Here is a 51,227-nt window from a genome sequence, read left to right as displayed (position 1 = left end):
TAACATCAGCAAACAGACTATTGAGCACACGCCTCATCCTCACACACCCCTCAAGACGAATGTTAACAAAGGCAGGCATTCTTTCACTCTCCTCAATGACACAATCACTGCACAAGCGGAACAATAATAAAGACACACGTCTGGGCAGTTAGACTAATATATGGCAGGATAAGAAATCATAAATCAGCCCACGCTGCAGCCATACCAAAACTAGCCACTTGAAGCCTTGGCAATTTGCAAAGTGAATCAGCATCCTACACTCCACATATTTTAGTTCTCTCATTGTCCAGAAAATGTCTCCTGACTCTGCTTGGCTATTGTCGGCTACCCTGGACTTTCAGTAGAGTCCTCCTCCCAACCCATCCTCAGGTGGCATGTAATAAGTGGCATGGACCACTTGCCTATGATATAAATAGCATAGGGCATGTCTGGAAAACAGGGGTGGCTCCAGGCCTCAGCACACCAAGCGCATGCTTGGGGCGGCACGCCGCGGGGGGCGCTCTGCCGGTCGCCGGGAGGGCGGCAGGCGGCTCCGGTGGACCTCCTGCAGGCGGTCCTGCTGGTCCCGCGGCTTCGGTGGAGCATCTGTAGGCACACCTGCGGGAGGTCTACCGGAGCCACGGGACCGGCGACCGGCAGAGCACCCCCCGCGGCGTGCCGCCGTGCTTGGGGCAGCAAAATGGCTAGAGCAGCCCCTGCTGGAAAAGGTACACAATATTTTTTATTTTGGTTTTGCCAACTATCCATCAGCAAGTTTTGGGGAGGGGACTATATCTCCAGAGTAGACACAGAAGAAAAATTCTTCTTCACCATAGGTGAAGCCAGAGTTGCTACTCAGCCTCATTTTCACAGAGTCCGAGCTACTAAGAGAGTTTATTTCTGAACCATTGTCCAGAACATGGATTGTTGGGAACGGGATTTCACAAATACATGTGGGACTCATCCGTTTTAAATTCTTCAGTTATTGCGGGTTCTTAGTCATTCAGCGGGGAAAGTGGAAGCGGACAAGGACATGAAGTGGACTCTTAATGTTGATCAACACTGCTTCTTTTTCTTCTTAGGCTGTGGGGGGGAGTTGACCTAAGATACACAACTTCAGTTACACTAATAGTGTAGCTGAAGTCGGCACATCTTAGGTCGATTTACCTGGCCTTGAGGATGGCAGCGAGTTGACCACTGCTGCTCCCCTGTCGACTCCACTTCCACTTCTCGCTGCGGTAGAGTTCTGGAGTCGGCGGCAGAGCAATTGGGGATCAATTTTATCGTGTCTAGTGTAGACACAATAAATCGATCCCCAATAGATCGATCACTACCCGCCGATCCGGCTGGTAGTGTAGACATACCCTTAGAACGGCAAGTCTTTGGCAAGGAAATATTGATTATACAGAGGACCTAAGTCAGAGGTGTGAACAGTAGTTCCACACATATCAGTGCACACTTATGTATTGCCTAGATAACAATCTGTCTTGGTTAAATCTGTCCAGATAAGTTGGAAAAAAGGTTTTAGTTTCAAATAGAGACTTTTTCTGGAAGGAGGAGAGAGGAAACAGAAGTGTTGTCACTGGCAGGCATAATAAGATGAAAGGCTAGAAATACTGACAATCTAATCATATTGATAAATACTTACAGTGATATAGAAACAGCAAGATTGTGTTTCCATTTCACTGATCTCTAGAACAAAAATGGAGATAGTGCAGGATGGAGCACATTAGATATGATCCAATCTATGCCATGTAAATTTTCATCATTTGCCAGTTACTGACAAGCAAATGGATAGAACCTCTGGCAACAAGGTGGTGGGAATCTTCCCATTGTGGTTTTAACCATGTTGATTTCACATTGGAAGACAGAGATTTAAAACCATCAAATGGCCTCATTTCGAGTGACCAGCAGTAGATGACAATCAGTACTTGAAGACTGTCCAGTTCAGAAGCAGTGAACTGTCTCAAACACCACACAGTACCACCAGAGTGATGTGGTTTAGATTAGAATACTAGAGCAGGAGCACTTATTAGCTGAGCAACTCACAGATTTCAAACATCCCACTTTCTTACAACAGGAACTAGACCTTCATGTCTGATTTCCCCCTTTTCACTTAGTTGTTGGTAAGTATTTAAGGAGATTAACGTCTAAAAATCTTCAATGATTTTTAGCAGGGCACGGGCTTGACGTCTTGGTGGAGTTCACACATGAAATGGAAAGCTGTCTGTTATGGGATTTAGATATGCCAATAACTTGCTTTCTTTTGGAGCTTCAGCACAATGAGCTGATAGCAAAGGCTAAGTGTGACACTGCCAGGATCAGCAGGATCGCCCATACAATTAGGTAGGTGGAGAAAATGTCTTCTGGTCTTAAGAAATATACAGTACTCATAGTGTACTCTTGGAAATACCTATAGATCTCTTCCTACCTACATTTTGATGGAAAAGTAAGGAAAAAGGTGACATCTCTCTCTTTGGACCCAGCATTTACATACAGGTTCCAAAAAACTGCTTGGAGCTACAACCTGAATTATCCCTATCAATGCTTGGTGTTTTAATGTGGGAAAGGAAGATCTGCCATAGTAAGAAGTGCTGTTGTTGTGGCCATTTGGACATGGTGCTATGTAGCGAGGCATTTTAATCAGTCTTTTACTGATGAATAGCTACAGCATACAAATTTTGATAAATATATAGACCTATTAAAAATGGCTTGTAATATTTTAAAGCTCTCTAATAGGAATCCTAGATGACCTTGTAAATTGCAGCTAGAATATCAATGTATGACCATTTTTCAGTTTAAATAAGACCAGGACAGTTTCTGACTGCTTCTTGTCCTTAGACATTCCCATGTACTTTTCATGGGGATGAAAGAGCTGTTGGGCATGATCTTCAACTGGATTAGATCAGTAGGAAGTCAATGGAACGGTGCCAATTTACACCAGCTGAGGATCTAGCCTGTGTTACTCAATATCCTGGCCAAAACCCAGCATGAGTAATTGCATTCTGCCAAGTTCCCCTGCTAGTTTCAACTGGAGAAAGTACTCTTCACTTCCCCTTTGCAGAGCTGTGTTGCTAAATCAGAGTGGCTGCCATATTCCACAGAAAGTAAAGTCTGCATAGGTGAAATCCCTGTTGTACACACATCCTACACAATGTTGTAGAAATATCACAGGAAAAGCCAGTGGACTGGACCCTTGGCAGGATTCATGTATGGCAGAAATGGGCCACACCTTAAACCAACACTGCCCTACTAATTGGAATGTCTCTTCCAGTTATCCCAAGGATAAATTTGTATGCCTTTTGTGGGTTCAAAAATCTAAATGAAATCAGATTCAAGCCATCTGGGTGTGATTGGGGAGCTTTGTTCTTAAGATAAGCAGAATACTTTCTGCTCCTTCTCAAGACAATTGCATCATCTTCAAGTCAATGAAATTCAGACCTCACACGGAGAGAAGTCTAACCCTTCACCTGTGTAAGGCTCAGCGAGATGGGCTTGTGTAGCTTTCCCCGGGGCTTTTCACGGAGGTCATACACAGTAGCTGCAAGTATTTCCCAGTCTACCAAACCCAATAGAAGATTACTGAGAGTTGGACAAAAACACACACACACACACACAAACAGTAATTCTACAGAAGCTTGCTAGGGGTGCAAGGTTACAAGCAGAATTGTATTTGAATCATGCAACCATGTCACTTTGTATTGAAAGAAATCAGACCCAGAGCATGGGCACAGATTATCACTTCTGCTCCTCTCTTTTTCTACTATTCCAGCGGTGCAAAGGGAGTAGAGACTCATCTTCTGGAGTGGGGGAGTACCCAGGGGACATGGAACCAGCTTCTATGCCCCACCTCCCTGAAACTCTTATGCAAGAGGCATACCAGGGGCAGGTAGGGGCATGTTGTGGTGGGGGACAGACAGGAAGGGACAGTGGCCTGAACATAATGCCTTTCTTAGCTGGCAGTTGGTCATTTAGGGATCACTTCCAGCTGGCACAGATTGGATCAGCCCTGAGAGTGCTCTAATCTGTGGCTAGGGCCAATTAGAGACCTAAGGAGCCTTAATTGGCTCTTTGGTAGTGTAAATTGAATCCAGCAGGAAATTTAGACCATAATTTATATAAGCAAATTAACATTTGAAAAATCATGATTTATGACAAAAATACAAAATCTATGGACTAGTTGCTTTCTGATACAGTGGAGCAGCTGATTCAACAACCTGTGTGGCAGTGTTCACTGATACATATGAGTGCAAGATCCAATGCTGAATACACACTTCAAAACATAGTACAGCATAATAACAAGAAGGCAGTAGAGCTGTGCAAAACTATCCTGCATTGTCCTGCACAAATAAAACATTATATTATTACTAGCATTTTTTTTTAAATCTTGTGCACTTGATCAGTGGTAACATTTTGTCATTTCTTCACATGGATTAAACTTCCTTCTATGAAGAATTTGAAATGTAACCAAATGTCAAAAATGTTGATAATAGTGCCTAGGCTGAGCTTCCATGCTGGAACAGCAATATTTTGGGGGAAAACGGTGATTAAGAAAGTAAATTTAAGGCAGTTCGAGTCAGTGTAACATACAAGTTCAGGGAGCCTAGAGACATGTCCTTCTAGTCTCACCTAGACCAACCTCTGTTTTTCTCTATCTTCTGTAACACCACCTACTTTCCTGTAAAATAAATCCAACCTGGGACACAAGAGGGCATAAAGTGTTTGTATGTATTTATATTATAGGATGCAGGTGATCTTTTATTGTGTGATTTAAATGTTTGCTTAACTAGATTATGTACGTATGTCAAGTTTTCTGGAATTCATTTAAATTTCTAATCAGCAAACATAGCAGGGTAGCAAAACATAGGGCTCTCTTTTTTTGCTATAGACCAGGGGTCGGCAACCTTTCAGAAGTGCTGTGCTGAGGCTTCATTTATTCACTCTAATTTAAGGTTTTGCGTGCCAGTAATACATTTTAACCTTTTTAGAAAGTCTCCTTCTATAAGTCTATAATATATAGCTAAACTATTGTTGTCTGTAAAGTAAATAAGGTTTTTAAAATGTTTAAGAAGCTTCACTTAAAATTAAATTAAAATGCAGAGCCCCCTGGACCAGTGGCCAGAGCCCGGGCAGTGTGAGTGCCACTGAAAATCAGCTCGCATGCCGCCTTCGGCACGCGTGCCATAGCTTGCCTACCCCTGTTATAGACCTTACTCCTTGCTCTAGCAAAACTCCCATTGCAATAGGACTTCCGCCAGTGAATGAGTAAGGATTGCAGTGTAGTGTCCTTAGATATTGGAAATTTAAAATATTTCAGTGTTCCAAATAAATATGCCTTAACACTCTTTCTAAAATGGGGATATTAATACTGCTTATAACACTTCATTTCTCCTGCCCTTTCTTTGGCCTGTCTATTTAGGTTGTATGCTCTTGTGCACAGGGATTTTCTCTTACTCTGTGCTGGTAAAGTGCCCAGCATAACACAAACAATAAATAACAATAATAAGTTAAACCAGTACTTCCCTTTGGGTGAACTGATTCCCACTCCCCATAAAAGTGGCTAATTTTTAAAAAATGTGTTTTATTATTATGAGAGTTCTACACACTTTACTGACATTTTTAGCTTTCAGTTATGTTGACTGTGTTTCATTAGAATGCAATTATTTTATTGCAATGAATTAGTCACTGTTAAAAGAAAAGGGCATAAGCAGACAACACTTCCGGGGTGATTTTCAGGTCTGATGACTGTGCCACCCTGAAGGGGAATGTCTTCTCAACAAATCTATAATATTTGTGTTGCTATATTAGGAAATCAGGTTTCCAGAGAAACTGATGGGCACTACCGATTCATTCTGTAAACCTTGTTGCAGAGAACAAGAGGTCATGTGACTGGTTTGGCTTTCACCCAACCCCAGCATTCCAGTCCAAATGCATTGGAAACACATGCATTAAACATGTCCTGGAGCAGGGCTGCCCAGAGGATTCAGGGGGCCTGGGGCAAAGCAATTTTGGGGGCCCCTTCCATAAAAAAAAAAGTTGCAATGTTATAGAATACTATAGTCTCATGGGGGACCCTGTGGGGCCCGGGCCCCTGGGCAAATTGCCTCACTTACCCCCCCCGCCCCGGGCAGCCCTGTCCTGGAGACACTGAAGAGAAAGATTTCAGAGTGGTAGCCGTGTTAGTCTGAATCAGAAAAAACAAGGAGGAGTGCTCATGGCACCTTAGAGACTAACAAATTTATTTGGGCATAAACTTTCATGGGCTAGAACCCACTTCATCAGATGCATGGAGTGAAAAATACAGTAAGCAGAATATATATTATAGTGCATGAAAAGATGGGAGTTGCCTTACCAAGTGGGGGGGGGTCAGTGCTAACGAGCCAGTTCAATTAAGGTGAAAGTGGCCTATTCTCAACAGCTGACAAGAAGGGGTCAGGGCAGTCAGAGGGCGGGGAACAGGGGGGTTGAATGGAACAAACAGTTGACAAGAAGGAGTCCCCAGGGGGCAGTCAGGAATGAGAGGGGGTTGGATGGGGTGGCAGGGGGCAGTCAGGGTACAGGGAGAAGGGGTGGTTGGATGGGGCAGGAGTCCCGGGGAGGGGGATGAGAGGAGATGTTGGATGGGGCGGCCGGGGGCAGTCAGGGGCAAGGGTTCCAGGGGTGATCAGGGGACGGGGAGTTGGATGGGGCAGGAGTCCTGGGGATGGATAGGGAGTGGGGGGCAGGCCACGACAATTTATACAATTTCCAAAACCCAATGCAGCCCTCAGGCCAAAAAGTTTGCCCGCCTCTGGGTTAGGTCCTATGATGGTGTCCTGCATCTGATGAAGTGGGTTTTAGCCCATGAAAGCTGATGCTCAAATACATTTGTTAGTCTCTAAGGTGCCACAAGGACTCCTCATTTTTATTTATTTTATTTTATTTTATTTTTTAAGAGAAAGAGCGTCTGATATTCCACTGCCTTGCCCTCTTACTCCATGTACTCCTGTGCCAAATGGGTGTCAAATGTTACCAATGAAAAAAAGTATCATTTTACACTCAGTACAGGTGTACATCACCACGTAAGGTGCAAAGGGGAAAGTCGGTAGGGAAACAGCCTAAGAATAAGTATTTTCAAGGTTTTGTCTACACACAAATTCACGCTGAAATAACTAATTTAGTTTTAATTCACGTCTTTTGTAATTTCAGTACAAATCTGCATAGACACTTTTATTCCAAACTAAAGTTGTCCTATTTCAGTTTTATGTCTGTAATCAATTTAAGCTAAATCAAAATGGGACACTTTCATTCTGGAATAAGAGTTCCTGTTCTATTTTATACAAGTTCTTATACTGTCTTGATAACTGAGGTACATTAAGTAAGATGAGTGGCTATTATCATGTTGTCTCTCTCATCCACATGCAGTCTTCCACTGAAATAACCCAAGCATGAATTAAAACCAATTTAGTTATTTTTGTGTAAGTTTGTGTGTGGATCACCCCCAAACTCTGGATCACCCCCAAACTCTATATACTTTGTTATAGTCCTACACAAACAGTAAGTGGCCTTATAGATTTGCATTTTCAGCAAAGATATTGCAGGGTTTTTCCAAAAAAATTGCAGAATAAGAGTTTATTTATGTGTATTGAGCTTCCATGCCAAAACATTTCAGGAAAACACAACATTTCAGGAAAAAAACAGTGATTAAAAAAATTAATTTAAGGTAGTCTAAGTTGGTGTAAAATACAAGTTTAGGGGGGCCAGAGATGGTGTCCTGCTAGTCTCACCTAGACCAACCTCTGTTTCTGTCTGTCGTCTGCAACACCATCTACTTTCCTGTAGGATAATTCCAACCTGGGCTCTACATGCCTGTACATTTAGAATATTCATCCATAGGTGTGACAGGATGAGGGGACTGGTAACACATCTAGAATATGTCTCTTCTAGGTTATTAGGTCAAATCCAAACTGGACTGGCACAGAATCAGATTGGTAACCATCTAGTAGCTCTTTGGGGGCCTATATGAAATGGGCTGGTGGCCTCAAGCCAGTACAGAAATTCACAGTTTATTTCCTACATACAATATGGTTATTGTATCTATTGATATTGTATCCAGCGTCATCCCAAGAGGTCAAGCTTTGTAGCCTAGTGCTCTGCTCTAAGAAGCAGGAGACCAGAACTCAAATTTGGGATTGGTTTCTTAGTTCAGGATCCCACAGGAGTTAGAAATGCACAGGAGGCACTCTGGGGCGGGTACGTATCATGTGGCACAACTGTAATACCCATTTATGGATTAGTTGTGTATGCATAAACAGAAGTGAGAAGGAAGCCCTATTCATTGCTCCAAACCAGAAGATAATTGTGGTGATGAAAGGGATGGGACAAGCTGATAAAAAAATCCAAAGCCTTCAGAAATGTGCACATTCTCGCTGCCAATATGCCATCGGTAATGCTGCAAGTTTGTCATGGAGGTTGCAGAAGTCACAGATTCCGTGACTTTCTGCAACCGCTGTGAAACTCTGCAGCTGCAGCGGCCAGTGTGTGGCTGACCTCAGGGCCACCCAAACAACTGACTCTGGGGCCCCCCAGAGAAGCAGGGCCCTGAGGCAGCTAAGATTTAGTCAGGGGTGTTTATAGTAAAAATCATAGACAGATTGGGTTGTCAACTCTCCAGGATTATCCTGGAGTTTTCAGGAATAAAAGGTTAATTTTTAATTGAAGATTATGTCATCTGATGAAACCTCCAGGAATATGTCCAACCAAAGTTGGGAACCCTATAGACAGGCCTTGGGCTGTGAAATTTTGTTTATTGCCTGTGACTTGTCCACGACTTTTACTAAAAATACCCATGTCTAAATCTTAACCTTAGCCATCAGTTACCATTTAGTCGCGGGTATTTTTCAATAAAAGTCATGGACAGGTCATGGGCAATAAACAAAAATTCACAGCTGTGTCCATGACTTTAGCTGGGAGGGCGCTGCTCTGTGGGATCCTGGGGGAGCTGCTGCTGGGAGGGAGTGGGGGGGGCACAGCCAGTGGCACCAGCTGCTGGGGGCCACCGAGCAGCGGCTGCTCCAGCTACACGCCCCCCACCACTGCTCTGGCCGCCCCTGGGACCATTGACAGGGGACACTGAGCTGCAGCTGCTCTCTCCTGCCACCCCCAGGACAGCTTCTCAGTCCGTCCCTGGGGGTGGCTGCCTGGGGCCACCTGAGCAGCAGGACTGTTCCACCAGTGGCTGGTGTGGCTGGCTGCGGGGCCACCCAAGTGGCTAGCTGCGGAGCTGCTGCAGCAGCGGCCGGGATGGCTGGCCCCGGGCCACCTGAGCAGATGGCCATGGGGTAAGCCACACTGGCCGCTGCAGAAGTCATGGAGGCTGTGGAAAGTCATGGAATCCATGACTTCCGCGACCTCCTTGACAGACACGGAGCCCTAGTTATAACAACAGTAATCTACATACAGTATAGACAGTAGCTTCCATTTGAGTGATACCAAAGTGTATTCTACCTGAGATGGAGCTATTTCTTACCGTGTTGTTCTGTAAGCAGATTTTGATTTCAAGGCATATGAGAATTTATTGCAGCAATAGAGTATTTTTTTCAACCCAGCTAAAACATAAATTACCAATTATTGTGGATATTGGACAAACATGAAAGATACAGACAACAATTTTTGTGAAATTTTCAGTGAACGGTGTACACTAATCCTGAAACCAGAGTGCAATAGTAATGCCCATTCATACACAGAATATGACCTTTGAAATCAATTTTTCTTTATTATCAGTAATAAATGTGATGCACATTTCCTTTGAGAAATCTGCCTACATTGTCTAATTAATTGTATCACCTGGACATCTTCTTTATAAATGGAATGCAGGGAATATGATTTATATGCTACATTTTATTATGGCAAAATGAAATGACTTGTATTTTATGTTTTGGTCACACATCAGTTTAATCTGGAATAGGAATGATCAGTTTGAAAATGAGATTTAGGCTTAAATTTGCCTTGGAATGTCGCTTCTGTAGTAAACAAAAAAGATGACACATTGCTCTCTGGCTCTCTTTCTCACACACACACACACACACACACACACACATTCAGCTGGTGTAAATTGAAATGTACTAATTTATACCAGCTGAGGATCTGACCCCCCAGAGTCTTAGAAGGTAGAAGGTACTGAGTATTATCAATGTGTTGATTTATCAACTAGGAGAAAATTTGTTTTTATAGAAGGCCTTGCCAGCATGAATGTCTCTGCCCTTCCTATCTGTCAATTGAATTGAGCTGTAATGATACATTCTGCACTCCCAAGAATTGAGGCAGTTTTTACCTTCCAGTTTGTTTTCCCTGTTCGTTTGTTTGGGTTGTTTTACCTTTTATCTATTGAAGATTCATTTCTGGTTCAGTGATCCCAAAAAGGCAAGAGGAATTAGTACCGCTGAAAGAAATTTGCTACCAAATTGTCCTTGTGTTGTTTGTACCTTGTTATTGCTTCAGTTCATTAAACTAAGAGATGGACAGCTGGAAGAGAGATAGATTAGCTGGCATAGGCCGTTCAGGGCTGGGCAGTGGTCAGTTTTCTTTGAGGGATAGAACTGTCTTCTTTTTAAAATAACATGATGAAAAATGTCAGAGATTAAAATAAGAGGCTGGGTAGTCAACTATCTATTCCAAATTCTCCAGAGAAAGAGCTGTAGTTGCATCATGTTCTAATCATATTAAGTGTCTCATCTCACATTCCTACAAGTACATGGAGATGATGTGCATAAAACCTCTTGATTACTTTTCCAGTTCTTTAACTTAGGTTGATTTATTCTTTCACGTGCTCCACCAAATACTTAGTATTTCCTTTAAGGAGCAGCAAGGTCCCATCGACTCTGATGCTCCACTGGAACGAGAAGCATATGGTAAGTCGATGGGAGAGTTTCTCCCATTGACCCAGTGCAGTGTAGACAATGCAATAAGTCGACCTAAGGTACGTCAACTCCAGCTAGGTTATTCAAGTAGCTGGAGTTGTGTAATTTAGGTCGACTTAGCCCCGTAGTATAGACCTTCCCTCAGACTTTAAGGCCAGAAGGGACCATCATGATCACCTAGTCAGATCTCCTGCACATTGCAGGCCACAGAATCTACCCACCCACTCCTGCAATATGCCCAGAATCTCTGACTGAATTACCGAAGTCCTGAAATCTTCATTTAAAGACTTCCAGTTATAGAGAATCCACCATTTACTCCAGTTCAAACCAGCAAGTGATCTGTGCTCCATGCTGCAGAGGAAGGTGAAAACCCCCTTGGCGTCTGACTCTGCCAATCTGACCTGGGGGGAAATTCCTTAATATGGTGATCAGTTAGACCTTGAGCATGCAGGCGAGACCCACCAGCCAGACATGTGGGAAATAATTCTCTTCAGTAGCTCAGAGCCTTCCCCATCTAGTGTTCCATTTCTGGCCTTTTGCTAGAGATGAGACATCTCACAGTGCACTATGCACTGACAGAGAGTCAAAAATGTGGATACCAGATGAAAGGGTCTACTTCACTGGCTCCCTAATGAATTCAGATGAGAAGAAAGCAGACCCCTGAAGGAGAGTCGTAGCTAGTATCAAACATTCTTTCTCTAAAAGATGGAAGCAGTTAACAAGGGGAAACCACAGCTTACTGAGAAAAACGGGGGATTTGGGGAGGAAGAGGGAGGATCTTAGGCTGGGACAAGTCCTGATTTTAGGTCCTCACAATTCTCAAAGACTCATTATTGGGTGAAACTCAAAAGTGTTGTAGACCTGTATTAAACTGAACTTCCTCTATCTCTCTGATCTACTTTTAATCAAGATTTCTCAAGAAGACCCAAAATAGGAATAGAACAGAATATTGAGTATCTCCAGCTGTCATGTACTGAGTGGCAGTTTCTGCTCTAGCACTTTTCTTAAGCTGTTCTACCACTGCACTTAGAGTGACCAGGCAGCAGGTGTGAAAAATCAGGATGGGGATGGGGGTAATAGGAGCCTATATAAGAAAAAGACCCCAAAATTGGGACTGTCCCTATAAAATTGGGACATCTGGTCACCCTAACTGCACTGTCAAATTGCCCTTTTTCTCTGATATATGTTGATATTTCTATAGCCATTGGCTCAAGGTCCAGAACATGAATTTCTAGTTTGACAAACAGCGGATTGGAAATGCCCGTCAAACTTCACATTATTGCAAAGGGTGTCTTGCAGCAGCTCTGCATGCTAACTGCACCAAATAACCTGGCTAATTGCCTCAAAGGTACTTCTGTCCTATCTACTATTTGAACGGTATATTTGCCAGTTATGCTAATTTGAACAAAATTATTTTATGAGCAGTGCAAATCCATTGAGAAAAAGAATGGCATATAGGCTTTTATTTTTAAAAAAAGCAGATAAAAGATAATATAACATTTAAAAATAGCTACTTCTGAGGAAGAACAGAAGATGCATTTAGTTACCACAGAATTGCAAAATCTTCGGGACCTTGAATATCAAGTTCTTTAGTTGTAACTCATTTGTGCTGGAAACTTAGTTAACAAGTCAGAGAATGCATTCAGAATAATCTTGAACTATAAAAGAAGCTGATGCTGACACAAAAAATAAAATACATCTATTTTTATGTCCATTCCTGATAAGGGAAGATTTTTTTGCAAGCCATGTGGAAACTGAAGGGTATTTTAAAATATAAAATGAAAAAAATTCAGATCTCTCTGGACTTGGCCAGGACACCTCATTTACAATGGAAAATATGTTTAAACCTTAGTCAGCATTTTTCAGGAATTAAGGCTTCATGACCATAATCTTCCCCCCACATCAGTTTCTTTTTTCCTAGCAGTTCTATTCTGGCCATCATAACTACTTGTATTTGAGGAGATTTGAGAATTTTATGAAAGCCTCCTGAAGTTTCACTTCATCAAGATTTGCACAAACACGGTATTCATCGCTATGAGTTTTCCCTTTCGGAACCCAAAATGCAGAGTGAAACTCAGTTCCTGTTGGTTTCATGAAATATCCACACAAAACCACAGATTTTATATGAATTCAATGAGACACACATCACCCACTTTTCATTCAAGCTATTTTGAGTTAGGGTTTATAATGAAATACGCAGCCAGGATAGTGGTTATGTGTAGTTACAGTTTTCACGGAGAACATTTCACTTGCCTGTGTATGGAAACTCACTCTTCCCAAATTGCTCAGCAAGCTAATTTTGTAGATTTCTTAGATTCAGAGCTGAATGGAAGCATTAGGAACATATTAAAACGGTTAAATTCAGGAGACATAAACGTGTCCCTTTGATAAGCAAGTCAGGTGAACGCAGAAATATTAAAATTGCAGAAATGATGGCTTTGGTCAACTAAATAATAGCCTGGCCTATATATAGGCCAGTAATTACAAAGAGTGAAACAACTTATTGGCGTTGTGCAGTTCTCTGAGATCTTAAAATAGAAGAGTTTTGTACCTCCAGCTCTCTCTCTGGCATTATAGAGCCCCCAATTAAGCATGCTCAAGTCCATTCCTATTCACCAAAGCACTTAAGCACGTTTACATTTAAGGACATGCATAAATGCCATTAAAGTCAATGGGACAATTTATAATACATAAAGTTAAGCAGGTGTGTAAATCACTGCAGGATTCTGTACTTCCTGGTTTCAGCTAGGTGCTCAGAAGTGAAAGTAGTGAGATATCTTAAGGATGGTTATTCATCTAGTATTTTCAGTCAGGTTAGAACCAAGATACAGTCAGAATCTTGTAAGACATTCTGTTCCCATGAGATTTCCAGCCCAAGGAAGTTCATGTTTGGTAGGTTTCAGATAAGGCTCTGAGCTTTTGGGTGCTTATCAGAGTGATCAGTCAAGGGTACCTGTCATCAGCTATGTAGTTTGTAGTTTAAACTAAAAAAACGAACTACCTCCACCCTCACTGCTGTTCTTTGCTTCAACATCTTTGTGGTTAACACTCCAAAAGAAAGGCAAACCTAATCCAAAGAGCACTACTAGAAGTAGAACAAGGTAATACTAGGCTGTAGGATCATATCAGCTGCGCTCCCATCGCACAAGATAAGCAAGATTGGACCTAGATAGCAATTGGGTGATTGGCCTTGTTGACAATTCAGCAGGTGGCATTCTTTCCTCTGAGGGTTTATCTAAACACAAAAGTTGTACCCCTTTAATTATACCAGTATCATTAAATTATACTGGTATAAGTCACTTGTATACTAATATAACTGCATCCACTGTAGGGGTTGTATTGTATTGTATACCGGAGTGGTATAACAATTTTAGTTAGGGGGTGTAATTTTTTTAACCAAATAGTTATACCACTCTGTAGTGCTGGCTTTAATCTCAGGGTAAATCAATGGGATGTAGGCTCCTAAGTCACTAAGGTGTTTTTGAAAATTTTACCCCTGCGCTTAAGAGGTCCTGGGACACTTTTCACAAGAACAGAACTGTTAGCAATTGTGTCCTGCTTCAGTTCCAGTTTGGATAATTTCTTTCTCTCTCCCTACAAGAATTTCAATTGGATAGTATTCTTGTCTTCCAATTGGAAATGACTATACCACTATATACACTGTGACTTGTTAAAGAAAAACTGCATTGTGATAAGAAATTGTTTCCAGTGACTTAAATCAATGTAAAACCTGATGAAACTCCTAGTAATTATTTCTTTAAAATGTTCTGCATATAAAAAAAATGCTAAATATAAAACAATGAAGCAAAGACACATCCGTATCTTTCCCAGATGACATGAATACAGTCAGGCAATTCACAGGAACAGGTAGATGCTTAAAGGAACAGCAGGAAATATCCATAGCTCTTTTTAATTACGTTCTGTTTAATTTTTTTGGAAGGCTGGTGGTGGTGAATATTTGTCTGGTGTGCACATCTATATAATATTTATATTTTAAGTCCCATCCAGAGCTTCAGGCATAGCAGCAAACCATAAATTGCGTCCAAAATCTATGCTCTTGCCCTACGTTTTTAAGCTAGGAGCAAGGAAATATGCTTGGGCTACAACACAGGCAGTTGTCTCTGACTCTCACCCTCCTACATCAGCTCCTGCCTTTCCAGACATCTTCTTAGTCCTAAAACATACCACACTCTGCTCCATGGTGCACTTCAGCCACACATGATAAACTATAGCATACCGCTAGCTTCTTCAAATCCATGTAGCCTCCCTCATATCCTAAGTGGATAGCACTCCCCAGCATCTCTATGTACCATCACATGCTTTCTCTTTTCCTTCCCTTGCAGACTCTGAACTTTTCTGGCTCTTCACAGATCTCTAACTTCTCTACCTCCCCACTTTTATCCTCCCCCCCTTACAGAATTACCATGGTTTCTAGCCCCATTTGTGTAGATTTAAGAAGCTTGGTCAGTTAAGATAAGTAGCCCAGCTCTAGGGTATTTATCCACACCCTTCTCCTGACCCTTTTGATGTTCTTCCATCACTTATTCCTGAGGTTCAGGAGGCCAGGTGACAATCACTATGGTGCTTGCTTGAAAAACTGCTTTGCTGCTTCTTGAACAGCCACATACATAACCATCTTTCATTGATGTCTGTTGCCACCCAGGGCCGGTGCAAGGATGTTTCGCGCCCTAGGCGAAACTTCCACCTTGCACCCTCCCCCATCCCCGAGCCCCCGCCCTGATGCGACCCCCCCGCGGCAGCTCCCCCCCTCCGCCCTGAGGCGCCCCCCCTGCGGCAGCTCTCCATCCCCCACCCTCCGCCCTGAGGCACCCCCCCACCCCAGCTCACCCCTGTTCTGCACACGAGCACCCGGAGCACGCTGCCGCTGCTTCACTTCTCCCGCTTCCCAGGCTTGCAGCGCCAATCAGCTTAGGTGCCGCAAGCCTGGAAGGCAGGAGAAGTGAAGCAGCCACTGCGTGCTCAGGGAGGAGGCCAGGCAGGGGTGAGCTGGGGTGGGGAGTTCCCCTGCATGCCTCCCACTTACTTGCTGCAGGCAGCCCTCCCCGTGCTCCCCTGCCCCAGCTCACTCCGCCTAAATGCCGGCGGTGACCGGGGCAGCCCGAAGATCCGGCTGGAAAATGGCGCTCCCCAAATCCTAGTGCCCTAGGCGACTGCCTAGGTCGCCTAAGTGGATGCACCAGCCCTGTTGCCACCCTCTTGCCTCCTAAGCAGCCACCAGAGATAGAGCAGCCCAAACAGATTGACAGAATCCCTCATTCCACAACTGGACTTCCTGTGTTCTGGAAAGTACCACAATGCTGAAACCCAAACTTGGACCCTTGTGGGCCTTAGGGCAGTATCTCTATCAAATAAGCCACTCACTAAGCGAGCAGGAAGTACACTAAGCTTATCTCAGCTGGGAGTTACTCTTTGTATATTTTACACAGAGGTGTGTAAATAGTTCTTGGGGTTAAGAGAAAAATCAACAAACGCTGCTAGCCTCTGTTTGCATGCATTTGTATGCAAGGGCCACAATAAAAATCCCGATTGTCATTTTCCTTGTTCTCATATACAGCAAAGGGTCAACAGAAGTTTACTAGCAGTCGCTTTCTCTCTCTCAAATTTCTCACGCTGTTGAAGAAAATAATGGCATTTAAACAGATCAGAAATAATGGTAAACAAGCATTTCAGATATGATTGTTTCTGAACATTAAAATGCTGGGAGAAAATACTTTTCTCTACAAGAAGCATTTTGTTGTGGCAATAAGGTAGTACCACATTCTGTCAAGCATTCATGAAAAAAAAATCAATTGAAATAAAAATGGCTCCATCTCAGACCCTTTTCACATGTTCCCTCAAATCTCTAACTTCAGCATGTATCCCAAGGATATGTCTAGTCTGTTTCTCATGAGAGCTCACCCAACTCAAAAATGTCCTAGCAAATCACCTATTATGGAGTATTTCCAGCCACACACCATGACTAATTCAATTTAAAGATGTGAGATCACTCTGAAGAGGCCGATAGCACTGATCTCTGTCAACTCCAGCTTCCTCATCAGTTACTCATAGTGACATTAGTGTGATCTTGACTAAGGTTGAAACTAAAAGACAAAGATAGCTGAAAGTGCTTCTTTCAAGGATCTCCAGTACTAAGTGGCACAACTTTCTGAATGAAATGACATGTGGCGTGAATTCATCATCATCCTGGAAAATGTGAGTAGGTCCTGGGAGAGATGATTTGGAATGAGATCTTGACAAACATTCAGATATTATTAAAACAATAGGTTAATTCTTTAGGTGATATTTCTGTATTCTCCCTATTTACATTAGCGGCAATATTAAGTTTTCTTTATTTTCTCAACCACCTTATTTTTTGGAATTCTTTCTTTTCATGATTTCTTTGTATAAGTTTTAACAGAGTCAGCTAATTAAAGCCATGTTTCATCAAGGTTCTTAAGCACAAGCTTAACTTTAAGCACACAAATAGTCCCATTGATTTAAGGCCCTAATTCAGCAAAATACTTGTCACCTAACTATACAAACCTTTTGCATGTGAGGTAATCAGTCCCATTGAAACCAATGGGATTATCCATGTAAGTAAGGACTACAACAGCCGTCACAGCTTGCAGAAATGAGCCCTGCATAGGGGTTTAGCTTTACTTGTTTAAATCCCATTAGAATTCCTGGGAGTCACATTGTCTAAACAATCTGCAGCTTTGTGATCATGCTAACGCTGTTGTCCAGAGTTTACTACAGTAAGATCTAGTGAAAGGTTGGCAAATTATCTATCCATATATTTTTCAGCACTCTTGTTAATAAATCTGGCTACTTCTTGGTTTGCAGATCTTGGGAGCAGTAAGGATCTTTGGGGAAATTTACCTACCTACTATGTGTTTCTGAATTGTATGTATCCAAAAAAAAAAAAAGTAAGCATTTACAAAGCATCCAACTTGTAGGTATTGGAAGAAAATAAATCCTATGGAGTCTACAGCAGAGAATAAAGCTGATCATTCCCAGCTGGAATCCTGAGGGAGGGCAGACAATGGTACTTCTACCTGCCTTCCTTTGGGCATTATAGGCTAGGCTGGTACCTGCGAGAGTGTATCTGTTCCACTGAATAGTCACTGGCTATAGCTAGCTTCCCTACATTGACAAAACCACCAAACATCACTATGTATAGCAGCATCCACTCTCCTCTTGTTTTTAAGAGGTACTGAAAAATTTTAAAAACCAGAAGCGCTAATAATTAATTGCTTAGCTAAACTGTACAGATTGAGAGAATGTTATTATGAGACTGCTTTAAGTCTGCATGTATATAAATAGTTAATTCAGAAGGTGCCAGTAGATGACACTGCAGAATATGTAGCATATTTCCTGTGATTTGTAAGACCAATAAATCTTCTTATTGTGGGCTGCAGTTGGCTTCCTTTGTGCAGCTCTTTACTTCAAGTCTTAATGCAATTATTGAAAGTTGTAACTAAATAAATATTAAAGGCCAGACTCTTGGCCTCAGTACTGCCACTTTGCACTGCTCCAGTGGTGCAAAAGGCTAATAAAGCTGCTTTACCCGGATATTGGGCAATTTCACTTTGATTATTAAATTATTCTAGTTACCACTTCTTAGCTCCAAATATGTGCTTAGAGTCATAAAAGTTGCAAAATGCAGACAGACCCTGCCCAAGAGAGCTTACAGCCAAAAGGCAGAAACAGAGGAGGGAATAACTAGGATATTGTTTAATGTATTCATTTATTTTATAAAGCTTGCATTACTACATTATTGTCTCAATTCCTGCAGGCAACATGGAAGTGACTTACTATGCTTTTGCTTCTAACCAGATTCCCTTTTTTATTCTCATAAATTAGCACAATGTTGTTGTGTCTGAGTTCACAATACTACAAGGGGCTGTTTAATTTTTTTAAAGGCTGTTATTTGTTGTAAAATTAAAGAATCTTGAAAACATTTCTATTTGTATTAGATTCAGGGCCTAGACTAAACCGTCCCTTTAATTCTTTGTATCCTCTGTGGCTTCCAGCTGTTACTTTCATGTTGCTCAGGGCGGCTTTTGCACTTTGAAATGGGTGCTACTGGAATTCTATGAGCTTTTCCTCTTCAGTTTGTTAATTAAATGCTCTGATCCTGCAAGTTGTGCCACGTTGATAGACCCCTGGTGCACTGTCTCTCTCTCTCCCTGGCCCATGGAGGAGAGCTGCTATCCCATGTGGTGTCCCTGGAAAGGGGAATGGGCTGCTGGGGCCCTGTGCTGGGTCTGGGGAACCTGGCCTGTGTAGGCCCCTATTGATGTCAATGGGGCTCTGTGTGGATGAAGCGGTTCACCTGTGCAGCACATTGCAGGATCAGGACCTTAGGCGCTAATCCTGCAAACAGCTGTGTATGTGCTTAGCTTTCCCCTGGCGAGTGGAAGTGAAGTCAAAGGGACTACTCACATGAATAAAAACTAAGCAGATGTATAATTAGTTTAATTCTCCAACACCGTTTCTTTTCTATGCACCTTAGTTGCCTGTCTCCTTGGATATCATCAACTGTGATCACTGGCTGTGGCAGAGGAGTCAGATGGGGGATTTCTTTTGAAGCCTCTGAAGTCACAGTAAGTCTGTCTGTCTGAAATTGCATGAGTTGGCAGGTCTGTCCTCATGTTAAAGATTTGGTAAAGATGAAAAGTCATCTTTACGGGGGGTGAGGGTGGGGGCTAAAAAATGTTTGAAGTAGTTCCAAGTACATTTTTTCTATTCTTTTTCTGATGTTGTTTACTCATGACTTTTTCCCCCTTTACTATAGTTCTGCCCATTTAATGACAGCACAGCCACTGTTGTACATGTACTAGCTGCCTCTTTACATCTTTACATGGAACAGACCTGTGAAAAGAATACATTTTGCACATATTAGAACCAAAATGCAATGGAACACTTGCAGACAAATACCTGATCAAGGAAGGACCCTGATAAGAGAAATGCAGTAGAAATGGAGCATATGAAGAAATGCCCTTAAGACTTTATCCAAAAACCATTGAAATTTATGAGGTTTTTTGACTGACTTCAGTGGATTTTGGGTTATGCTCTATATCTGATTAATTAACTGATTTTCTAGAAATTGTGGTCTGACGGTGTAGTGACAGGAGTGGTGTAAGTAGATAGTTTTTAGACACCAATAGATAAATAGACATGGAATTTAAATATATACCAGAATGAAACTCCTTTAAATGACTGTCCAATGGAAGAAAAACACCCATTATAGAAGTGCACTTTTTTTTGTAATACTTTTCTGCATTTAATAGATGTAGCTTTCAGCTGTTCATAATGAGCCTCAAGATTCTCTCAGTATGATAATGTGTCCAGAAGTATTAAGGGGCTAGGGAAAAATCCTCATTTTCTTTTTTATGACATTTTCAAAACTGCATGTTATTTTTTTAATCTTTTTGCTGCCATCTGTAGTTTGTTAGAACGTGAAGCTTTTATTTAGGGCCTTTCCATAATTCAGCAACCATGTTTAATAACCGTTGTCGTGCATCAGAACAATGCCAAACAACTCTCTGTCAACACTGTGGTGAGTAACACAATTCTATCATTGTTTCCCCTGTCCAATACAATCAAAGATTTTGAACCACAATAACCAAAACTATGCTATGGATTACTATTTGCATTATAAATGACTAGTGATAAACTTATTTATCTTAACAAAGAGAAGGTTAATGGGTGACTTGATATCTGTATATTTGACAACTGGCTCTTCAGTCTAGCAGAGAACGGTATAACATGATCCAATGGCTGGAAGTTGAAGCTAGGTCAATTCAGACAATTTACCCAGGGTTGTGGTGGATTCTCCTATGCTGACAATTTTTAAATCAAGATTGGAAGCTTTTCTAAGAGATCTGCTCTAGGAATTATTGTGGAGAAGTTCTGTGCCCTGTGTTCTACAGGAAGTCAGACTAGATCAGGGGTCCTCAACGCGTTGTGGCCTCTTATGAACATTTTGAGCATAGTATAATTTCTCTGCAATCCCTCGTCATCAGTTAATAAAGCTCACATGTTATGGGATATTAATGTGGTCCTAATTAAACTTGAGCTCCTTTTGAGCTATTCAGTACTATGAGTTGAAGTGCCTTTCATGGAATGTTCTTTTCTTGGTGGCAGTGACTTGAACTTCTTGAGTGAGCGAGCCGCACACTCTAGTGCCTAATCCACCAAACGTTAAATTCTTCAAAGATATGCCATAAATGCCTTCTGAATGCCTTCCTAAGGTAGTGATGGTTGCACCTCAATCAGTCAATTATTAGATCGTTAGCTTTTTGGGGCAAGGAGTTTTTTGTTCTGTTTGTACAGCACTTAGCACAATGGGATCCTGATCTATGACGAGGACCCCTAGGTACTGTGGTAATGATAAATAATAATAATAATAGTTAATAATGTAGCAAACATTTTTCTGCATATTCACATTGGTGAAACCCTTTTCCATAAACTCATTTTCAAGAGGTCCCTCAGCTTAAATCTGGAGCAGATTAGAGGCCTCATCCAAAGTCCAATTTTCTGAACTTGAAGGTCACATCTAGATTCATTCTGTGACAGGTAAATCTTTTACATCTGGTTCTGTCCAAGAGACTTTCAAAGCATCCGGATGATCTTTTCCGAATGCATTTACCAAGGACTATTACTTACTACAGCCTCTAAAGAGGAGCAGAGATTTTGTCTGCTGCGGTTACCGTTCTTAAGAACACCCAATGTCTTCTACTCCTCTGGAGTTTTATTAATTTATAGATGTCCCTTTGATTCTATTGCTCATCTTTTGCCTTTTTATTCTTATAAATGCAATTTTTAAATGCCTTGTTCAGTTGTTTTCATTGTGCTCTCAGATTGTTTCCCAACTCTCACTTCTCATTACTTCTAGAAATATCCCTGGAGCTTTCTGGTTTCCAAACATGTCAAGATGGTGTGTCTTTGGCCATCAGAAAATTACTAAACTGGAACAGTTCTCTTAAGATAAGACTTTTGACAGACTGACACTCACCCACCCTTGTCCCAGAGTTGAAGTTCTATAACTTTCTGTTTTTATCTTCATTTTTAATTAGAGTTCATTTTCAAAGTGCTCCCACTTTGTGCTTTGAAAGGAACTAACTGGCACCTCAGTAAAAAGATGTGGTGTGACCTATCTGTTTACTGGTTCCAATAGCTCAGAAACCCTGACCCAGGAGTGCTAATCTCAAGAAACATATCTACAGGAAAGCAATTATCTCTTAGTTACTGTGATGACGTGCAGGTCACTCAAGCACAACCTGTTGTGGCCAGGTTTGAGGGCAGGGGTGAGCTCTGTCTCGGTCTCCCTTCACACAGGTTACAGACAAGTCCAGACAGAACTTTTAAATAAAAAAGCAGCCCCTTCTGAGTGTCTCAGCCATCATAACCATGATAGGGCATTCGTCGTCTCAGGTTCAGTCCAGCTAGCAGTCTCTGGCTCCTTCCTTCATGATACTCTTCTTTCAGATGTCTGGAAATGGTGTCTTTCCTAGAACCCTTTCTGGCCCCTTCTGTGGGATACTCCTTTTTAGTCCTTCCTTAAGCAGGAGTCCCCAGCGCTCCCCCTTAGAAGTGGGATATGTTAATTAGTCCCTCACTCTCTCCTCAGACAGAGTCAGGGCCAGCTCCAGGGTTTTTGCCGCCCCAAGTGGCCAAAAAAAATTAAAAAAAAATAGAAGTCGCGATCGTGATTGGCGGCTGCTCCACCGTGCCACTTTCTTCTTCAGCAGCAGGTCCTTCCCTCCAAAAGGGACCGAGGGACCCGCCGCCGAATTGCTGCTGAAGAGCCCGACGTGCCGTCCCTTCCCCTTGGCTGCCCCAAGCACCTGCTTGCTGACCTGGTGCCTGGAACCGGCCCTGGACAGAGTCCCCCCAACTCTTCTCTCTGGAGCTGGGTTCTGTTAATAAGACCCTTTGGTCCTTCTGAAGCAGGCGCCTTTATCTCTCCTCTCTGGAGCTGAGTTGTGGGTTGACCAGCTGTACAGCCTTTGCAGGCTTCTCCCCTTTCCTTAAGTAACCCTCAGGCTGCAGGGATTCAGCCCTGATTATGTGTCCTGGTGTCTGCCCTGCTATGAGAAAGGAGGCAGCCTATATGCTGGTCCCCAGCTCATCCCCAATTGGTTGGGGGAGAGGGGAGCCTTGCTCTGCCCTCTCTGCAAGCTCCAGTCCCCAGGCTCATAAGGATAAAATGATGGGATTTCCTCCCAAGCACAACTCATTCCTGGGACCACTTCCTCCCTATCCATATCCCCATTAGGTCCTTTTATATAATTACTGGGTTTTCCAAACCCTTAAGGCAAACCATGTGGTTGGAGTGGACTGACCACTAAGCATGACAACCCTTAAGGGACAGACTATCCCGTTGCAGTCACCCTTTTCTTTTGTTTCAGGAAAGGACTTTCTCATGCCCCAAAATATTCTCCCATAAGTGTCCGATAATTCATCGTACTAAAGAAGCGTTTTGCCAGGAGACTGACAAGCGGGGGACGTTTGAGACACAGCCAACATATCCACGTTTGCTTCATGCTTAATGCCCAGCCTCTTTCTGGCAGATACTTTTTCTAGAATTTAATTTTACCAAATATATGTAATTAATCTCTCCGATTCACCAGTATTCAACACTTCACAGATACTAGGATAGTAGAGCATCGTGTCGGATGTTTTCCTTAATGCTGTATTTAGTCCTGTGTCTTTGGTTTATAACATAGCTTTCCTATTATTGATATTGTTATCCTCTCATTATCTCAACCAGAGCTTTTTTCCTAGAAAAACTGAACACTGATATTTTTTACCCAAAACTGATGAAGCTAGGTTGGGCCAAGTACATTTCCATCCACTAGTACAGCATATCATCTGGTCACACCCTTCAAATACCATTGCACTCAACCCCTCCTTCTCTCACATTGCCCTTAGCATAAGCTTCCTGGCCTCTCCCCACCTACCTGGCTTCCCCAGACACCTCATATCATATCTTAAGAGAAATCTCTTCTCCCTGGAAATGACTCCTAATTGTGTCTCTAATAAAACAATCAAAGTCTCTTCTCCAGACCTCCTAGTATCTCCACAGTTAATCATTCCTCCTGAAACTAGATCATTGTATTCCTCTTCAACGCCTGCCCTACCACTTGGACAGATTCTAACTAGTGTGATGATGAATCACCATGTAAACACTCTAATCAGCTGTGAAGCCCAGTTGTACTTTCGTATCAATGACAGACTCAATAACAGACCTCAAAGTGGCAATTCTTCAACAAAAAAAACTTCAAAAACAGGATCCAACATGAAGCTGAAGAACTGGAATTAATTTGCAAACTAGATACCATCAGATTAGGCCTGAATAACGACTGGAAGTGGTTGTGTCATTACAAAACCTAATTTCCCCAATACTAATTTCTCCCTACTGTTACTCACACCTTCTTGCCAACTGTGTGAAATGGGCCACTCTCTTACTACTTCAAAAGTTATTTTTCCTCCCTTGGTATCCTGCTGTTAACTGATTTATCTTGTTAGACTGACCTCACACTTGGTAAAGCACCCCCCATCCTTCCATGTATTTATACCTGCTCCTGTATTTTTTACTTCATACATCTGATGAAGTGGGTTCTAGCCCACGAAAGCTTATGCCCAAATAAATTTGTTAGTCTCCAAAGTGCCACAAGGACTCCTCGTTTTTTTTAGTTTCAAAGAACCAAACTTGGGACATTACACTTATACCATGTTCAGTAATCTCCCTGTAGTTTATTTGATTTAGTTCTATTTTCATTTTAGTAGGCGTTTGATCATTCTGATTTTTATCAGAATCTTATGATCACAAAATTAAAATTGCAATCAAAATCTTGCACAAATTCTCTGAATTCTAATTTGTCCCACTGCTTCATTCCTACCTATGTCTTGTTGCATCTTCAAAGATATTAGATCATTGGACCATCCATGAAATTATATCAGTTTAAGGCAGTTCTGTCCTAGAGATCCAAGTTCAGATACCAAAGGTTGTAACCAATTCTCATTCTCCAGTCAAACTTACATTAAATTTACACCTGCTGGCTCTTAGTCCTAAATTTCCTGCACTGGCAGCTGGCAATAAAAAACTACTTTCAATCATTTTTAGAGATTCGGAAGACATTATTAGTTACAATTATATTCTCCACTGGAATTCTGCACACTAGCTGTTATCTCATCTAATACACGACTCCTTTCTACATTCATTTCTTATTTTATATTTTTGTTCCCAGCCCTAAGAATGCCCTATGTAGCATTGACCATTAGCTCTTCTCCCAGATTAATGATTAGGAGAAGCTCAAAAGAGAGTGAAGAGAATATTGTTAGACCCTGAGAGTTTTGCCTGATTAAGAGCAGCAGGAGCTGGAACTCTGTGTGTGAGCATGTGTGTAAGAAACACTGTATTAGCAGTGTACGGTTTCTTTGTGAAACATGCACAGTAATACATGCAAACCCCAAATCTAGACAGTTGTTGGTAATGAATTTAAACATCATCATATAAAATATGTGTGTGCAGATCAGATTCCTGGAGAGTTTATCCATTGAACATGCTGGCGTTAGTGTGCTTAAAAAGTATTTTGTATATCTCATTTATTTATCTAATGAATGCATTATGTCATGGGGACAGTGATTTAATCAAAGTGACTGCCAGCCTTAGTCTGTAAAAGTCTGTATTAATACATAACACTTAAAGAGAATTTCGCTGGTCTGGGCAAGTCTGTATATTAGATTTCTCAGCACCACAGTAACAGCATCAGACTTAATTACAAATCCCCGTGTGTGCATGAGCTTTTAGGGAATGATGGAAAGTGAAGTATCAATCGGCACCTCCTATTGTTCCATACTCATGAATGCACTCTCTCTGTGTTGCTGCATTTTTCATGTGTGCTCTCTCAGCAGAGTAATCAGGGACAGGAAAAGCGATTGTACTCAAAGCTACGATTGCGTGCAAATACAAGCCACAATAAAGTCCCCAGATATAAGCAAGGGCTGCTGGGAGTTAATATTAGCCTCTCCTCAGACAGTATCCAGGACAGAGATTTCAAGAACATTTGAATGCTACTAACACAACATGAAACCCTGCAGACTTTAGTCACATGAGAGAGTCATACTCAGCCGAGTAGTCCCGTGAGTGGGACTGCTCACTGGAGTATGGCAGAGGAAAGGGAGAAAAGGTTTGCAGGATCATGCCCAGAGCTTTTTATTCCACCAGATGTGTCCTTGCACTATTTTGCTATGTTACCCTTTGCACTCCTGGCTTCTAACTGCTCAAAGGCAAAGTGTCTCAGCTGGGCTGGGCTTTTACGTTCTGGGTGGTAGCAAAGCTCTGTGCCAGCTTATGTAAGTGGGTTTCACTGGAAAGACAGGAACTCATCCATGGGCATCTTAGCCAGAGGCTGAAAGGTGAACATCCCTCATCCTTTTTCTCCTGTTTCAAGAATTCAGGAATGTAAGTGAGGTGTTTTCTGCTAAATTCAAGTATTTTTTCCTCCCCTTAGAAACAACACATTGAATTTCCCTCTTTTGTGTCAGCCAGTGAATCCATTTTCAACAGCTCCTTCCTCTGCTGGGCCAGCTGTGAAGCTTGCTGCATATGGAGGTGCCCCATTGAGCTGATACAACACTTGTCACGCTGGGTCAGACCTCAGCTGCTCTAGGTCAGGGCAGCTGCATGGAAGTCAGTGGAGTTCTGCACCAGGCGAGGCCCTGGCCCTTTCTGTTTATGATGTCACATTTCAATGACAGAGTTTAGGTATCTTTTCAGCCAAAGTGAAAAAAATAAAATACACTACAGATGCTCCCTGGGTTATGCAAGAGCCGACTTATGCAAATTCGTACTTACGGAAAAAGTTCCATAAGCCAGAAATAGGATTTTCAAGTTGCGGAAATTTTTGCATATCGTACGGGTATACATTTCCAACTTACGCAAAATTTGAGTTACGCAAGGCTTTCTGGAATGGAACAATTGTGTAAGTCGGGGGGTAAAAAGCTTGTGCCACTCTCAGGTAGAAAAAATAAACCCCCAGTAGCTGGGGAAATTCCATAATGGGTCATGCTATTGTAGAGTTAGCAACCCCTGCCATTAATGCTTTATCCAGGCCACTTCTTAAGTATTCCCAATGTGATGGTCTTTTTGGTGGGGCCCTTACCCATCTTTTTGCCCTGGCCCTGTTAGGCAGGATGAGTTGTGTTTAGAAAGCTACAAGCCCTCCTCTCTTTCCTCTGCGAAGAGTGAACACAGCTGTCTAAGTGCTGCAGTAGTGGCTTGTGGCACTACCTTGCAGCATAGGGAGAGGATGCCTTCCCCAACCCACTCCCTTTCAGAGTCCCTGTGGAACTGTACCACACAACCCACCGTGTAATATTTAGGATGTGCTCTTGAAGAAAAAGTTGAGGATGAAAGTCTCTAAATTGCGCCGTTACATTGACTTGAATGGAATTCCATCCATTTGTACCAGCAGATGACTGTGGCTCTTAATGTTTTCAAATCACTTCTTTGGGATATGGAGCTGGCCTGCGCTCCAACAAAGCATTATTGTTATTATGCCCGGTCAGTAGATAGGTAAACTGTACTTTGGCACAAAGAGGGTTTCACTTGTCTAAAGCCACACATGCTAGTCAGTTGCAGAGTTATCAACAGAACCCAGCATCTCTGATGCCCAGTACTCTCTTCTAACCACCACATCCCCACCTCCACCCCCTAAACGTTTATATGATTCAGGGTCTGGTCTTGGCGAGCAAAGAAAAACCCATAAAACAACAAAGATTCTTACTTTGTATAAGTCTGGGGTGTGCCTTCTTTTCACATTTCTCTCTGCTATCAAGCCTGACGTATTGGAGGTGGATCAGGATTTGCAGTCGCTTTGAACCATCCTCGGAATAAATGGTGAAAAGCTAAAGGAGCCCTGGTGTGCAGATATTATTGATTTTATGACTATTTCAACAGCTCCATCAACAGTGGCGTGTAAGCGAACTCACCATTTATAAATTGTGTCTTCCAAAGATCAAAGGCCTGTCACGGCAACAATTAGTTCTGGCAATTTATCAGATCTTTGGTCCTGTCAGGTGGGGAGAGAAGGGCAGTTCTGCATGAGCTCCCCTCCAAAGTTGTTACTGTAGCTAAGGCCAGGTAGGATGTACAGGGCAGTCATTTGCTGCATATTTCATTTCTTAAGCTGTTTTGTCAGTCCTTCCGATACCCGATCCATTTGTTAGTCCATCCAGTGAAAAGGAGGCTTTTCTTAGAATACTAATGTCACCCAAACCATAGGTTCTCTCGCTCTTCAACAATGCCCCTGTCAGATCCCCATAGAGAGGCTAAATAAACTGGAATGCAGTGAGGAGGCAAAAAAAAGGGCCTGTTTTGTCTTTTTAACAGATTAGTCTATAAAACACTCAGACTTTTGAGGCTGTGCTGTTGAGAGAGTAAAAACTGAGTGCACAGACACTCTCTCACCCACATCCATACCCTCACATTAAGAAACCTGAAAGCTCACTATAAACACATGAACTCAGAGAAATCTTTCACTGGAACACTTTAGGCTCATGACGTGTACGGAATGGAATGGGTGTGAGTTCTGTGCTAACACAACAGTTCTAAATTGTGCTTGTGGGATTGTGTAACTGGTGTGATGTTTTGGACAGCCAGCCAGCCCAAGACATTCTTTAAGAAAAGTACTCACATGGTTTAGTTATATTAAGCTAGCCACTGGCTTAAATTGAGTTTAAATAGGGTATAAATTGGGGACAAATACCCTTTGAGTTTGAACTTTTCTGGTAATGGAAAGGAAACAAGATTCCACGTACATTTCATAGTCAATAGACTCACTCAAGATCAGAAACACTCTCATCACATGTTATACATACACACAGACACACTCAACAGTTAGGAAATATCACAATTAAGGTCTCATGTGCATTCTGTTACAGTCTTTCATTAGATGATCACATTATATTTTATTCACCAGACCCCTGCCTCGTTCAGTAAATGGGCAACATTAATTCTGGCATTTCTCAAAAAAAGAACAGGAGTACTTGTGGCACCTTAGAGACTAACAAATTTATTTGAGCATAAGCTTTCGTACATCCGAAGAAGTGGGCTGTAGCCCACGAAAGCTTATGCTCAAATAAATGTATTAGTCTCTAAGGTGCCACAAGTACTCCTGTTCTTTTTGTGGACACAGACTAACACGGCTGCTACTCTGAAATCTGGCATTTCTAATTTTTGAGTGGTTGACTTTACAGCCTTACCACACAATAAACACTATTCAAGAAAGTTATCGATGGCTCCATACAGGTGCAGGGGTGTGTGTAAGCTGTATTTGACTGGCAGGATCTGGGCCTAAATGCCCACGAAAAAAATAATGGGCTTTGCTGCTTGCTTGGAAGGTTAACACATCCATATATAGTTGCTTCAAGAAATCCACATAATGAGTGATTATTACTCAACAGAATAGTTTATTTATGTATTTATTTATTTTTAGAGAGTAAACTATGGCAATATATCACTGAATTGTTCTTAAAGGGCCGGATCCAGAGCCCATTCAGTTCAATGGCAGTCTTTTCAGTAACTTCTGTGAGCTATGGATCAGGGCAAAGTGCTTGAGTATTCAGGTAGGAAACAGTCTAATGGGTGAGGTAACTTTAAATGAATCACTTAAAAATCATATTGTGTGGAACCTGCTGAGCTGCACATAGCAGGAATATGTCCCTGTAGCCAAGGGAATAAAGAGATCTGAATATAATATATACCAGGCCTCAGTGGGGAAAATCAACAGTCCAGATGTTTATGTGGTGTACAGCCAAAGCCAAAAGATTTTTAAAAGAACCTAGAAGAGCATTTTTGAAAATTATCAAATGACTAGAAGCTTCTTCTACTACACATTAAAGACTTGTGCACAATTTAGTTTTATGAGGCTATTTGTATGTTGATTTCACAACTTCGCCAACCACGTACAAGAGCTAACTGTAATGTATGAAAACCTCTGAACCTGTTCTTCAGCTGGTGCAAATCAGTGTAACTCCACTGAAATCAACGGAGTTTCATCGATTTATACTAGCTGACGCTCTGTGCTGGGAAACATTGATAGTACAAGGACACTACAGTGGAGGAATGGCTTCAGAAAAACATGCTTTGCGCACTAATAAAACCGTTACAGGGGATTTTAAGAATTGCTTTGCAATCAGAATTTCAGAATCTGACTCAGGCTCCCAGTTACATCTGGCTGAACTTTGCATTTATTTATTGTTTCAATTTACTAAAAAGTACCAAGCCAGGACTGTGGGTGAATGTACAGAAATGAAAGAATAAAGAAGGAACATCGTAAATAGAGAACCTTCTAATACTCTCACATTAGAAAGAAGGTTTACTTCCAAAGGAAGCTGAATGGACCTACCTACTAATTCAGGCTGGACATTAGTAGAGGATGACACCCTATATGGAGTACAAAATAAAACACATACCTTCAATGCAATCGTTTGTAAACAGTGTTATTGATCAGATGGACAAAATGAGGAGCTTTATAAACAGTTGTTGTCTAACCAGGACCTAACTCAGTCACAAGGTGTCAGGTTCTGTGACATTGTATAGCGATGCAGGGCTGTGCTTCTGACTCACTCAGGCAACCACGCCAGGTAGGTCCAGAAGTCAATAAATGGTCTGAGGGTCTCTTCTCTGAGTTAAAAAGAACAAGGAGCAGTGACAGAGGCATCTTATAAGAAGCAACCTTAGAAAGAGGGCAGCCCCAGAGTAAGCTCCGGCAGCTCCTCTGTTTGTTAAGTTGACAATAAAGGAAACAACAAGGGAGGGATAAGTTGGGCCCCTATCTGGGACATGTGTGCATGCAATGTTAGAAGCAGTGTGCGAATACCATAGTAGCAAAACAAAATATGCAGTTATGTAAGGGGTTAAAAATGAATTAAAGTGGGACCTATCACCTGATTATGGACATTTAAATTATAAATTCTTTTAAAAATCTCCTTTCTTTCTTATATTAGGGGTTGTATGTCATGGATGTATGTTATATTATACTATTAAATACAATATATACGTGCAAGGCATTCACACTATTATTTAGAGTAATGGTTCTCAAACTATGGGGTGGGCCTCCCAAGGGAGACAGGGAAATGTGTCGAGGGAGGTGCGAGCTATATGCTCTTTTTTTGTTTTTGTTTTTGTTTTTTAAAGAGCTCTGGCTGTCAACCCCAGTGGCTGGGGCTCATTCAGAAGGGCTGTGCACGCCTGGGAGGTGGGGATAAAGTAGACAGCTGGAGCCCTGCCACCTGGGCTCTGGTTCTCCTTCCCCTCCCTCAATCACTCACTGGGGGCATGGATCATCGTTCATGTTGCGCTTCCTGTCAGTACCCGTTCTGGGTTGGGGAAGCTAATGATCCAACCAGCGGACCAAATTTGGTGATGAATCCTGGTCACATGCTACCTGAGGCCTGTTGCACATATGCTAAGAAGAAGGCAATCCGGGCTCAGGTGCTCCCTCCACAATTCCTTACCTGAAGGCACTGGGGCTCCAGCTATCAGCCCTGGGATGGCAGCAACAGTGCAGAAGTAAGGATGGCAATGGGGCACTAAGTCTGCTGTGAAAAATGATATTGACAAATAGCACTTTTCACATGGCCACCCTTACTTCTGTGCTGCTGCTGGCGTGGCGCTGCCTTCAGACCTGGCTACCCAGCCAGGACCTGCTGCTCTCCGCTTTGCCTTCAGAGCTGGGTGGTGGTAATATGTACTTGGGGGGAGGGGGACGTAAATGACTACAAACACAAAGAAGGCCCCCCCGCAATCAAATAAGTTTGAGAACCACTGATTTAGACTGTTTGTATTTGACTTAAAATGTTCTCAAAATTAATTTTAAAAACAGCTTCAGGCAATTTAAGAGATATGTTTTCACAGGCCTCCTGCTTCTATTCTTCTTCACTGACTTGCACACCATGATGAGTGCATGGTAAGCAGAAAGTAAAACACAGCAGACCCTACGCAGCAAGTCAGGTCGATTTTCTTCCCAGTGTCAGTTGTTCATCCTGCAGTACAAGACTCTTTGATCTCAACGTGCCTGCTCACATCATGAAGTCAGGTCTCTCTGATGGATGGGTTAGGTAGTTTGCGTATGAGAAAAAATGCCTGGTTTGATGTCAGTTGAGAGGGACAGCCATCAGGAGAGCTCCCAGAGGGCATCCTCGAGGTCTCTGTGGATAATGTCACTGTTCTTGTTTTACACTCTGTACCATAGTACCCCAGCCACACCCACGGAAGTAGATAAACAAGTTCAGGGCAAACTAAAGTAATAAGAAATCCTTTCATCCTCAATGAGAGGCTCAATCCGCCAAGGTGTTGGGTGTTCCGAAACAGATTCAGCAAAACGCTTAAACATGTGCTTATCTTTAAACATATGCAGAGTCTTATGCATCACAGGATCAAGCCCGAAGGTTGTTGGCATTATTGGGACCAGACCTTTACAGCCTGAAATGAAACACACAGTCAACTGCAGTGACTGTAAATTTCTGCTAGTAATGAGTCAACATATTTTGCCTAATTTTTTAACCCACTAGAGTACTGTGGATTTGAACTTTTTTCTTGAATTTGAATGTCAAAATCTAGTTAGGAGTGAGAGAAAGTGAAAAATAGCGGGGTGGAGAAAAAATCCCATGAAAAAATAGAAATAAAGAGAAAGAACAGAAGAGAAGACAAATACAGAGGGCCTGTTTCAGCAAAGTACTTACACACATGCCTAACTTTAAGCAGATGAGTAGTCCTATGGACTTCAGTTACACTATTCTTAATCTCAATGGCCCCAATTCAATGAGGTACTTAGACATGTGCGTAACTTTAAACTCATGAAAAGGGGTGAAGGAGGCAAGGGAAAATGTAAATACAATGTAGCATAAATAAGGCACCTTTGATGTCAGCCTACCTTTTGGGGGGCTGTTTTTTTAATCCCTTGTACATAACGTACTTTCCCTTAGCTAGAAAAACATGTTTGTTTTTTAAACTGAATCTCCCTTGAGGGGAGGAGGAGGAGGACAGAGGGCTTAAATTACAGGAGAAATAGCTAGTTATCTCAAACCAGTTTTGCAGATCCAAAAGAATACTTGGACAGGTTCATAAAACATCAAATTCCATGGGGTTTGTCCATCTCTGATTTAAACTTTTAGTGAATTAAATCCTGGTCAGGAAAGTTGTTCCATTGCTTTCAAAAGTGGCTTTTATTAAATTTGTTTTTAACAAGTGCATTCTGGTTTAAAAAAAAAAAGACTTTAGATCTTCTTTGATTTGCCACATCAAAGTCTTACAATAAAGGCCAGATACTTTCTGGCCCCAATTCTGCTCTCATTTGCACTGGTGTAAACCTGTAATGATTCTACTGAAGCCAAAGAATTACTTTGAACCAGGCTAATTTAGTACAGAGTTCAGGTCTCATTGCAGTAATCCAACTACAGGAACTTGTCCTATGCACATAACTATTATAAAACTGATTATTCAATGGCATTGAAAAATAGAAAACTTGGCTTCACTATCATTTTTCACCTAACATTGTTTTATATCTCATTTCAATCAAATCAAAGAGAAAATTGGGACTCAATCTGGCTGTTTTTGAATTGTCACACATACAATGTTTATCTCAGGAAAAATGTTACCATCTTTGTATTTTACCCACAGCATTCTATCTATCCTGTGGCTATCACCATAATTTATGAGCATACGAACCTAATTGCTCAAAAGTTCTAATTTCTGCCTGGTTCTTAAAATACGAAGTGAGGATTCTAAATTAAATAAAGACATCAGCTGACATGAGCAACCTATTAATAGTGCCATGATGCTGATGAAGTCAGACTGGGAAGTGATACGGTTTTATATACACAATGGAAAACAATCTGCCATCGAGAAAGCAAACAGCAAGATATCTTTCCAACCCTGGTTATCCAGCTCACTGTGTTTGTAAATACAGCAATGTATTGTGAAGACTATATTTATCCTAACATGAGGAAACATGAACAAAGAGGCTGATGTCTGGCTGAGTAAACTCTAAACATATGTAACATTAGGACATTATGGATGTTTTAATGTGGGACAGCTTGTGATAATGTGGCACAGATTACAGTAGCCATTTGTGAAAAAATTAGGTCAGAAGCATGTAGATAAGGTGCAAAGAATTCCAGTATCATATTATTTTCCTGAAATAAATACAACTTGAGTCATGTTTTAAAGCCTTGTTTCTTTTGTATGCCTCATTTTGCCATTTCAATCAAATCAATCCTTGCCCGGAAAAAAGAAACAAAATTGGCTGATCAAGAATGGATTGCAAATTATATTTAATTAAATAATTGCTGTAGGTTTAGTTTGATTAAAATAATGAAGGGCCTGCTCTTGCAGTCCGTAATCTGGGCAAATGTCCATTGGTTTCAATAGAAATTTTGCCTGTCATGGGTTTATTCCAAGTAACATATATTTCATAATGGGCTGGGCCCTATTCCAGCAATCTCAGCAGAGAATATCTCAACATACTAAGCCATTCTTTTGCACAGAAGTGATATTGATATATGTTGGCTATTTAATTTGAGAACGAAAAGAACTTGGGGACACCTCAATACATTTGTATTTGAGGGAACCTGGACTTAAAAATAGCTGGTCTTCCCTTTCTCATGACCACATCAATAAACTGACTTTTAAATTCCACCTGTGTCTGTGTTTCAGTTTTCTGTCACCTATCTATTCTAGCCACTGATGTATGCCCATCACCAGGACAGTGAGTCTTTCTGTTTCTCACTGATAGAGTGTTTTTTGCCCTTTGTAGGCTTTTACAATAATGAAGATAGTCTCAAAGGTTGTTGTATGGGGGCCTTGTTTGGGCAATTCCAAGACAGACTCTGTCATATACAGCATGGTATCACCCTACCAGCGCATGAGTGCAGTTTATAGCATCAAGGTGAACACAGGCATGAGGTGCCCTATGAGGACTTTTTCTGCTTTATTTGGTTTTAAATCCATTTTCAGCACATCTTTTCGGATGCCAGATAATCTAGAGCCATTAGTACCTGCACAAAAAGTTTGTTAATGCGCAATTAAGGTTGCTTGGTCATGCCTCCTGCCCTTCTGAAAACTAGGAAAGAGACTCTTGCTGCAAATATGTATTTTACTCTCTGGTGCATGTCAATTAAGCTTTGACCCAATGTGGAATTCTGAACTTAAGCCTAAATAGCTTTAGAGATATTGCTTCCCCACAGGGGCAATGGGTGCTATGCATTAGCGAGTTAAATCCTGAGGGACTGAGATCGGTTTGGGAAGGATTAGAGCCAGTTTGAGCTCTGGATAGGTACAAAAAATATTAGAAGAACCAAGTGACTTTGTAAACAGGATTTTTAGGGGGAAGGTGTGATACCTCAGGAACTCCTTGCTCAAATAACCCCACATTTGGACCACTACCCCTACACTGCACCTTCATAAGGCACAGCAAATGTTGAGACAATCTGAGTCAACATGTGGATTTAAGAGCATTAGGAACAGTTGTGTTTTAAATAATTAGCCACTCTGAACCAGAGTTAAGGTGGAACTACCATTCTGCTATCCACCAAAATAGGTGGTGATATAAGAAAAATGTCAAAAGCAAAACAAAACACAGCCCAGGTTATTTGACTCTAAAACTGTATTTTTCCTTCCTTCCCTGACAGTGACCCTGGCTGCAGGCTGGAGTGAGGAGGCTGCTTTTCTCTGATCCTAGTCTGCTTACATGCCTCAGTTCACACCTTTGCCTTGCTGATTCCTGCATTGTCACCCGGCATGATGCCGGTCTTGTGGAAGACCATGTTGAACATGCTGTATGTTTGTGTTTACTTAAGCCAGAAAGCAGGGGAAGAAGCATAGCCCAGAGTATTTATTTATTTAACAACGAAGGTCAATCAGTGCAAAAGGAATGAACTTTAATGAGGTCTTTTCACACCTGACAAAGGTCACCACATCCTTTGCTAAAGCAGTCAGAGGGCCTATTCCCTTTAAAACACAGAGATCAAGGGTGCAACCCCCCACTGGAGTCTTGTTCTCGCTGAAAAGTCTGGTTTGTAATTAGTTTACACGTCCCCCTTCACTGTGAAGGCTTCACACAGGGGCAGCCCATCTTGGTCTCAATGGCATTGCCCCAGAGTGCCTCAGAGGAGAAAGTGGCCCTGTGTCTAACTGAAATATCACAAAAAATGGCACTTTTTTTTCGCTCCTGGGTGAGTAAAATTAAAAAAGGCACCATTTGTGCTCAGTGGGGGAGCAGCCGCTCCCCTGCTGCGCTACTGCTGTCAGTTGGTCCCCACTGCACCTGCCCCTTCCCCCCCGAGACTCTCTCTCCAGAGAGCAGAGGGGAATCTGAGGACAGATTGGAATCTCTCTGCAGAGAGGAATGGGGATGAGGAGGGGCACACCTCGGAAGAAGTAATTAAGCAGCAAAAGCAGCAGCAGCTGCAGCAGGATGCATACTTTTTTTTTTGTTTTTTTTTCAGTACCCCCCTACCCTGTAAGGATTCTTTATTCGCCTTGGTGGGTGGGGGTCAGGTGAGTCAGTCCAGGGCAGTGCTGATTTTGCATTTGCAGAAGAAAGGAAAAGAAGTAAAAAAGAAAGAGAAAAAAGAAAAAGAAGTTGATGGTTGCTGCTTTTTTGCGATGGGTATGAGGCAAGACGTGCGTGGCGCAGATTTCCAGAGGTGGGGCTCGAGGGTCCGTCAACCCCCAGCCATCAGGAATTTGGTTTTTGTTTTTCAAGTTCACTTTAAACGTGAATGCCCCCCTGGGACCCCCCAGGGTGAGGTCGCGGTCGCATCACAGATACTTACACCACCCACCCACACACCAGCCCAGCCTCAGGCTCAGGTCTGATCAACTACGGGCAACAGCAGCAGCTGCAGCAGCCTAGCATTCCATGGCACGGTACGGCAAATGGATGGTCTTATTTCCATTTCTCTTATTATGTTTCCTTTGTCTTTCCTCTCTCCTTTTCCTCAGCCCCTCCCAGCCTTTCCCCCTCATTTCAGTCCAGGACTCCCTGTCTGTTTCTCATTGTCCTTCTCAGCTTTCTCTCTTACCCCTCTCTCTTCCTCTCTGAGGTTCTCCCTGGGTTAAACTAAAACACAACTGGGTGGCTGGATCCACAGTCTCTGGGACTCTCTTATGCTCTGTGTTTTATTTTGATATGTTTTCTTTTTTTTTCTTTTTTTTTTTTCATTTGATCTGTTTTTTCCTTTGGGGCTTATTTTTTACTCTGCCTTGAGGCTACTTTTACCTGCTGCACCTGGAAGGGGTAGGATTGACAGTGACAGTGTAGGGAGATTAAGCCCTAACTCAGGTCACTGACCCTCCCCTCTCTCCTGACCTCACTGACTTTGACTGGCCTTCCCCCCTCTGGGAATTTCACTGACTGATGTTGGCTTGCTCCTCCAGCAGAAGCAGAAGTAGTAGTAGTCCCCCCCCCCCCTCCCCTCCCCCCCCCCCCCCCAGTCCTGTTGCTGAAGGAGGGATCCGCCCTGCACCCATTGTCGGAGGATTCATTGCACAAAATCCCCTCCCGCCCATGCTCCCTCCTGTAATACCTATACCTATGTCCTCCTAAAAGCTAAAAAAAAAGGACGGAGAGGTTAATCATTGTTAGGGCAGGGTACAGATACTTGAGTTATTAGTCAGGTATCCCATCCCAGTGTCAATCCTGAGCCCATCATCCATCAGCTATCAGCTGCCCATGGCCTGGGTTCACTTTTATTTGTCTTAAATTTCTTTTGCAGCAGCCTCTTTTCACCAGACCCTCAATATTCCTTTTGGGTTCACCTGGGACAAAGTTATGTCTGGCAACGACTTCCTCAAGGCTACAGCAGCAGCCCCATTTTTCCCACAGGCTTCCTCCACGACTTCAGGAGGCTTCACCAGTCCGGAATCACGTCCATCCCTCATCGTAGTGACATCCCTTCCGGTGACATAAAACCAGAGAACACCAAACCCTCCGCATCGATGGGCACTTTATTATACCTACACCACCTACACAAGGGTCAGTGGTAGACCTGACAAGACAAGATTCAGTGGGTCTCTGATATGGGGGGACTGTTGGACCCAGAGGGACAACACAAACCCAGAGTCAAGACAAGACAAAAACAAAACTGCCCTCTGCCAAACACCAAAAACCTCTTGAGATTTCTTAGGATTATTTGGCATTGGGCCCCTGACTTGGCGTCCTGTGGGTGGGGAGTGCTAACCTTGCTCTGACCCTTCTTCAGTGGTCCCCAGACACAATCCAGCCTCTCAGAAGACACACAATCAAAGCTCTAGCAGCAAGCAGCAGCTAAAAAAGAACTAACTAACAGGCCTTTAAAATCTGTGGGCCTTGCTTCCCCCCCTTCTCCAGCCCTGTTCCTTCTCCAGGACCAGCACAACCTCCAGCAGTAGTGTGTGTTATATTACAGATAATCAACTACCTGTATGACGTGCCATGCACTGTTTGACCCTTGCCTCTTCTTCTATGTTGATGGGCCCTCTCTTCATATGCATGCAGCCGGATATGATGGCACCCATTTCAGGCTGCCTCACTGCCAGGCAACTGGGGGACCAGGCAGCTGCCGCCCCAACGCTGGGCTCAGGCAGCTGGCCGCCCAGCCGCCCCTGGCGCTGGTAACCCCGTTTATGGCTTTACTGTGATAGCAAGTATGCTTTTACCCACTACCAGCACTCTGGTTAAAGGACAGTACCCACTCCTGAACTAGCCACCGTGGCCCCTCGCCCTGAGCCACTGTGGGACACCTGACCTGGCGGCCCTCCACCACACGCCTCCTCGCCTGCTCACAGCCACATCAGCAGTTCACTGGCACCATGATGAGGGGGTCACTCTGTCACACGCTTTTGCTGCTCCCATGCATGCAACGTTTATGCATGTCAAGGCATTCCACAGCCAGCACCCTAAGAAAAAATGGATAAAAAATGCACCTGCAAAAAATGGACCTGCTCCCTCCTCCTGCCTGCAACAAAATTCTGGGTCATGAAACTAATTCAACTTTTCTTTGCCAGCTTTTGAAAAACTGCCTTGGCTTTTGGTTTTTGGGATTGTACTCTCCTTGTTTTTTCTGCTCTCTGACTTGCTGCCTGAGCTTTTCTACTGCCCCTCATATTGTGCCACAGTTACTGTTGGCCCTCTTGCCTGACATTTGGTGCTCCTTTTGCATCCCTCTCATTCATTCACCATGCATACCCCCCTTCTCTTTACTGTCCTTTCACTTGGCTGTCATTTACCCTAAATTTTGACTTTTGCAGGCCCTTGAGCAGGACAGTCTAGCGGGAGAGTTGAAATATGAGCCCCTGGCTATGTACTGGAGCTAAAGCTTATTCTGGCGTGGCCTCACATTTGAACCTTTAAAAATTCTCCTTGGTTTCCCCCCCTCCTGTTTCACCTTCACCCTCGCCCTTGGATTATCCCCTGGCTTGTCCCTTGGGATGTTGACCTTCTCTAAGCCTACTTATCCCAACAGGCTCGATGACCAGAGGATTTCCTCCTGGCTTTGGCGCTTTTGACCCACTCAGCAGACTACGTTCCTCCCACCCAAAGCCCTTTGAAAACAGTGGTTCCCACCCACAGACCAGGGACCTCCCTGCACTAAGGTTCTTTCATCCCCCAGGCCTTCCAGGTTCTTGTCTGGTTCCCCCACCAGAGATCTTTTAACAACCCAGACTGCAGTGTTCCTGGAACCACGCAAATCTGAGATCAGGGACTCCCACAAGCCACTCGTGACTACTGAGGACACTGAGTCTGTCCAGCCCCACAGACCACAGACTTACTGACCACAAGACGGAACCAGCTCTCCTTTAAAAGACTTAAATTGACTTTTTCTGACAACTGTATGTTTTTTATTATGCCTTTTTCTTTTAGTTTATTTATTTAAATTTTTTGTTTTTTTTATTATTTTTAATAATGTTTTTTTTTTATTTTTTAGTTAGGCTTCTGCTTATGAAGATTTTGCTATATTAAATTCCATTACAGGAAAGAATACTTTCCATAGAACAGGTACTCTTTGCACCCATGTACTCAATTTCAGTAAATGCAGACAAGGGACTCCTTCACACATTCCCCTGACCACTGACAATATGACTTGGGTAACAAATCAGGAATAGTCACTCCAGTCAGATACAAAAAAGGGTATGACAAAAAAGGATCCATTAACAACAAATCAAAGGAGTAAATCAGACAGACATCAAAAAAGTTTGTTTTGGAAAAACCAGTAAATGGAACATGGAATTGGGATGGCTAAGGCCTATGGGTTCTGCAGAACTACTCCTGGGGGGATTTGGCTGGGGTGGTTGGAGGGGGGCTGTGGTAATTTTGGGTGTGTTCATTCTGCTGTAAAGGTTGTCTTGATAATATTATTTGTATAGTAAAGTAAATTCTACTCATAATATCAGTGTTCCTTCCTCCTCTCAAACTCCTGTGGGCCATGTTATTCTTTTTCTGGCTTTAGCCTTGGGGTGTAGGCCTAATGGCCCAGGCTGAAATTATTGCTGAATGGAGGAATTTAAAAACTGAAACTAAAATGGAGTAAAGTTGTAACTAAATAAAAAGAAATGGAAAAATGTTGAACTAAACTCTCAAATGAAACTCTTAACTCTCTCCAGTTTGACCTCTGACTCTCTTAACAATGTCTCCCAATTTCTCTTTTAACCTGACATGACTTACCCCTTCTATCCTAAGTTCATATGACCTCTTACATCTTATGTTGTGTCTTCTTAAATTTACATTTTACTATTGATTATCAATGTTGATTATTGATTGATTATGATTTGTAATTGATTACATACTGAATTTCTGTTTACTTGTGTGTATAAACATTGATGCTCACTGAACATACACTGGTGCATTCTAACATTTAAGCTGGTTTTAACTGTGATAAAGCTAAGGTCTGGTCTGCTCAGATTAACACAGTCTCTCTAACTGTCACACAAGGGCAGCCCATCTTGGTCTCAATGGAATTGACCCAGAGTGCCTGAGAAGAGAAACGGGCCCTGTGTCTAACTGAAATACCACAAAAAATGTATGGGTCTATTATAGGAGTGGGTGGGTGAGATTCTGGAGCCTGAAGGAGGTCAGACTAGGATGATCACAGTGGTCCCTTCTGCCCTTAAAGTCTATGAGTAACAAAGTAAAGTCTACAGCATCCAGTACATAAGTGTTCTTTGGATGCCAACAAACAAACTGGTCACCAATATATGGAAGGGCTGCAGGATGTCTGAACATTTCAAATGCATTTTCATTCCATTTCTGTTCTTAATAAAACAAATGTTCAAAAATTTGGCTGAATGTATTGATTTATTTTAAAAAGCCTGTTTTTTCAAGCAAAACAAAGAAATGTTCTGTTTGACAAGTTTTTACCAGCTCTATTTCCTTTGGCTGTGGGATTTGATAACAACTTTCATCGTATGGTCAGAGTTACTTTTTAAGCCTTCTCTTCTCGTTTGATTTACCTGGCATACAGTCCCTTCAAGCAGCGTCCATCCAGCTGCAGCCGCCTTAAGCCAAAGGACTTGGAATGATGCAAATGTTAACGATGGGTCCATCTCGCTTATGAATACCTCAGGGTCTGGTCTAGGTCCTACTGAAGTTAAAGGGACCATTAACTTTGCTGGGAGGAGGCTCAGTTCCTCTGGATATAATATTTCTTATCCAATCCAAGCACAGTTACTGAATTTTTTAATCTGAATCCTTGTACACCCTGTTAGCCATCTCTTAGGGCACAAGATAGGCTCCGCTGCCCCAGCTATCATGTGGTTTTCCAGAATGGCTACTTTATGAGTTAACTTTTTCATGAGGATAGATTATTGACCTCTCACTCAGCCCCCTGCCCCGCCTGGAGGACCAGTGGACTGCTTTTCATCTGGTCCTTTTCGTCTGGCTTGGGTGCCCCCACCAGGAGTTAAAACTCCCATTGGCATAACCCTCAGGGCCATTGGAACAGATAAGACTTCCCACTGCATCCAAGGGCAGTCCCAGGGAAGGCCCAGCCTTACTCCAGCCATCTTATTGACATCTGGGAATATTAACCACCAGACCAATACAGTAGTTAAAAATATTTATTTCTAAAGATATTTACCTTGACAGGCACAAAGCATTTCCCGATTTCACACAGAAATACATAAAACATGCATAGACCAATATGGCCCATTCCAATGTATATTCAACATGGTAAATATAAATGGATAATTTGTAGGAACATAAATATTTGTTAAAAAAAATAAGCACATCATAAAATTCCATCAGCCCTCAGTCAGCAAATTCAATAATGTGAGTAAATTCACTGCTATAAACAGTCACCCAATATTAGCCTTTTGGTTTCATTTTAAACAACCCTCTGTCTCCACACATTTACATCACACAAGACGCTGAAGAAATCCTTGATCTAGCAACACTTTCTGTTACACCTCAGGGTCAGTGGATTATTGGCAACCTGCAATACAGTACAAACCCTATTATTAGACCTTCAGTTGTCCAAATCTCCCTGTTATGTTAAACAAGATCATGTCCCCTGTTGTCTATTATTTATGTTGAAAATTCCTTTCTTTATCCAAAACCTTGGTTAGCCAAACACACACAACGTCTGCCCTGCCGTTCAGATGACTCTGGTTGTTCTAGTAAACCAGACTGCTGAAAAAGGCAAAGGGCTGTGGCTGATAAGTAAAGGCAATACTTTGTAAAAATACTTTTGCAGGAGTGCAACATACAGTATGTGAGGTAGACTTGTATCTATGCAATGAGTGCTGATTAAAGTAGAACAATGTCGTTCACTTTCCGTTTTAATTTATAAGTAAAAAAATAGTCTCTCCTTTCAAATCTTGATTTCTCTTCTTTTTAAGAGTTTCTGTATCAGGTATTCTTGCAACATCTTTTGGCATTAGTCTTTTTTTTCTCCCTGAAATCTGCCAAACTGATCAACAACACTCCATTTTACACCTTCTTTTCAGAAGCAGCATTCAAATGTTCCCTTTCTTCTTCTGACAGACAGCTGTCAATCAACGTTTGTTAATGTAACACGTCCAATTGGATTCCAGAAGTATGACCTGTTAGGTCTTTACTGCTTTTACCTTGTCCAAATATAAGATTTCTTTAGGTTCTCTTCTAGCTATTTTTGGGGTGGGGGTTAAGGGGTGGCTTAATATTTAGAACAACATGCCTTGCCATGTGAAATGTGAAAGTCAAAACAGAGCTTCGGCAATGCTCTATCAGTTATTGTTGATGGAAGAGGGTTAGGGTTGGTGATCTCCCCACTAAGAAGTTGTTTTCAGACTTTCCCAGATGCTTTGCCTTTTATGTGTTCTGTTATGCTTCAGCCTCTTCACTTCATGCAGTGCAGCCTTTAACTTTGCGATACTGAAGGAAGCTTTGATACTGTTACCAATGGCTTCTAGTCTGTAAAAACAAGAAAAACACCAAATACTATTATAAAAATTGAGATCAATCTTGTGTGAATAGTAGGGGTGTGGGTGTGTAAAATCAGCATTTTGATTAAATAAGTCTAAATCTAGATTTATGGGGTCAGGTCCTCACATGGAGTAAGTTATCATAGATCCACTGGAGCTGTACTGATTTAAACCAACTGAAGATCCAGCCCATTAGATATTGTGGCAAGTCTGAAAACCCTAATCCCCAGAAATTGTGTGTATCCAAATTAAAAGATATTCTGTAGTTGTTGGCTACTTTTTACTATTATTGGGGGTTTTTTTAGATTAAGTGGAACCCAGTTTTAGTGTATTCAGATAACGGGTAAAATTTTCAAAAGCTCGTAAGTGACTTGGGCCCAGATCCACAACTTCTTAACTTCCATTGATTTAAATGGAAGTTAGGAGCCGAAATACCTTTGATGATCTGGGCCTTAGAATCCTAAATTTCATTTTCAAAAGTAACTTAGTCCCTTAGCACTCAGTTAAAGCCAAGGGAACTTCTGCTCCTGTGTGCCTATGCCACTTTTGAAAATGTTACCCATATTCCATTTCTCTCTAAACAGAATTTGAGTAAGTCATAAATTGCTTCAAGAATGGCAAGTGGCAATTTGCCTCACAGGAGGTGCTACTGCAAAGCTGTTCTTTGAAAAAGTGGGCTCACTGCATCATTTATTCTTATTCTTCGGATTTCTTGCATCCGAAGAAGTGGGTATTCACCCACGAAAGCTCATGCTGCAAAACGTCTGTTAGTCTATAAGGTGCCACAGGATTCTTTGTTGCTTTTGCATCATTTATGTCATTCAACTGGGATTACACTGCATTGCAATATGGCCAGCTAATGCCACTCAATCTATTACATGAGGATCTCCAAGTGCCCTCTCAACGTTAATTTAATTTAACCTCAACACTCCCAAGAGATAGGTCAGTATTATCCGCTTTTTACAGATGAGTGAAGTGAGAAACAGAGAAGTTAAGTGAGTTGCCTGTAGGCACACAGGGTCTAATAGTGCAATCTTTACACACTTATATTCCTACTCTTGAGTCCCATTGAAGTAAGTGGCAAAATAGGGAATAGAACCCAGAAGTCCTAATTCTGAGGTCCTGTCTCTTTCCAGCCTTACCCCTTTGTGTGGTAGTTTACAACGACAGCATTTTGCACTCACTTTGCATAGGTTTATTTGACAACACAAGGGGCAAGATTGTGGAGAATCAGACCCACAATGTTCTATAAAACCAGCAATGCCTCACTGAATAGATGGCATTTTTAACCTGGGTACATGAATAACTTACATTTCAATAAATGTGGATTATGCATGAAAAATCAACCCTGAATGAATTTCATCTTCTCATTTTACAAGGCTAATAGGAACACATTAATTTCAGACAGTTCAGATCATGCATGAGCATGCTAAAAATCAATGTATATTTCTGTCAAGATTTAATTTGCTCGTATTCTATTGCAGGTTGACGTTCTGCTAAGCCTAGAGCACACATAAGAAGTGAGCAGTATAGGGCTCAATAAGCTTAATTGTGCAAGATAAGGATTTAAAGCTGAGGTGGCCAAACCATGGCTCATGAGCCACATGTGGCTCTTTTACAGTTAAAGTGGGGCTTGCGGAGCCCCCTCCCCCACCTCCCTTCTCCACATACCAGATTTTTTGTGGGGAAGCCCTCTACCTTGCAGCAGAGTGGTGGGGGAGGGGCTTATGCCCAGTGCAGAGGGAGGTCTCGGGGCCTGAGCCCTGCAGGGCGCATCTACTGGAGTCGGGGTTCAACAGGAATGGGGCTAAATCCCCGAGCCCCAGCAAGTGCCTCCCGTGGGACAGAAGCCCCGAGCCCGGGTAGGTGCATCCCTGCTCTTGAACTTCTGAAGACAGTCTTATGTGGCTCAGAGGGTCAGTAAGTTTGGCCACCCCTGATTTATAGGATGAGCAACAATCAAAAGAAATAGTCAATGTTTTAGGGCTTCATTCTGCTCCCAGTTGAAGTCAGAGGCTAAACTCACACTGATTCAACTGGGAGTAGGATCAGTTGCTGTGTTTATACTTTACTGAAACTTCATCAGCCTGTTCAGGAGCGGGTACGGTAGCTCACCTTCTCATTTTCCTGCTGTTAAGTAGTTGCCTGCGCACACACTTCAGTCCAAGTTCCATGCAATCTTCACCTTTGTTAAGATGATCCCAGCCCTTCTCCATTGTGGACTGAGCCCTGTTCACATAAAAGAAAACAATATTGCTATGAAAAAACAAGGCTTCAGTCTTCCTGGTGACACTTTTACATGATCCATCTTCTTAAATTAAGATATGTAACAGATGCTTCTGGGCCAGATTGCGGTATCCTTAATGATGCTGGTGAGTTGTCAGACAAGTAGTGCCCCTGACTTCCCTGGGACTATTCACCTGAGTAAATACTCACCAACATGAGTAGATATACCACAACCTGGCCCTTTACAATGAGTGCAGTTCAAAATTGATTACAATAATAAATAATAATAATAAATAATAATAATAATAGTAACACACCAGAGTTCTTTTCCTGTTTGGCAGAAGTTCAGACACCTCTTGTCTTTTTGGTTGGCACATTGGCATCTCTTGCTAGATTCTGGTTGCTTCCAAGTGGTCGTGTCTTTTAGAGACCGCCTTGATCGAGAAGGGCCACCAAGCCCATAAGGCACAGTCCGCCTATGATCAGAAAATCAACATGAAAGATATTAATTGAATTCATTGCCTTAGAACTGAGGAGTGTGTTCTGTGTTATCTTATCAATGGAACTGTTTTTGTGAGTAAAGGTTGTGGGACTGGGAGGGCTCTTTTGGTCATAACTTTGGGATTATCAGAAAAATTTGCACTGCAGCTCTGTGATTGCAGTGTCTGCTTCTGTGACTAATGCGTTTTTAATCATGAATTAAGAAATATGAATCAATTTGCAATAGAATGCAACAGAACCTGACCTGTCTGAATGTTGGTAAATTGCAAGCACAGAAAGAATCAATTAAAAAAAATTAGTGAGATCCTCAGCTGGTGTTAAAGGGCATAGCTCCATTGAAGTCAATATTCACTACACCTACTGAGGATCCGCTTCACCCTTAATGAGGAAAGTGTAAAAATGTAATGTATTCTGCATTGTACACAAGCCCACTATTCTATATAATGTACTAATTCACAATGGGGTCTCCCAGCCATTCTTAAGACCCAGTGTGGTTTCACTGAATATAGTTAGTTATTTAGGGCCAGATTTTGCTCTGAAAAGACTCCCAAAGAAAATTAACACTCCGAGGGAATAAGGGTGATAGAAACAAGACACCAGCATTTCACCCTTCTGTGCTTCTCAGTGAAAAGTATTTTACAGCATCAACCATCCTGTCCTAACTATGAAATAGTCTTGGTTGTATCTTAACACTTTAAGAATTGTGGAAAGGCTAGAATTGCTGTGCCTAGTGTTAAGCTATTTGCTCCATCTATAAGGCCAAATCCAGCTTGCCTTCCTCACGTGAGTGGTCTCTCCATTAAAGTCCATGGGAACATTGGTGTGAGTACAAGTATGAGATGCGGCTCTATATTAGTATAGAGAATTCTGTGCTAATGAATACTGTTCCATCCTCAACCACTCATTCCTCTCTAGCATCTTAAAAATATTCCTCTAGAGCAGTGCATGGCCTTTTTAAACCTATTTTTCAACCAAAGTAAAATGCCTGCTAAAAAATGCACAGGATTCATTGCACAGGATTTCACTTGGGCTGAGTACTGAAGAGCCATCTAATGGCATGAACTCTTCAGATGCAGCCTATGAGCCCAGGCGCTCTCACTGACCATGCTGGTGCATTAGCTGCCTGGAGGTGGCTATATTTGCTGGTGTCCCAGGGAGCCATTGTCAGTGGTGCCTCTTCCAAGAACACTGGGGCCCTAATGAAAGGGAACCATAGCAACCGGCTCACAACAATCGCCCCTAATGCCCGGGTGAACGGGAGGTTAGAGCGTCCCAAGCCCCCACCCCCCACTTACTCCGGGGTGTTGATCCAGATGATATCGAGGTGGCAGAAGTAGACACACTCCTTGTCCATCAAGGAGGAGCAGGAGCAGCGCTTGGCCCTGCGCAGCGGCCAGGTGGAGCTAGAAGGACGAACCTCGGCGACAGAAGCGGCCGCAGCAGCGCTCAGCTCAGCGCCTAAGGCTGCAGGGGAGAGAGCGAGAGCAACGGGGTTAGCAGGCGAGTGACCCCGGGAGCACTTTGCATCGCAGCTGCTGCAGGGAACAATTGGACCCAGGCGGCTCTGAGCCAGGCACGCGCGCTGGCGGGAGCGCAGTGGTAGGAAGGGAGATTGATTGGTCCCGTAGCCATGTATCTATCTACTCACCCCCGGCCCCTGCCCAGATCTTTGGCTCCAACCAGGGTCTAGCAAAGCGGAATAGCTCGTGTGCATGGCCGAGATTAAATTTGTGTCTGAAACAATCACCCTCATCAGATGTACCAGGGCGCTGGGGGGCGGGATTACAACTCTCATGCTGTCTCCCTGCAGGACTCTGCATAGTTCTGGGGGCATTTAACTCAGGGGTTTACTGGGGGTGTTCAAAGGCTGGTGCATTTCTCTGCTTTGTCGTAAGGAGACACACACCCAGCGGTTGTTTAAGGATTCCCCAGCCGTCAGACTGTAGTTTTCCGATTCCCCTCCGCCCTCCCTTTCAATGCTCGCGTGGGGAAGGGAGCTGGGATTGCAGGTGAGGGAGTCAGGGCAGTGAAGATTGCTCTGGGCGCTGGGGTCCTGCCTCCGGGACCTCGGCTCTTCTACCTGTCCCTTCAATTAACCCTCCCCGTCTTCCCCATGCGCAGGGGCTGTGACCACTCCCTGTAGCATCTGTCCCCTCCCCACGAAGGGGGTGGCTGCGCTTGTAATTCTGCATCAGAACTACCAGGTTTTGAAGCCTTCCCGCCTCCCTTTGATTGGGGCCACCCAGCTCCGGGGAAGACACGTTGTTTGGAGAGGAGAAATGATGGAAAGAAATTAGCACACCCATAAGATCTGCTTTTCCTAACCAGGGTGTAGTGAGTATTGACCAAGCAAGACTTCAGCGCCCCCGAAACCTGCAGGAGTCTGCGGGACATAAAGGTTTTACTGTAGGATTTGGGGCGGGAGGTGATTTTTAAACCTTCCCTTCAGTTCCATTCAGTAGAGAGAGGTGACTGATTCACATCCATTTAACAGCGTCGTAATTATGATCAGCAGCGTGTGCTGTGACTGCTGCTCTGCCCGGGCTAGTTAAATCATCTCTGGGGAACACAAAAGCAAGTTATGGGGCAGGGGGAGCAAACCCTTTCCCGGGGTTTGCAGAAGAGTTGGAAGGGGGAGCCCCAGGGAAAGCCCATTGCGGGACCTGACCTCGCTCCTGATTTAGTCCTGTGGACTTCTGAACCCCTGAGCTGTCTGGTCCAGAACTGCCTACTCCTTTATACAATCTCCTGGAATCCCACCCAGGGGCACTGGAACAATTTGTACCGTGGCGGTGCTGAGAGCCACTGACCTACACCGTAAACCCAGCGATGAAAGTCGCTCCATGGCTGGGGGTGCAGTAGCACCCCGAGTTGCGGCAGCTCTGATCCCACCTGGATGTCAGCGGAGCAGCCGCGTTAGTGGTTAGCCCCCGGCACTCCGTCCTTGCCCCCCAGCTCACACCTACCTGTTTCCTGGGCTCCTGGGCAGAGCACGAACAGCAGGGAGAGAATCAGCTGTGTACAATCCATCCCGCCAACGTCAGCCGGTCGCTCTTTTGCAGCCACAAAGCACAAGCCACGAGCAGCGATTAGTTCTCAACTGCAGAGCCCCGGGGGAGCTTTTCAGCAGAGGCGCCCTTGGAAAGGAAAGCTGCTCCCGTGGGACAGGGCGCGCTGCAAACCCAGTAACAGTCTCCAAAGCAGCACTGGCAAAGCTAGAGGCTCCTTGTCCAGCGCGACTGCCTGAGCGCTTCTGGCTTGGACAGCTCTGGCCAGCTCCCTTTTATACCGAACCCCCATAGAGCGGGTAAACAGCTCCGACTTTATTTGATCCGGAGACAATGTTATTGTGTTATTAGTCACCGAGAGGCAACGTGCAGACCGAGATAAGGCCCGGCTGGAAAGGAAACCACTGCAAACTTCAGAGCGGCAGACGCCGTCTGACAATCCAGGGGCCGGGCTACACACTGGCAGGGTGGGCGGTGGGGAGTGGAGAGAGAGAGAGAAGGAAAATAAATAGCCCGGACAGACCTACAAGAAAGAAACCTGAGGGCAAAGGGCGCCGACGGCATAGAGCCAGCAGGGGGAGCCCCTGCGCTGAGCTCCTAACACCTGGCCAGATGCTACTGCTTCGGCTGTCGCCGCCTTGCCCTCCCCACTCCCCTCCAAGGTAGCCATGTAGAGATCAGAAGTGGTTTGTTTAAAAAGAAAACACGGGCGCGGAAGAAGGGGTTCTCTCAAGCATCTGGCTAGATTAAAACCATCCTAAACCTCAGCACATTAACGCCCAAGTGGTTCAACACCATCATCCTTTACTGGTTTAGGTGAAGAAGGCACAGTACTGCCTGAAAGACAGTGCTTGGCTCCTTGTTTTCAGTCATTTAATGGTGAGGGTTTAGCTGTTTCTAGGGAAAAGGGCAAAAACGAGTCTAGGTTTCGACGGGGAAAGGCTGATATCCCTGCTCCAACACCCCAGCTCCCTGAATCATATAGAGCCAGGGTTCCCAAACTGTGGTACTGGTGCCAGTGGGGGTACACCAGACATCTCTGGAGGGGAAGCAGGAGAAATTGAGCAATGGTGGATTTTATTTATTGCATTTTCATTTAGGCTACTCAAAGGAAGCTATAAAACTCTCTGGAATTTGTTGTATAAAATAAGGTAGTTAGTTTACTTCAAGATGTATCAATGAGAACACAGATACACAGAGACCCTGAGGTACAGAGCCCTCACCTCCAATCACCCAACAGAGCAGATTCAGTTGGCCAGCAGTTGGCCAGTCTGAGCGCAGAACTGAAGGGTGGGTTTTTTCAGTTGTATACCTTGCACTATAACTATATCTGTATGTAACCATGAAATCTGGACACAAGGCTAAAGACAGGGAGTGTTAAGAAGAACACAAAGTGTCAGCAATGAGAAGAGTAGGGGTACACGGGCAATTGGTAGGTCTGGAAGGGGTAGGGTGACCAGATGTCCCGATTTTACAGGGACAGTCCTGATATTTGGGGCTTTTTCTTATATAGGCTCCTATTACCCCCCACCTCCTGTCCCGATTTTTCACACTTGCTGTCTGGTCATCCTAGGAAGGGGGTCCACAATAAGAAACATTTGGGAACCTTTGCTGTAGATCATGCCCATAGTCTTTTTGAGGGGGAATTGGGAAGTGCAAGAAGCTGCCTCTCTCACTGAAGAGTCAGGGTAGACTAGAGTGTCCCTAGTGATGAAAGGGCTCCAAGGAACCCGCTGAGTTAAAGAAAGAAAGAAAAAGAAAGAAAGAACTAGTCTCCTTTTGTTTTGTTCTTTTATCCATTAACCCATAGTGTATTAAATAGCATTAAATGTAGGTCATTTTGCTACATCCAGCCCACTGCAAAATGATATGCATACTTATCATATACATTTTAATAATAATTATTAATAGAGATTGCAAGGTCTTCAGGGCAAGAACTATGTCTTTCATGAAATACCTAGCACTGGTATAAAATAGGAAATAGTCATTGTAATAAGAATTAATACAATAGCATTGCTGACAGACCTATTTTTTGTGATTTGGTTTTGGTTCCTTTAGAACGTGCCTGTCCTGTTTGTTTGTCAGTATTTCTGTCACTGGGCCTAACAAGGATTATAGCAATGACATGGCATGGGGTGCACACCAGGGGCTGGATCATTG

General features: G+C 43.0%; 1 protein-coding gene and 1 long non-coding RNA gene across 2 annotated transcripts; one reads left to right on the top strand and one right to left on the bottom strand.

The window, feature by feature from the left end:
- Positions 1-17,964: 17,964 nt before the first annotated feature.
- LOC120396802 lies at positions 17,965-36,146 on the top strand. The gene is made up of 3 exons (XR_005593397.1): positions 17,965-18,087; positions 19,393-19,483; positions 35,583-36,146. It is a non-coding gene; the product is annotated as an uncharacterized LOC120396802 (long non-coding RNA).
- A 5,814-nt stretch (positions 36,147-41,960) lies between these two features.
- Positions 41,961-49,480, bottom strand: EDN1 (endothelin 1). The gene is made up of 5 exons (XM_039527699.1): positions 49,026-49,480; positions 47,355-47,523; positions 45,876-46,034; positions 45,448-45,561; positions 41,961-43,321 (listed from the first exon to the last, which is right to left on the bottom strand). Exons 1-5 carry the CDS (start codon positions 49,087-49,089, stop codon positions 43,180-43,182), a joined length of 648 nt encoding a protein of 215 aa, XP_039383633.1. The 5' UTR covers positions 49,090-49,480; the 3' UTR covers positions 41,961-43,179.
- Between the last annotated feature and the right edge of the window lie 1,747 nt (positions 49,481-51,227).

The sequence above is a fragment of the Mauremys reevesii genome, linkage group 2 (genome assembly GCF_016161935.1).
Source record: "Mauremys reevesii isolate NIE-2019 linkage group 2, ASM1616193v1, whole genome shotgun sequence".
NCBI lineage: Eukaryota > Metazoa > Chordata > Testudines > Geoemydidae > Mauremys > Mauremys reevesii.
This window is presented reverse-complemented; position numbering and strand designations above follow the sequence as displayed.

What these genes read in the sequence shown, in the direction of transcription:
- EDN1 (XM_039527699.1), bottom strand. Translation starts at nt 49,089, where the DNA reads ATGGATTGTACACAGCTGATTCTCTCCCTGCTGTTCGTGCTCTGCCCA. An exon ending in ATCTGGATCAACACCCCGGA is followed by an intron (nt 46,035 to 47,354) that starts GTAAGTGGGGGG and finishes TTCTGATCATAG; the next exon opens with GCGGACTGTGCCTTATGGGC. An exon ending in CAAACAGGAAAAGAACTCTG is followed by an intron (nt 45,562 to 45,875) that starts GTGTGTTACTAT and finishes TTATGTGAACAG; the next exon opens with GGCTCAGTCCACAATGGAGA.